At 32.0% G+C, this 72,089-nt stretch overlaps 3 protein-coding genes across 3 annotated transcripts; all 3 read left to right on the plus strand.

Annotated features, from left to right (window-relative positions):
* Nucleotides 1–2,742: 2,742 nt before the first annotated feature.
* On the plus strand, nucleotides 2,743–3,834 carry LOC145002004 (aquaporin TIP4-1-like). The gene is made up of 3 exons (XM_078961323.1): nucleotides 2,743–2,950; nucleotides 3,057–3,298; nucleotides 3,394–3,834. The coding sequence occupies exons 1-3, from the start codon at nucleotides 2,824–2,826 to the stop codon at nucleotides 3,763–3,765; spliced, it is 741 nt and encodes a 246-aa protein (XP_078817449.1). The 5' UTR covers nucleotides 2,743–2,823; the 3' UTR covers nucleotides 3,766–3,834.
* A 14,871-nt stretch (nucleotides 3,835–18,705) lies between these two features.
* On the plus strand, nucleotides 18,706–19,909 carry LOC145001995 (aquaporin TIP4-1-like). The gene is made up of 3 exons (XM_078961313.1): nucleotides 18,706–18,934; nucleotides 19,042–19,283; nucleotides 19,379–19,909. Exons 1-3 carry the CDS (start codon nucleotides 18,808–18,810, stop codon nucleotides 19,748–19,750), a joined length of 741 nt encoding a protein of 246 aa, XP_078817439.1. The 5' UTR covers nucleotides 18,706–18,807; the 3' UTR covers nucleotides 19,751–19,909.
* A 3,685-nt stretch (nucleotides 19,910–23,594) lies between these two features.
* On the plus strand, nucleotides 23,595–26,546 carry TAF12 (TBP-associated factor 12). Its single transcript, XM_078960965.1, has 8 exons — nucleotides 23,595–24,194; nucleotides 24,274–24,435; nucleotides 24,564–25,085; nucleotides 25,193–25,267; nucleotides 25,426–25,504; nucleotides 25,597–25,661; nucleotides 26,088–26,123; nucleotides 26,213–26,546. Exons 1-8 carry the CDS (start codon nucleotides 23,658–23,660, stop codon nucleotides 26,369–26,371), a joined length of 1,635 nt encoding a protein of 544 aa, XP_078817091.1. The 5' UTR covers nucleotides 23,595–23,657; the 3' UTR covers nucleotides 26,372–26,546.
* Nucleotides 26,547–72,089: the final 45,543 nt, after the last annotated feature.

Genomic DNA, 72,089 nt, shown 5'->3' on the forward strand with positions numbered 1-72,089 from the left:
GAAGCGTATGGCTTCTCGCCACCTTTTTGTGGATATAAGGTTTGTTGGAAACGAACCAAAAACGAAGAAGTTAGAGCCAAATTAAGTTTAGGGCTTTAGGGGTTCCATGAGTACGCGGGGCATACTCGTTGTGGACGCGGGGCGTACTCATTTTGAACGCGGGGTGTATGAGGTTATTTGGTCGCGGGTGGTTTGTGAGTACGTTGGGCGTACTAAGGGGTACGCTGGGTGTACTCCTTTCAGAGCAAAACCCAAATTTCAGGGTTCCTACCACCTTTATGACATACATAAAACCCTAGAATTCCTTGGATGAAGCTTAGAGCTTGAAAGAAGTTTCTTGGTGGTTTGTGCAAGAGAAGAAGAAGGTGGAAAACTCAACCTCTGGAGAAGTGCCTAGAGATCCAATGTTAGCATCTCCATTTCGAGACTTTAGAGGTATAAAGTCTCTATCTTGGCTATTCATTGAATAGATCTACTTTTGGGTTGGGTTATGGCCATTTTAGTCCCTTTTGCTTGGTCTTTGTGGGATAGGGTTGTTTTAGGAGCTCAATCTAGTAGATCTAGACATTTTAAGGGTCTCTTACTCATAAAGGTGCAAGCTTTGTGGAGTTTTTGAGTTCATGCTTGTGTTAGGACCATCCATTAAACTCTTTTGATCTATAAAGCCCTATTAAGCCATGCATGCTAGTAAAGTTGCCAACTTTACTTGAAAAGTCACCCATAGGAATCAGACTGGAGATTTTGGAGCAAGGGCTAAGATGATTAAGTTCTTGATGGAAGAGATTAGGGTCCAGGGAGTACGATGGGTGTACCCATCTAGTACGCTATGCGTACTGGCCTCAAAGGGTGTACATTGTATGTACCAGCTGAGTACACAGGGCGTACTCGACCTAGTTGACCTTTCTTGTTTTGTTGACTTTTTAGGCTTTGGACCTTGGACTAGGAGTTGGCTAGGGTTGACCATTCAGTATTTCAGGCCTTTACGATATTGGGCCTTCTCGAGATAGGTCCATGATGGATTTGGGCCTAATTGGGCCTTATTGGGCCTTATGGTGTCATTTCAAGTTTGGACTATTGTTTGGGCTTGTATTGTTTAAGGTTTTGTTGGGCTAGCTTTGAATGTGTGTTTTGATTTAGGAAATGTTAATGGGCTTCAAGGAAAGGCCTATGTGAGGGTTCTGGTCCAATTTGGAAAATTGGGCTATTAATGGGCTTTATGGATCTTGTAGTTGGACCTTTTGGTTTTGGGCTTAGGCCTCAGTTTTGATTTATGTTGGGTCAGGGGTAAGATGGTCATTTTACCTCAGTTATAGATTATGGATCATAGTTTGGAACCCAATTGTTGATTGGGTGTTATTTTGGTATTGATAGCTTGGGAAGTCTTTAGGGCAGCAACAAGGGATTTCTATCAGTGAGCTTCTGTATTCGAGGTGAGTCTCCTCACTGTTCTATGGGTCGAATGCACCAATGCTAGCCCATTTCGTTTATGTATTGTAGGAAGACCCGGGGGTAACACTTGACAGTTTGTATGAAAGACCAAGAGGTGACTCCTGACAAACTGTATGCAAGACCTGAGTTTGAGCTCAGATAATTACTATTTAAGTAACTATAGATTTTATGTTAGTTGTCTTTGTGATGCTTGCATGGAAGACCAGGAGGTAGCTCGTAGCATAATGGTAAGACCATGGTTGGCACATAACACTTTTATTGATTGATTGGATATGTATGACATTTGTGATTCGTTGAATATGTTTGGTATGTGGTATTTGGGAAACTCACTAAGCTTCATACTTACAGTTTGTGATTTATGGTTTCATGTATTTCCGGTTCGAAAGGAAAGGCCCTGCTTGATCGCAGCGCATACACCCGTATTTTCAGTAATATGTGATCTTTGGGAATTAACTCTGATAATTGTTTTATTTTGAAATGCCTTTAGATGTTTGAGTAAAGTTACAATAGAGTTTGGTTAGTAAAAAAATAAAATTTTTATCCTTGGTTTTTGGAATGTTACATAAACAAAATTGTTCGGAAATACGATAATTCAAACCTTAATTTAAGTACCTTTTGTAACTTTTTAGCATTTATGAGTTTTTTTTTGGCTTTTAATTTTTCTGTAATTACTTTTTTTTAAACTTATCATCTATTTTTATCGAACATTTCTATACCAATAAAAGCCAAAATTTCCAATTTTCACCTGCTAGTTTTTTTTCCAAACATGTTCATAAACCCAAATTTAAACGATTGACTTTACTAACTTAACAAATAAATCATGTATTATTCGCCCGAGAGGTGTAGTATTGTAGTATTGTTGGTTCTTTTTAACTTTCATGAATGAAATAGATGAAATGAGAGAAAATGCTTAACCTTCTCATTGATTGATTGCATCATACAGAACTTATTACATTTATACACAACAAATATCTAACTAACCAGAAAATAGTTACAATCAGATCTCTAACTAGCGGATTCTTGTATATATTATTAACTTGTCACACAATACCAGTGTCGTTAAGAATTAAGATCACAGTGGACTCATTATAAACATATAAGTTATTTGACCCGAATTATCAATAGGATATTCAATCCCATAATGAGCTTGTTCAAAGGATATAAGAAATAATTTTTGAAGTCAATGGAGGAACAATCATCCATGTGGCCCACCATGTGGGGAAGGTGATGATAGAGTCACGATGTGCCAACTCCAAGTACTATCAATGCATTGCCAACGGAATATTTAGTTTATCCCAAATAAACCTCCCTATAAATCAGACGCTAGCCATTTCTGCTTGAATTCATCACTTAGAAGCTTTCCGATTTGCAACAATGGCGAAGATAGCGATCGGCTCAATCCACGAGGTGACCAAGCCTGATTGCATCCAAGCGCTAGTTGTCGAGTTCATCGCCACCTTTCTCTTCATCTTTGCTGGTGTCGGAGCTGCCATGACGACCGGTGAATAGCTCACTTTTTCTCCATATTCAACTTAATAACCTCATTTCTTTTACATTTTTTTGGAGAATTGTTGGATGTAACTTCGGTTATTTGTTGAATTTATCAGAGAAACTGGTGGGAAATGAGGTGGTGGGGCTATTTTTCGTGGCAATGGCTCATGCATTAGTTGTGGCGGTGATGATCTCCGCTGGTTTCAGAATCTCCGGTGGCCATCTGAATCCGGCAGTCACTCTTGGGCTGTGCGTTGGTGGTCATATCACCGTCGTTCGATCTGTTCTGTACTGGATTGATCAGTTGCTTGCTTCAGTGGCTGCTTGTGCTCTTCTGAGTTACCTCACCGGAGGACTGGTAAACTTTGACTTTGAAACAGTAATCTTTAGAAGCCTGTTGTTGTACATTATGCAGTAAAACTTATACATCACTTTCTTTCCGGCAACTTTCAGGCAACGCCGGTGCATACACTTGCAATTGGAATGGATTCTTTACAAGGTGTCATTATGGAGATTGTGTTGACTTTCTCTTTGCTGTTTACTGTTTATGCTACTCTAGTGGATCCAAAGAAGGGCTTTCTTGATGGGCTAGGCCCACTTTTAGTTGGGCTTGTGGTGGGTGCTAACATCATGGCTGCGGGTGCTTTCTCTGGTGCATCTATGAACCCGGCAAGATCTTTCGGTCCGGCTCTAGTGTCCAGTGATTGGACTGATCACTGGGTCTATTGGGTCGGTCCACTCATCGGTGGAGGACTTGCTGGATTCATGTATGAAAATTTTTTCATAGTTAGAACTCATGTTGCAATTGCAAATGATGAATTTTAGGTTAAGAAATATTTTATGGTTGTAAGTTGTGCTCTATTAATGAATAACAATTGTTTGTGTTGTACTCAACGTGTATGGAATAGGTTCGTGTTTTGGCAACAAGTTTTTGTTTTTTGTTACATCAACAAAAGTCTATATATTCACTTTTTAGCAACATTATAATGCAACGTTACTCATACACATAATTCCAATGTTGGATCTCCCCTTATATGTTAGACGGCTTAAGTCGTCATGGATAAAAATAATGTGTTTCAACTTCGTTACCTGTAAAGAAATGTTATTAATTGACTTTTGTTACAATAACTAGGTTACAACCCATGAAATCTACGGGAGATAAAATAAAAGAAAATTGGTAATTCAAAAGCATAGTCATCATGTTTTCTTGGTAGTTTTAATGATTAGTTCAAATTAATATGTAATGGTATGAATACAGGAGCAATGTTTTTTTATGTGTAGATTAAAAAAAAATTATAATTTTGTATAATGAATATAAAACTGAATAGATTGAAGAAAAATAAATAAAAAAGAAGCAAACACAACGAATCATGAAAATGACATTGTTATATGCAAATAAAAAATTAAGATAATATAAGAAACTTATATGAACACAATAAAATAATTTACAAATTCAAATGATGAATAAAATGTGTTTTACTAATAATAAAAACAATATTATATAAAAAATAAAATCTAAAAATTGTTTACAAAATTTTAAAAACTTCTTTATATATAAAAGTAATCATTAATCATAGATTTGCAAATATTAATAATTTTATAAAATTTGATATATTAACGGTAACAAATTAGAATAACTTACATAATCATAAAAAATGATAGATTTATATCTTTATCTACAATCTCTATATCAAATGGTTCAAAATGGTAATAAATGTTATTTGAATGATGATTAATAAGAAAATGATGATAGTGTACATAGAAAAATAAATTTTGAAAAAGTCAAAATAAGAATGACAATCATACATGGTAATAAAATGAAATTTTAAATCCGAAAAATGAGGTAACGTAACAAAACTACATGTATATAATGACATGTGTAAATGAACTTTGATCGTTTGATGTTGCAGGTATTTTATTGTTTTCAGCGCCACTGGTATAATAAATATTATTTGAATTGTAAAAAAAATAGCAATTTATGCAATAAATAATGCCGCTGAATGTTCTTAGAGTTTTTATAAGATTTATTATGATTATATGTTTAATTGTTAATAAATAATTGGTCAAAAAATAATAAGCATAAAATATCAAATTTGAAGTTGGAAACTCTATTTCGAAAAGTACCCAAAATTATTTATAATATTATTTTGTGGGTTTCTGTAATGAAAACTCTATTTCGAAAAGACAACAAATAAACAATTAGTTGGAAATTAGGAATCATAAGATAATAAGGTAATTGTTTTTTTGTGATGTATTCTGTGGTGGAGTAGTAACAAAAAACAATAGAAACAAACAACCAACTACCAATGACAAAAAAAAACACATACACAAACAAATAAAAAACACCAAAAGAAAAAAAAAATAATAATAAATAAATAAATAATAACGTGTACCGGAGAAGAATATTTTTGATACATACGAGACAGTTTATGTGATGATTAGTAGTAACAAAAAACAATAAAAACAAACAAACAATTACCACAATGACAAAGAAAAAAACAAAAAAAAACAAACAAACAAAATCAAAACAAAACGTGTACCGGAGAAGAATATTTTTGTTACACATGAGACGGTTTCTGTGATGATTAGTATATATTATTGAATTTCATTGAATTGAATATAATATATAGTGATTAAATAAAAGGGGTAAGTATATTATTGTTTTACATATTAAAGATAATTTCCGGAAATATTGATAAAAAATTTCAAATTTGAAATATGAATTTAAACCGGCAGCTGATGTTAAGGGATATCAATTTATATATGGCAAATATATTATTATTTATTCCTTTATTAGTTCCTAATTTAAACTGATTTTTATTTGTCAATGCAATTAGATATTATGGATCAATGATAAAAAAATATCATAATTTATGTTGCTCCAATGAAACAAAAAGTTGTATGATATAAGGATTGGGGGTAAGAAGGTAATTTAACTTTCATATGGAATGACAAAAAAGTAGTGACACGTGGCAGAAAAATGATTTATTTATTTGGTTTATGTGTATAAAAATACTATAATGTTGATTCTAATATTATTTATATTATTTCTTCTATCCGTTAAAATGTAGATTCTAACATTATTTATGTTATTTATTTTATCCCACATACATGATTTATTTGAGTATCACCTTTCTTGCTTTCTGGAAAATTTATTTAAATTTTTCGTAAGCCATTGAGCGTAAGAACAGTTGGTAAAGGATAATAGGTCATTTAACCCCTTTTCACCCATGAACTCATTATAGGAAAAATTTAGACCTTTCGATATGGTTGTAACGAACGAAGTCGTGGTCTATGTGGCCACGAACCACGACCATACACACCATCCCGATGGCTCGTTGTGGGTTGTGGTCGTGGCCCTTCGTGTTCCGGACAACGATTTCAAACGACTAATCACAATTCATCTCTTCCCTTAAATGTAGTTTGACCACCAAGCGGCTACTTTCACTTTTTTTTTCTTCAATACTTACCTATAAATATTACCACTAATCTTCTTAATTTTCACACATTTCTTCTCCCTTTATTCATCATACGTTTTTGTTGTTTGATCTTTTAAACACCATACCTCCCAAAAATAAGAAATGGTCAGAAGAGGAAAAAGAGAATTTAGCACAAGCATCGGTGACGGTTTCGGAAGAAGATGTTGGTCAAATGTCTGGCTGTTTTTGGAGAAATGTTGAAAGTGTTTTCCATGGTATAATGGGTTATGCAATTTGAAATGAAATATGCTCGAAGTGGTGCGATATGAGGGCCAAATATTATGAGTTCAATGGAATTTGCAACTTTATTATAAACAACGTACACAAAGCCGATGTCGATCCGATTAATGTGACAATGAAGCAATATGAAAACACAAATCATAAACGTTTTGGACGTGTCAAAGTTTGGCAAAAGTTGAAGAATTCCCCAAAATGGAATAACCTTGCTTAAAACACAAATCAGAAGTTTGGTATTTTTAGGTTTTTAATTTGTAATCTTATTTTTATTTTTTTATTTTAATTAATGTAATTTTTATTTTTAATGTTATTTTTATTTTTTATTTTAATTAATTTAGTTTTTATTTAATGTAATTTGGTTTTTGAAGTTAATGAAAAACTAGTAGTTAAAAAAATTACATGATTTTTACATATTATAAGTTTAAATTTAATTAAAAAAAAATGAGATGGGGTGATATATTTAGTGGGATGTTTACTGAAGGTTAGTGGTGATTATATGACACACCACTATAGTGGTTAGTGGTAGGTATAACGGATGTCCTTATGTTTTCCATGTGTTTTAGAATATGAGTTACGAGACTTGTAAAAAGATGAGGGCAATCTTTAGGTGACGATTGGGTAGCACATACAATATTGGTTAGCCACTAAATTAAGGTTAAATAATCGGCTTGTGTTTTCTCATTTGCATCAAACCAATATAAATTGAGGGAAATTTTTCTATAATTAACGGAAGGATATACACAAAGCAATTATATAATACATACATATATATATATATATATATATATATATATATATATATATATATATATATATATATATATATATATATATATATATATATATATATATATATATATATATATATATATATGTATTATATATATATATATATATATATATATATATATATATATATATCATACATACTTATAAAGCTAGCATTTTTTTTTGAATCTCATGCATTTGAAACCCCCATTTTTTTTCTCCTTTCACCACATTAATTTGAAACTCTCATAGCTTTTCAATTTCTTTATAATAATAATTATAATTTGGTAGTTAGGTTAAATAAATATCAAATCTAAAGTGTATTCATATATAAACTAAATTTCAATATTAAAATAATATCTTTAATTCTACTTATAAAATTATGTTTTTTTAACTTTTAACATATTATACTTAATTTATTAGTTTTAATATATTGTTGGATGTAAACCATTATCATTTTAAAGGTATAATTTTTGAACAATTTGTATAAAATACTTAAACTATTAATTAAAATATAACATTATAGGCTCAACTTAAATATAAATTTTATTTAACTTAAACAACCCAAAGATTATCTTATAAATAGTTAAAAGTGATAAATTGTAGTGTTTTTCTAATAATGATTTTAAGTTGGTTAATAAGGTTAAATAAATATCAAACCCAAAGTGTAATTATAAATAGATTAAATTTCAATTTTAAAATAATATCTTTACTTCTATTTATAAAGTTATGTCTTTAAATTTTAACATATTATACTTAATTTATAAGATTTAAAATGTTGTTGCATGTAAACCATTATCAGTTTAAAGCTATAATTTTTGAACAGTTTGGACAAAATAATTAAATTGTTAATTTAAATATAACATTACAGTGTCAACTTAAATATAAATTTCAGTTCCACTAAAAAAACCAAATAATATTTTGTAAATACTTAAAAGTGATAAATTATATTGATAAATGCAAAAACTAAATTGAAATATCAGTTTAACTAAAATATTTCCTAAATATATTCATATAAACATTGAAAATTTTCAAATAAGTAGCTTAAAATAACTTATAATAACAATAGTTAAAAATAACTGTATATAAATGATTATGTTGTTACCTTTAAAATCAAAAAATAATGTTTGATGTTTTAAATAATTATAACGATAGAAATTAAATCATTAAGAAAATATATTTTAAAAAATTAGTTAAAAATAACAACTATAAATAATATTAAACCATATATAATATTTAATTTTATTGATGTGTAACTCATGAGTAGAAGTCATTCAAACGATTGAGATTATGACGTTATAATAGATTTATATATTATCATATAATTCAAAATAGTCAATATATTATATCAAATTAATATATGAATTATTATATCAAATTTAAGAACAACGTTACTATTATATTTTAAAAAATATATATTTGTAAAGACTTCAACTATATAGGTGTTTCTGCGCATTACAATGTCAACTCAAATATAAATTTCAGTTCCATTTAAAAAAATAAATAATATTTTGTAAATAGTTAAAACTGATAAATTATAGTGATAAAAGCAAAAACTAAATTGTAATTTCAATTTAACTAAAATATTTCTTAAATATATTTTTATAACCGTTAAAAGTTTCCAAATAAGTAGCTTAAAATAACTTATAATAACAATAGTTAAAAACTATTCGATATAAATGATTATATTGTTAGCTTTAAAATATAAAAACAATGTTTGATGTGTTAAATAATTATAATGATAGAAATTAAAACATTAAGCAAATAAATTTTAAAAAATCAATTAACAATAAAAACAACTATAAATAACATCAAATCATATATTATATTTAATTTTATTCATGTCTAAAACGCGGGTAGAAGTCATTCAAACGATTGAGATTATGAAGTTATAATAAATGTATATATTATCATATAATTCAAAATAATCAATATATTATATCAATTTAGTATATACAAATTATTATATCAAATTTAACAACAACGTTATTGTTATATTCAAAAAATCATATATTTGTAAAGACTTCAACTATATAGGTGTTTCTACGCAACGCGTGGGCATTCGTCTAGTGTGTGTGTGTGTGTGTGTGTGTGTGTGTGTGTGTATATATATATATATATATATATATCGTCTAATAGGCCCCTAAAGTCCTTTTAGATATTGGTGTATTGGTAGGCTGACGGGATATGAAGGAAATGATCTTGATGACAACTTTTCCCAAAACAAAATGTATATCTATTTCAATGTGTTTCATACGCTGATGTTAATCAAGATCACCGGATGAGTAGAATGACGAGTCGTTGCCGCAGTAGACTGAAGTGGTACGACGTCATGGAGTGTGAAGTTCAAGTAATATATTTTAGAACTAGCAAGTTTTGGCTTCGACATTCGCCTCACCTCGATACTCGACTTCAACGCTAGATCGTGATAGTTTGGCTTGTCTCTTAGCTGACCACAAGATGAGGTTGTCACTTAACAACACATAATATATGCATGTAGTTGATGCGTACTGGGGCAGCGATCCAATCAACATTGGTGTACTAAACAAATTGATAGGAAGCAAAAGGATGGAGGGTCAAACCATGGTGTCATGTCCATTTTTAGTATCAAATTATTTGTTTCAATATATTAAAATGAGGGACACTATGGGAGTGCATGAAGAGGAAGATTTTTGGCACAACGCTATTAATGTCTGATTGGGTGAATGTGAGGTATTGAAGAGCGTTGGCTAGTGTAACTTCCCAAAAATTAAGACAAAAGATTTTCGTTTCTAAATTAATAAAACTATTATCCAAAACATCAACATATAAATCATGGTGAATCAAAGTATATCAATTACATCCCAATACAACAGGGTAATATAAAATGCAGAACGAGGTGGTGTAGGCACTGCAATCATCCCGGGTTCTTCCCCTTCGAAACAGAAGTACCTACAAACATAAACTGAAAACCGTAAGCACAAAGCTTAATGAGTTTCCCAAAATACCACATACCATACATAATAAACATACAATGGGCACCGCCCTTCATCGGGTCCCATCCAGTATACATATAAACATATAAACACATAAACACATAACATATGCAATAATCACAAAGATAAATAGCATACAAAATGATCATCGGTCCCCGCTTGATACACTTACAAACACATACATATGCAAGAGTCATGCATACATCTAGCATCCTAAACATAACTAACCATGAGCTGGCATTGGTGCCTTCGACCCACTTAACAGGGTGAGGAAACTCACCTCTAGCTGTTGAAACACTCAAATGAATCTCGGTCTGCTGGTCCGGAAAAATCCCCGCTCTATCATTATTAAAATAATATCCAATTAATAATTGGATCTCAACCCACAACTAAGACTCTAAGATACTTAGCCCACAACCAAGGTAAAAGACCATTTTAGCCTTTTTTTTTTAACTTAGCTCAAAACCAAGGCTCAATCCAACTACTCAAAAGGCCCAAATCCTAAATGGCAACCCAAATCCCAATATGGCCCAATCTTCTATATTGGGCCCAAAACACATCATGGGCCTAATTCCAGGAAGCCTAAAATGCTAGCAAAAGCCCAAAAATCATAAGTCTAATGGCTCAACAAGAACCAATCTTAAAAGTCCCAAGCATGGCCCAACATTGAGAATCGCCAAGCCCAAAGGTGTATCTGCTGAGTACGCGGGGAGTACTCAGCTCGTACGCTTAGCGTACTCTGTCTGGGGTCAGTATGTGCAACGTACGAGCTGTGTACGCCCAACGTACTCCCCAAACTACCAAATCACTTCATTAAGCACTTAAATAATTAAGAAATTTTGCCAAACTCTCAAATCTGTGGTCCCTAAGGGTGACTGAATACCTAAAGCTGTCACACCCCCAAACCAAGGATGGCGGAAACGTCTGGGGGTGGAGGACTTCATGTACAGTATCACAACAACGTGTATAATAGTGCTCAAAGTAAAAACAACCACCATATATATAATTGCAAAAGTTACACCAAAGTATATGTTTACATGTTTCAAAAGCAATTACATTATGATGACAAAATAATTTGTTGACGGTTTAGCGTCCCATCCTCAAAGCGATGAAGTTTTCCTGTTTCACTGATTTCCTGAGAATACAAGTAGTTTTAAAGAGTGTCAACACAAAGGTTGGTGAGTTCATAAGAGTTTTGTTTGAAGTAGAAACCGTTTTTCCTTGTAAAATCGATTTAGTTTGATTTCCAGAAAATTCAATATTTTCTTAGTTAAGTATGAATAGAAATAATCCTACATGATGCTGTAATGAACCCTAGAGTAATCCGTAGAGTTCCTCTATAATCGTCCAACATATAAAGTTATATAAGGCTTAGCTTAGATAAAACGTTGAATATAGTGGGTCTGCCCTAGGTCCACAACCCAACGAGGAACAGGAGATGAGGCGGGCACCACCAATTCTAGGCCAATCAAGACTAAATTCTTATATGACTCAACATATACGCTCAGCGACTATAGTTGAAGTCTAACAATTTTAGAGGAAGTGTAGTTTTAATATCATAATAGCTTTGTATAGAGACCCGGCACTTTGTATTTGTACCCCTTTTTGTATAGAGACCCGGTACTTTGTATTTGTACCCCTTTTTGTATAGAGACCCGGTACTTTGTATTTGTACCCATAGAGATAAAAGGTGATTTTAAATCGACATAAAACTCATTTAGGTTTTAAAAATAAAATCTCGTAAACTTATGGATTGTTCCCTATGTGAGCCGTTATAATCATACTATGACTATGTGAACCTGCCACGACGTTCTCAGTGTCGCGAGAAATGAAATGACATTTGTCACCCGTAGACCTGCAGGTCCAACTGTAGCTAGCAGCAAGGTGTGGGGTGTCAATCCCAATATAGATCTATATACAAGTATCACGTTCTCCCTCAAGGAGATTCTGATTATAACTACCAGGAATTATATTCCCGCACTCGGACGTACGGGGAGAGAGAGAGAGAGAGAGAGAGAGAGAGAAATAGAGAAACTCACAGTATAGGATAACAAGTTTACGTTAAATGTGTGTGAATATAAATATTTCTTGTATGAATGTACCCTTCTTGTACGAGTGCGCAGAGTGATGTATCATAAACTATACCTATTATAGTTTATCTAAAATGTATGTAATATGTATGAATCCTTTTATGGAAATGTATTAGTGTTGTGAATTTATCAACCATAGATTAACTTACGTGAAATGTGTGCGAATAGAAATCTTTCTTATATGAATGTACACTTCTGGTACGAGTGCGTAGAGTGATGTATCATAAACTATACCTATTATAGTTTATCTAAAATTTGTATAATATGTATGAACCCTTTTATGGAAATGTATTAGCGTTATAAATATATTCAAACTATACTTTTTATAGTTAAATAATACGTGTTCCAAAATGAATGGATAATATTTAATATGAATGTCTTAGTTTCAGTTCATAATGATAAACTAACTAGGAAACACATTCAAACATTAAAACTTATGATTATACACTTTGCTCAACATAATACAAAGTGTTATGATATTTACATGCTGTTGGTAAAATTTAGCAATTCTGCCCTGTTTTGGAAAAATCATAGAAAAATCATACGAAGTCGAAAACTAGATCCGTAAATTCTGAGAGTTCACAAAATGTGTCTAGTTTGCTCATAATTTTTATCACAATTTATAATGACCTCTAACTTGGGTGAAAAAGTCCATAATCACAGACTGGTCCGGATTGTTGTTTGAAGTGATAGGCAATTTTGTAAAAATCGCCATAAATTGTAGAAAAATCGTATGGAGATGTGCAAGTAGCCATTTTAAAGCTAAAAACTTGAACTATTTGCACCTTGTACAGTTTTGAAAACAAAAATATTTAAGATGCCCAAAACAGTCCGTGAATGGAGTTGAACTTTTCTGATGAAGGCTGTTAGAGAAATTTAGTTATGTTCTTAGTGTTTTAACTTGTATTCCCCCCCTGAAAACTTGAGAAAACATGAAAATGTAGGGGTATGAACTCACCTTAAGTGATTTCAGTAGATGATTGTTGAAGAATGGAAGTGTTTAATTCAAGAACACTTGGAGATGCCTTGAAGGTTTTCGAGAATCTAACATCATAGTTAGGGAGTTTGTGTAAGCAACCAAAGATTTGAGTAGAATGAAGTGAAATAGTAATAGGGAGGATGAATTTTTACTTACTAAGTGTGGAAGAACACTTGAAATCAGCCTTGGATCTCGAAAATTTGTGTAGAAGAGTTTGAGAGAAAAAGTGGTGTTTGTTACTTAGTGGAATGAGAGAAATGAGAGAAAATGAGGAGTGTAGTTGTTTGTTCCAGCTCAAAAACGTGGGAGTGGGTGAAATTTGAGTGTAAGGGAACATTGAAGTGACCTAGGTAAGGTGGAGAGGTGTGGTTAGTCAAAGAGTGAGTGTGGGGTGGTTGCTTGTGGCTTTGGATAAGGCAAAGTCAACACTCCACCTTTAATAATTCATCCATTTGATTTTTATTATTTAAATAATGATTTTCATCAAAATATGTTTAAATTATGAATATTTAGAGTTTATTATGTTAAAATATAATTTCTGGAGAGAATCCCGCTTTAAAATCATGAAAAACGGGCTTAAAATGTCAAAAATATCAAAAATGGGCTGAAAATGACAAAAATGCGAGACCTGGCCGAGGTTCGGCCCTCTTATGCTGAACCGAGAGAGAGAGGGAGGCGGAACCGAGAGGAGAGGAGAAGGAGGGAAGAACCGAGAGCACGAAGAGACAGAGAGGAGAGAAGGGAACCGAGAGTGCGCGAGAGACAGAGAGGCGGAGTCGGACCGAGAGTGCGCGAGAGGCAGAGAGGCGGAGTCGGACCGAGAGTGCGCGAGAGGCAGAGAGGCGGAGTCGGACCGAGAGTGCGCGAGAGGCAGAGAGGCGGAGTTGGACCGAGAGTGCGGCACGAACAGAGAGTGGGGGCGGACCGAGAGGCACCGAGCGCTCTGTCGTGAACAGTACTTTCGGTTCCGGTTCTTGCTTCTTGCTCTCGGTTTCGGTCTTCTTACTTTCGGTTCCTAAGAGGACCTCTCGGTCCTAAGGAACTTCGCCTCTTATAAGAGGGTTTCGGTTCCTAAGGTCCATTTTTCTCGTTTTCGCCCCGTTTTAAGCCGTTTTTGACCCGGTTAAGGGCCGGAATGACCCGAATGATTCCAAAAAGTCGCGGGAAGCTTTTGAGAGAGATTTGGGAGAGATTTCCCACACTTGGAGAGATTTGGGAGAGATTTGACATTCTTGGAGAGATCTCTCATACAAAGAGATATTTGAGAGAGGTTTCACATATTTGGAGAGATTTGGGAGAGATTTGACATTCTTGGAGAGATTTTTCATACGAAGGGATATTTGAGAGAGATTTCACATACTTGGAGAGATTTAGGAGAGATTTGACATTCTTGGAGAGATTCCTCATACAAAGAGATATTTGAGAGAGATTTCACATACTTGGAGAGATTTAGGAGAGATTTGACATTCTTGGAGAGATTCCTCATACAAAGAGATATTTGAGAGAGATTTCACATACTTAGAGGGATTTGGGAGAGATTTGACATTCTTGGAGAGATTTCTCATACAGAGAGATATTTGGGAGAGATTTCACATACGTGGAGAGATTTGGGAGAGATTTGACATAGTCAGAGATAGAGTGAAAACGATTGAGAGGGGATCCATGTGTGACAATTGTGAGTGTCCGGCATCGCAATGCATGGTTCGTAAACCCTGTTAAGCCTTGTTTAAGGATCTTACACACTCCCGATGAGTATGCATCATTGTTTTATCAGTTTGGCTCGCCACGTAGTACAGTTTTTAGGTTAAAGAGATCTAGTTGTACGTACTTTTCGATTCATGTTTTCTTATTAGAGTAGCGACTTGTTTAGTAAATACTGAGCGTAAGTCCAAGCACACACGGGTTAGTGGAGCTGACCGGTTTGACTTGTTGACTTTATTTGACTTTGAATTGACCAGAATATGACGGTTGTCACAAAAGCTGACAACTTTACACCCATGCATGGCTTAATGGGACCTAACACTCAAAAAGAAGCTTAATAAAGCACTTAACACTTGCATAGACCAATATCTTTCATAAAGTTTTCATTTTTATGAACAAGGGACCTCCATGGAGTTAAGATCTAACATCCATTGCTTGTGGAGTAGATAAAAAGATCAAATTTAACTCAAAAGACTCGAAAGTGCGTAAATAACACCATAAAATTGATCTAGCACAAATGACCATCAAGGTGAGAGTTTTTTACCTCAAAATGCTAGCAAATGTGAAGGTAACTCTGTATCTACAAGCTCAAGCTATTCCTCTATGTGTTACTCTTCTTTTTTGTCACCACAAAACACCAATAAACTCACTTTCAAGCGCAAATCTCACCAAATGCACTTAGGGTTTCGTTTTCAGGGTATAAGGAGATGGAGGTTGGTCAATAAATGTCCAAAGGGTTGTTTAAGTTGTTTAAATAGGGTCCAATCCCTAAAATTGGAGTTTGCCCATGCACCACGTACGCCATGCGTACTCCACTTACGCCCCGCATACGTGAGTCAAACCTGCGATCAACTAAGAGGTAGTATGCTAAGCGTACTCATAGAGTACACCCCACGTACTAGCCAAAGACCAAAACGTTAGAATTTTGCATAAAGGGCTAAAAGGAAACTTACCATATTCCAAGTGCTACAATTCTCCATCACTTGAATCAGACTTCATCGTGACATTCTTCCTGATACGCGTTCTCATATTGGCTCGTCACCTTCTGACCTCCCTATAGTCACGTTGTGCCACATGATTTTTCTTAAAAACCATGTCATTGACTTATTTAGTCCCTACACCGATACAATCTGAAAAACGAGTGTTACACTTACTGCTTTAATACATGGCTTTAAATGTAAATTATTTTAACTATGTTGTTCATAATATAACTTATAAATTGAAAAATATGTATAGTTGTTTACTTCATATTTTCAATGAACCAATTCAAAATATATATGGAATGTTCTGTAGTGAACTTAAAATAAATCATCCCTAATAAATAAAGATCTTTTTGTCAAATGTCACATTCTCATTTATTTTGCCACATGTAATTTTGTGGTTATTTTCAATTAATTTTTATTCCACATGTTATTTTATGGTTTTTTTCATTTTATTCATTTCCACATAATATTTAAATATAATAATTGCAATAAATGTAATAATAAATGCATATCAATTTCATTAGTTGACTTCCTTTTAATTTCAAATTTTCAAAATTAAAGTTTTATTAGTTTCCTTTGTTTATTTATATACATTATTTGTTTATTTAAAAAAACAAACAATTTAATTTTAACAATTCAATATTTTTCGATTTTTTCTTATAAATTCAAACTTCTTACATGTTTAGAATTTCATATTTCTTTTTTTCTTTAAAATGAACCCATGTAATATATGAATCTTACACCTAGTAAATAAATAAATCGTTTGGAAATACGTTTAAAGTTTTTATGTTAAGAAAAAAAGCATAATCTAAAAGTTATTTTAAATACCTTTTGTAATGATTAACATTTATGAACTTTTAAATTTTAGTTTTTATGTAATTTTTTTTTTCAAAACCTTTCATTTATTTTTATCAAATATTTTTATACAAATAAAAACTACAAATTCCAATTTAAAGTTACTTAATTTTTGCCCTAACACACTCATAAATGGATAAACCCAAATATTAACAATTGACTTTACTTACTTAACAAATAAAAATTATAATTTTCAGTTTCTAGCTATCACTTGTTCACCAAATAGGTGCAGTTTTATTGGTTCTTTTTAACTTTCATGAATGAAATAGATGAAATGAGATAAAAGACTTAGGGTCTTTTTTTTTTTTTTTTTTTTTTTTTTTTTTTTTTTTTTTGTAAAGATCTATGCAACCACTTTTGTCTGTGCCGCGCAAATATATGTCTCGCAGAGTGTTTGTTTTTTGGAAGTGTGCAGATCAAAAAACGTCTGCGCGGGGATTCCTGATGCAAACATAGGTCACGGTTTTCAAAGGACTCCGTGCGTCATTTTAACCTAAACAAAAAAAAATGGACCACCGTGCTTTTTTTTTTTTTTTGCTGAAAATACGTTTTTAATGTTTATGATATGAAATTAAGTTTATAAAATAATTTATTTCAGCAGCTACATTCGTTAAAAACAAACAATTTTTTTATTGCAGACTGCAGACATTTTGTCCACCTCTTCTGCCGCAGAAGTCTGCAAATGTGGTCCGCAGACTACAAACATTTTGATTTAAAAAAAAAAACAAACAACACATTAACCTTCTAATTGCATCATACAAAGCTTATCACATTTATACATAACAAAATATCTAACTAATCAGAACGTAGTTACAAATAGATCTCTAACTAACTGTAACATAATTTATAGTTTTACCATTTTTACTAACTTACAAAAGCAATGGCGTAACTAGGACAAAGTCCAAGGTGTAGCACACGGAAAATTAACATTAAATTTTACCTTATGCCTGAAAATTTAAGGGGTAACACATGCTACCCTTGGAACCCCCTAGTCCCGCCACTATACAAAAGCAACCTTCAATTCAATTGTTTAATGCCAACCGTTCTCGAATAGGTGTTTTGATGCTTACATACATAATAAAACATGGCTTCGAGTCCGGGCAGTTCATGGTTCTTCTGATTGTACTCTCAGTCTTTCAAGTTATATTTATGCTAACCAGAGAATTACCTGATCCTAGCAGATTGTTGGATATATGATTAACATGTCACAAAATACAAGTGTCGTTAAGATCACAGTGGACTCATTACTAAAATATCAGTTATCTGATTTTTTTTAAAAGCTTAGTGGTTCCAAGTTAGTTGAATTCGCTTATACCCATACCCGGATAACAACTGGAACCTCCAATTTAGTGGTTCCAAGTTAGTTGAATTCGCCTACACCCATACCCGGATAAGAACCGGAACCTCCAATTTAAAAGGTAAGCCTCTATCAAATAGATTAGTCCCATATTCGCCGGATATCCGATCTTAACATGCTTATTGGATACTGATTAATATACCAATAACCTTAGGTTCTGTTTGACCCGAATTATCAATAGGATATTCAATCCCATAATGACCTGGCTCAAAGGATATAAGAAATCATTTTTGAAGTCAATGGAGGAACAATCATCCATGTGGCCCACCATGGTGATGATAGTGTCACGATGTGCCAACTCCCAAGTACTATCAATGTTTGGACAATGGAATATTACTTTATCTCAAATAATTAATACTACCCTAGCTACAATTCTACCCTATACATTTGACGCTGGCCATTTCTGCTTGAATTCATCACTAGAAGCTTTCAGATTTGCAACAATGGCCAAGATAGCGATCGGCTCAATCCAGGAGGTGACCAAGCCTGACTGCATCCAAGCGCTCGTTGTCGAGTTCATCGCCACCTTTCTCTTCATCTTTGCTGGTGTCGGAGCTGCCATGACCACCGGTAAATAACTCAAAATTTGTCCCATATTCAACTTAATAACTTCATTTCTTTTACATTTTTTTGGAGAATTTTTGGATGTAACTTCGGTTATTTGTTGAATTTATCAGAGAAACTGGTGGGAAATGAGGTGGTGGGGCTATTTTTCGTGGCGATGGCTCATGCATTAGTTGTGGCGGTGATGATCTCCGCTGGTTTCAGAATCTCCGGTGGCCATCTGAATCCGGCAGTCACTCTTGGGCTGTGCGTCGGTGGTCATATCACCGTCGTTCGATCTGTTCTTTACTGGATTGATCAATTGCTTGCTTCAGTGGCTGCTTGTGCTCTTCTGAGTTACCTCACCGGAGGACTGGTAAAATTTGACTTTGAAGCCGTAATCTTTAGAAGTTTATTGTTGTACTTTATGCAGTAAAACTTATACATCACTTTCTTTCCGGCAACTTTCAGACAACGCCGGTGCATACACTTGCAGTTGGAATGGATTTTTTACAAGGTGTCATTATGGAGATTGTGTTGACTTTCTCTTTGCTCTTTACTGTTTATGCTACTCTAGTGGATCCAAAGAAGGGTTTTCTTGATGGGCTTGGCCCACTTTTAGTTGGGCTTGTGGTGGGTGCTAACATCATGGCTGCGGGTGCTTTCTCTGGTGCATCTATGAACCCGGCAAGATCTTTCGGTCCGGCTCTAGTGTCCGGTGACTGGACTGATCACTGGGTCTATTGGGTCGGTCCACTCATTGGTGGAGGACTCGCTGGATTCTTGTATGAAAACTTTTTCATTGTTAGGACTCATGTCCCAATTGCGACCGATGAATTTTAGATTAAGAAGTTTATTGTGATCGGTGTAACTTCTTTGCCATTGGTGAATAATAATTGTCTTGGGTGTTTTGTATTCGAATTTGAAATGTATGTTTTAATGGAATTATTGAATGAGATGAAAAATATTTAGTTTACATTAATGCATTAAACTCAATCAAAATCGAATGACAAGTTAACATTTAGTAGATTTGTAGTTCAATGGTCTTTTAGTGTTGATAGGAAAAAAGATTATTGTTCAATGCATTGTTGAAATAAATGGTAAAATTGTATGAAAAAAATAATATTATTTAACGATTCATTAGACGTTATAGAGCTCAAATATTATGGATACCCTTAAATTTTTTTGAAACAAACATTTAATTAAAGTCATAAAACTAATTTGGCATAAAACAAATCAATGATGGTAACGAGTTCTTATTTTCGGTTATGATAGACACCATTTAGAGAAGAGAGATAGCACATGAACATAAATTGAAACCAATTTCTAGGGCTGTAAACGAACCAAACGAACACGAACAAGGTCTTGTTCATGTTCGTTCGTTTAAATTTGCCGAACAACAAACGAACACGAACGGATAAACGAACGAGATTTTGTTGTTCATGTTCGTTCGTTTAACAAATTACTTTGTTCATGTTCGTTCATTTATGTTCGTGAACATACTAAACGAACATAAACGAACAAACATAAACGAACAAAGATAAAAAAAAAAAAAAACACACAATTGAACATATATGAAGATAAAAGAACATATAATATAGCAATATAATAAAAAATAATTGAATATAGATAAATATAAATAAACTTAAACGAACGAACATAAACAAACGTAAACGAACATCATAAACGAACGTTTACGAACATAAATGAACGAACGAGACCATTGTTCATGTTCGTTCATTTAACTAAACGAACGATAATTTTTGTTCATGTTTGTTCATTTATTAAATAAACGAACATAAATGAACTTCCCGCCGAACAGTTCACGAACGGTTTGCCCAACGTTCAGTTCGTTTACAGCCCTACCAATTTCTGCTTACCTTTAATGTGAGCTTACAATTTAAAGATGCAATCACCTAGTGCTAAGCTAGAATTAAGGAAACATACATGCATAATGAAAAGTGGGTTCCTAATAAAACACAAGAGAAGTTAAATATCCTTCTACTTTTTGTTCCTACATATATTTTTATCCAATAAAATGGTGACATGTGTAACATTGAATGTTCATTTAATGAAATTTAATGATATTTTAGGATACTAATATGACACATGTCATCATTTGAATGGATCGGACGATTGGTAGGAGCAAAATTCAGAAGGATATTTAATTTCTCAAAACGCAACTACTCTTTGACTAAATAAAAGAAACATGGCTATTAGTCAGGCTATGTCAGTGGTCTTGAGTATTATCTTAGAAACGTATCAGTTCCTTCCCCCTTAACATGGACCTTGTCCTCAAGGTCTTGGAAGTCGGTTCGAAGAGTAGCAAGAGGGGGAACATATTTGTCAAATGGCTGAAAAGTGAGCATGCTAGGTAGGACGAGCACGACGATATTTTTCGGGATTGGTGGTTCCGATGGTGGAAATGTTTGTTTTGTTGATCGGGGGGATGACGAATGTTTGCCAGAGGCGGTGGAGGTGTTGTTGGTGGTTTTGTTGGCGGACTCGGTTGGTGATTCAGCAGTGGAGGCAGTATGATTTGGGGTTCCTCGATGGTAACAAGAGACGAATCGATGAAAACAACATTGATAGACACCACTTAGAGATGACTATTCTCCATAAAAGTTATAGATAAGAGAGATAACACATAAACACAAATCGAAACCAATTTTCTGCTTACCTTTACTTCGAATGTGAACTTACAACTTAAAGATGCAATCACCTAGTGCTAAGCTAGAATTAAGGAAACATACATGCATAATGAAAAATAGGTTACTAATAAAATGCAACTACACATTAACTAATTAAAGGATACATGGTTATTGGTCAAGCCATGACTGTGGCCTTGAGTACCATCATAGACATGTATCACGCTACCTTAATGAAATTCCACATTTTCTCCTGTTAACAACATTTTAATGCAAATTATATATTCACATTCGTAATTATTACATGATATTGGTGAATTTCATTTCAATTCATATATATATATATATATATATATATATATATATATATATATATATATATATATATATATCTTCGTGTTGGTTAACTAGAGATTCTTAATTTTATTTAAATACTGTAAGTTATTATACAAAATTAACATTGCAATTTGTTAGATGGGTGAAATTGTATTTTGTATTTTCTTATATATATATATATATACATATATATATATATATATATATATATATATATATATATATATATATATATAAATTTTTTGACAGAAAGATGATGTTTCTTTTATATTTCCTTTTGACGTGCTTCTCTCTTATTGGTTTCATCGGTGTACACGTGCTTCCCTGGGCTCATCCTATGTGAACGTGGCATCGCCACTCATCCTCCGTCTCCCTCACCATCTCTCTCACTTTCCCCTTCGTCTCCCATCACATAAATGTAGGTTAGTTAAAATTGAGGTCGTCATGTAGAGTTTTATATATGAGGAAACTTAAGGGGGGATTTTATAGGGTAGCCGTTAGGTCTGCAATGATGTACGAATCTAAATGTTGGTCGGCTAAGAAGGAGCAAAAGAGAAAGATGGAAGTTGCAGAAATGAGGATGTTGCGGTGGACTTACGGTAGAACGTTATTGGATAGGATATTGAATGCGGCTATAAGAAACTTAGTGTAAATGGAACAAATCACCAAAAAATTAAGGGAAGCACAATTGTGGTGGTATGGACATGTCCATAAGAGACTTCCATTAGTAACGATGAAGATGAACTAAATGGTGATTGAGGGTAAGAGGAGGAGAAAAAGCCATAAAAGAAAATGGAAGGATAGTGTAAGGCTCGACATATAAGAGCTTGGTCTTTTCGAGGACATGACATAATATAAGAGAATACGGAGACTACACATTAAGGTTGATGGGTAGCATTGCCCCTTTAAATGTTTGGTTAATTGTTCAATTTTATTAAAATATACTTGTCGCACATATGTTTATTTTCTTGATTTAGCTATTCGTTAGTTTTATTGCTCACGATCATTTACCCCTTGTTTGCCTTATTTTGCAAGTTCTTAGATCCATATGCTCTAAATTTAATTTCCTTTACATTTATGTCTTGTTGCTAGTGTTGTTTTTTTTTCTTATTTGTCTTTTTAAAGGTACCAACTACACATGCCGAATGTCATCTAAGTGACACAATCATTTTTCTCCCTATAAATACACAATTGTTGACATCTACCTCCCCTACCACATCTTAATGAGATCCATTATTATTGTGATAGATTCTTCTAAAAAGAACCTAACAACTCATTTACACATTTTATTTACCAAAAATGTCTCGATTTTTTGTTATTTCCGGTAACCCAATTTTCAAATATTTTCGTTTCCAATTGATCATAGCTTTTTCAGTATTAACCCGTTCCAAGCCCGATATAATTGATCCCGTACCGTAAACCGAACCGATATTAGTTCACTTATATTGGTCCGATCTTTTGTTTCAATGCAAATCTTCATTTATGGTTTTTGGTTATTCGGTTCTTTCTGTTACAAAACCTGATCCTAAAACCAAACAAACATGCTACAACAAATGATAATGATGTTTTTTAAACACTTTAATACATTTAATAGTATAATATACAAAAAATATATAAATTTAATATTTTTACAAAATTAAAAGTTTGTTTGTTCTAAACATAAACAAATTTTTAATAAACCCGGTTAGTCGGTCACCCCTCTCCAATAAACCCAAATCCAAACATTTAAAAGTAGCACAGCGGAAATCATCGCACCCGTCAATCCGATGGAGCAAACACAGCCTCCGTCGTCGGAACCGCCACCAGCTTCCACTACACCACCTATCACTACCACTTCCTCCACCACGTCACCTGAACAACCACAACAATCTCAACCGCAACCGCTCTCGGCCACCTCATCTTCATCTTCATCTTCATTACAAGCACTTCCTCCTTACGTAAACCCAAACCCTAACCCTAAACACCCAAATCCACCGATATCACAGCCATTGCAACCCCAACCCCTAAACCCGATGTTACGAACCCCATTTAGCCGCCCTTGGCAACAAAATCCTCCTCCTTTCCCTCACTTTTCTTCCATAACCAATCATGCCACTGCCCCTTCCTCTTCATTAACTTCGATCCCACCACCACAGAGGGGTGGGATGGCCATAGGAGTTCCTGCACATGGTCCTTCTCCGCAGCCTCCCACTTCGTTTTCGTCATTGACTCCATCTTCATTTGGTTCGCAGTTTGGTGGAGGATTAGGTCGTCCTGGTACTGTTAGTATGCCCGAATCTGCAACCAGTACTAGCACTCCGCAGGTATGCCAATTTCCTTCTACCCTAATTTCACTATCACAATTTGTTGTCGTCAACATTAACATCTGTATATATATTCAAGGTGAGGCAATCGATATCTGGAATGCCGGGAGTAGGAATGATGGGATCTCTTGGTTCCAATTCTTCACTTCGCCCAAGTGGAGTTCCTGCGTCGCATCCACAGAGACCTCTGCAATCTTCTCTTAGACCACAGACAGGTGCTAATAATCAGACTGCATCACAAGTTAGTGCTTTTGTCTCTCCTGTTCTAATATCAAATTGTAATGCTACATGACATTCATGATACATACATATAAATGCACTAGATTGATCATTGATGATGATGTCAAGTTATGATCATCTTATCTGCAGAATTTTCAAGATCATGGTCTTCTAAGGCTTCCGTCAGTTGGATCACCAGGAACACCATCACCCACTACACCACAAACCTCACAACCTCATAATCAACCATGGCTATCTTCCACCTCACAAGGCAAGCCTCCTCTTGCACCACCATCATTCAGACCACAAATAAGTCCTCAATCATTACAAAACCGATCCCACTTACCATCACAACCACAAAACCCCATCTCAACATCCACAAATCAACCTCAAATCTCCTCATCTTTACAGTCACAACCATCTTCATTAACACAACAGCCACAAGAACATTACACATTACCACCATCAAGGGTCCCACAAACTTTGACACATCAGCAACAGCTGGCAAGAAACCGTGGGTTGGGGAACCAAAGACCGTTTGCTCCTGGTGGTGGGCCACCTAGCGGGGTGGCACCGCCACCTGTGTTTAACAGAGCGCCAGCTGGCATGGAAGCTAGTGAGCCCTGTAATAGGATTATAAGCAAAAGAAGCATCCATGAGATAGTTGCTCAAGTAAGCATCTTTCATCAATTTCTTTCATATGAAGTGCTACATATAGTATAAGTTATATAACAACTGAAACTTTTGAAAATTCTTTTTTGGGTATCTGTAATGGACAGATTGATCCAGGTGAAAGATTGGATCCTGAAGTGGATGACATTCTTGTTGATATTGCTGATGATTTTGTTGAATCTGTGAGTTCTCAATCTTCCCTAAATATTTTAGTAGTAAAATGTACTTGACAAAATGTTTTTTAAAGATTTTGCTTTGTGTTATTTAGTGAATTGGGATCTTTTTATACAAAAAAAAAATTATTTTTTTCTTATTAGTTTCGTTTGTATACTTGTTCCAGATTACAACCTACGCATGCTCTTTAGCCAAACATCGGAAATCAAATACTTTGGAGTCAAAGGACATTCTTCTACATCTGGGTTAGACCTAAAAATTTTAATCCAAAAATATATTTCTTTACTTTAAATTTAAAATTCTGAATTTAATCTAAAAATGGTTTGCTTTTTTTCAGAAAAAAACTGGAACATGAGTCTCCCTGGGTTTGGTGGAGATGAAATCAAGTGCTACAAGAAACCAGTAAAGACTCTTAAGCAATATGCAATCTTTTAACACATAGAAAGAGTAAATTACATTTTTGGTACCTGACTATAGCTGATTTTTGCAGTTTTGGTCCCAAAACGTTTTCCCTTGCAAAAATTTTGTCCTTCTTTGAGGTTTTCGTAACGTTTATGTTTCTTTCAAATTTGGTCCTTATTTAGTTATTTGAGGTTTTTTTAATTTTTTGGTCCTTGTTCCAAGGAACATGACTTTATATTTGGGGCGAAAATTGCAAAAAAAGCTATATGGACCAAAAGGGTTACAAAAACTTCAAATACGTACCAAAATTGTAAGAAAAAACTTGTTGGGACCAAAATTGCAAAAAATATAATACTCAGGGATCAAAAAGGTAATTTTCTTTACATGCTCATTTGAGTTTTTGATATTTTTGTGTGCTGGTTTCAGTTTGGTAATGATGTTCACCGAGAGCGACTAGCTGCGGTATATAAAATACTCTACTACACTTTGCTTGAATTTATTAAATTTTTAATAAAAAAAAGTTAAATAATAATTAATTTTTAATTTTTTAGATTAAGAAGTCGATTGCTGCTGCTGAGACGCCAAATTTGAAAAGCTCAGGTGGACAGGCTGGCGGCGGTGGCGGAGGTGGTGGTGCTAAAGGTCATCCGGCAAAGGCACCTGGTCTTGTTATCGGTTCTCCAAATCCAAAGGGTCGTGAAACCACGTAAATTATAACCAGTTTTTTACTGTCTAGGGTTATAGATTTAACTAGAATATTCTAGTATATATCAGTTAGTAATTTTTTTTTTTTTTTTTTACGTGACAAGATTTGATAATATAATTCTCTTGTTTTACCAAGTTTTTTACATGTCTAATAGCAAAGTTTTACCAAGTGTTTCCCAAGACGATGATTTGAGAAAACATACCGAACACAATCACTAAATTCACGAATATGCAACTTACAAATTTGATCTCTCAAATTGCTACAAGTGCTTCTCATGTCTACATATGATAAGGAACACCTATATGTATATGCAAAATACCAGCAATCCTAACAAAATACAATATAAAACTCTAGGGGGTAGGGTTTCGTTAATTATGGACAATTTCATATAAAAGTAGCTTCTTTTTAAAGGAAATTGAGTAATCTAATCATTATAAATCAGGTTTTCAAAAAAAAAAATCTCCAAATATTTTGAGGTAGTTTATGATTTAATCTAAACTTTTATATTCTGAACATAAAATTTTCTCCAGTATTTTATATTTTGTCTAAATTAACAAAACCGTCTTTATTTTTTACAACAAAAGGACATTATCATATAAAATTATGACTTTTCTTTTCAATTGTCACCTCAACTTAGATCTAACATATGAAAGCCTTGCAATTTAGACCGTAGACTCCATCACTAACTCCATTTTCCCTTGTAGTGCATTTCCTCTTTTTAGTAGTATATATGAGATACAACTATGTAATCATAGTTATAATATTAAGATGTAGTATATATGTAAGTTGTTATTTAAATATGGATATATTATTAAATATAAATGTAAATTAACTATTTATATAACTTTTTTTTATCAATTAATTAACAATTTAGTATGTTAATATGATGGTTAAATGAATACTTTAGAATTCTAAATGATTTAAAGTATTTATAAACGTAGTTATTAAGGTGGGGACCACTTTTGAAAGCATGTCGCACTGATATTAGATGGTTTAAAAGAAACACAAGATAAGAATTGAACCAAAGCTTCCAAACTTGAAATGACTTCCTTCAACAAATGAGTGATAGCATCTCAAAATCCCAACACGACTAAACACAAAAACCACTAAACGTTTTAGTATTTTCAAAACATCATGGATCATCTGAAGGTGGTCGAACGATGAGTCTATAATATACAACATAAACAACAATCGACATAAATGAGATCGATAATATATTCAACATAAACAACAATTGACAGAAAACCCGATGGATTATAGATGCTATAGATCTAAACTATATTCCAACCATTAGCATTTTGCAATTCATAATAGAATGTTGTATTTATTAATCGGTAGTTTGTTATTTGATCATGTATTTTCATTATAATACTTAACATCTTGTAAAAAAGTATTTTTTATTTTAATCTGCAATTTATTAGTTTTAAGTTAGTTTTGCTATGTCATGTACATTAAAATCAAAATATAGTCCACTATTGATGAATTTCTTAAAAATACATGCAACTTCTTCTCAAGATCCTAAGATCCACGAGGGATACGTTTGGATGAAAGTACCCATACTTCCAGTGTTCCTATTACTAAGAATCAGTCTGAGTAACCCCATCTTGAAATGAATGAAATTGATCTTAGGACATTAATTAGAAAGTAATCATGATTTGCGTGACTAGATTTAGGATTATGCAGCTAATCAACAAGATATCATTCAATGATCTTATATGAATATTGGCCCCATCCACCAAAACTTATGGTATATCCGAACTCTGACCATAAACTCATAAGCATAACTTTTAAGTTTCTTTTGGTGATCTTTTTAACAGTTTTAGTCATCAATCATCGTAATTCAGTCACCAAATATCATAAATTTGATTTATCGGTGACTTTTTTTTTGAAAATTTTGACTGTCTGACTTTTTTATCGATTTTGACTGTATAAACCGCCTAAGACCGCCTACAACTACTCAGGACCGATTCTACCTAGCATCAATCATAGACAACAAGAGACCACTTAAGTCGATTTTTACAACACTAACCACAACATGCTAAAATTACTATTGAAAAATTGGTGTTAACCATTTATAAAAATGGGGTTTCCCCATTGTTAACACGTCCGAAACGGATTTACGATAAATGAAAAATTAATCCATAAAAGAAGGATGTCAGAAAAAGTATATATATATATATATATATATATATATATATATATATATATATATATATATATATATATATATATATATATTTGTGGGAGAAGGAAAAGAAAATTTCAACATTGCAAATATTTCTTTCTTTCGTAACTGAAATTGTACTTCATATTTATGTTTAATTACATATTAAACCCACATTAATCTTGTGATTAATATAGATGTTTAAATGAGAGGTTATAGAATGTGTAGTATAAATACCACTACTCTACAACTATTTAAAGACCCCATAAAAAATTAATAATACAACTAACTCTCTTCTTCCCCACTTCATCTCCTTTTTTTTAGCTACATTGAAGATATAATCCAAATCTACTGAGAGTTCGGATGATCTAGAAGAACTACTTCAAATTGTTGTATCCTGAGAAACAAACATCCTGTAGCGGACAAATTTGTTTTAAAGACAATGTGTTAAACACATGTCTCAATTTTTTTGTTTTCTTGTTTGCTTTCGTACATATCCGTAATATTATTCCTACAATTACCATATAGACGTTGTCCCGCTTGTGAGGTTTTACTTAAACTTATCGAGGAAAACGCTAGTTTAACTAAAGGTGATGTAGATTCAACGTATGTGACTATTACTACTAGGGATGATTGGAAGTACCGAGATAATCAGAACCAGACTATAATTCACTTGTATGAAGTCAAAATCATTTGATTTTTTCCATCATGTAATTTTGTGTTTGTAGTTCAAATTAAACTATAAAAACATATTTTCGTTGCAAATCACGAAACCGGTTCCATTATGAAAGAAAGAACCGAAATACAAGCACCAGGGTCGGACCGCCGACACTGATGGTTTGATTTAGTAAAATGGCTTTGGTTCTTAAGGAGCATAACTAGCATACCACTTGAACATTATTATCGAGTGGATATTGTTAGAGAGTAATTAATTGTCAATTAATGGAATTAAGTCATTGGTTCAATGATAGCTTAATGGAATTGCTTCATCTTTCAACAACTTTAGATCCTAAAAATACCAATGAGTCTTTTTGAAGTGGTGATGCATATCAGTTAGTAGATTAAATTTATCCTAGAGATTTCAGTAAACATAAGAAAATACTTTGGACGATGCAACTTTAATACTAAAAGACTGATATTATTCAATATGAAAATTATAAACAGTTTGAAATCTATTTCACAGATGATGCCAATGTTTAATAAAAACTAAAAGAGCAGGTATTTTTTTTTTCTTATTTATTTTGTAACTTTTCTCATATTTTTTCTTTGGATTTCTACTGCTAATACTGAAAAATTATTTCATCAATGATTCTCTTTAAAACAAGGTTTCATAATAAAACGGAAGTCGGGTTTTGATTGACTTGTACTCCTAAGAGGAATTTGACAAAATACTAATTTAGAAACAATTTTGGAAGATTAAAAGAATGGCAAGTCCCATTTTGACAAACACTATAATAATATTTCATCTTAAATTTCTTGTTTACACTATTATATGTCATAACTTTGAGCCAAATTTTTCTAGCTTATACGATTTTGTTTCGAAGTTTCGGGTTCGCTCCTAAGTCTAGTGCTCGTGAATAGCTAATGAAATATTTATAAAACTTAGTTACTGGTTAGTGATCTTATCCTTTTTATGAATTAACGTTTCACGGCATTGATTGAAACTTGGTTATTATTGTAATAAAAATGTTTCAAAAGACCTGTTATACCATATGCTTAAATCATTGCTATGTCAACTAGAAAATACAAAATTTTCATAACAATACATGATTTCACAATGAGGAAATTGGAATGAAAGTTACACCTTTAAATCTTTTGAAAAAAAAAGTTCGAAATACCTAGATTATAAACCGGTGAAAACCCAAATTTATGCACCTTTAGTGTGTTTGTGTTAGAATTGTAGATAAGTAGATATGTCTTCTCAAATTCCAAATAAAATTGGTAAATTATACTTTTAAGGCCAAACATATGATAATTCCTATTACCAAGTTAACACACATTGCGACCTAACATTTTAATTATCGTTTGGTGTTTGATGTGATATAACGTCTTCCCAAACTTATAAAATATCGAAACAGTTACGAGTGATGTTATACATTTGACTTCAAAACCAAAATGTACTTTTAACTGATTTGCAAACAATCATTTAGTAATCAAAACTCATTTGTTTCAATCGTCAAAGATTTACTACTTTAACCTGAATTTGATTAAAATGATAGCTATTAATTTCGAGTGACTTAATTGATAAAAGAGTTACAAGGTTATTATTTTTTGTGTTAAAAACATTCTAGCTTCTAGCACTATTTGACACAATCAATGTTTTGACTTTTTATATTTTGTTTTGCAGTTGACCAACACCACCAAGAACTTAAAGAAGTCATTTAGACATTCGATTATAAAGCAGTTAAACCAACTTCTGGGCTTAATTAATATTGTCTCTTTTTATCTTCTTTTTTTCTTCTTAGAACTGACACTTAACTACCCCCTGAAAACAACCATTTCAACTTCCACACCTGTACTTTTCCATCACACCAACTCCAACAACCAAAACTCCTTCCTAATCAACCAAAACTCATCTTTAAAACCACCAAAAACCCTAAAACACATAATCATGATGGCTAGAGTTCATTTGTCTAGAGCAATGGCTGAAACCTTCTCATGGTATTGTTCGTTGTTCTTGGTGTCAATGTTGGTTTTGAGTTGCTGTGAGTCGTTTGCTAATGAGAATGAAAGAATGGTGAATCGAGTTCAAAGAAGTGACGTGGGTTATGGTCCTTGTGATGAGATATATGTGGTTCGTGAAGGAGAGACGTTGCATATGATTGGTGAAAAATGTGGGGATCCTTATATTGTTGAAGAAAACCCGCATATTCATGATCCAGATGACGTGTTTCCAGGACTTGTTATCAAGATTACGCCATTCAAAAATAGATAAAAATCGAGATGGGGGTTTTCTTGGTTTAATACATCTTTGGTTTATGTAAAGAAAAGAATGAAGTGTAATTTTCAATGAATGTAGTCGAAAATTTCTTGTTCAAGATTTCATGGCCATGATTTTTTTTTTTTTTTAATTTTTTTTTGTTTTTATTTTTTATTTTTTATGTCGAGTCTTAAAAGATCAATGGCCTAAATCCGGCCCAATGCCTTACAACCCAACTACCCAAGTAGTCAAGGATCCTACATAGAAATTCATTTTCTTTTGTCCCATATATAAATGTAGAGGTGCACAAATACCGGTTCTTAACCGGTTAGGTTTTAAGAATTCTCAAAAAATGAAATTTTGTTAAAAAAAATCAGTTTTGTTCGTTTTTTTAAAATTGAAGAAAACTGATTTTCGATTTAAAAGAAAATGATTCTAAACTGCCAGTTTGATTTTATTTGGTCCGGTTCTCAAAAAAATGATCGCTTTAGAAAAAAAACCGGTCCTGTTCTATTCCATTGGTTCTGAAAAACAGTTGCTGTAAAAAAACTGATCCGGTTCTATTCCAACCGTTCTCAAAAAACCAGTTCATTTTGTGCACCTCTATATAAATTTAGGATATAATATAATAAGTTTCACTATCATTGTTATCATAAAACTCGTGCATATCATTGCTCAAGAATCATAGAAAAATGGTTAAAAGGGAAGATTTTCTTAGAAGGGATAATGACTTAGAAGGGTAATATATTTTTCGATTTGTACATATTTGATCACTGAGTTTTTTTTCGTCCACATTTCTTCCTTCAACTTGTTTAACTATACACATTTAGTACTTATGAACGGCTACTCTAGATAAGCCCAAAAAAATGATTTAAAAGGGTAATATATTTCTCACTTTATACGTATTTAGTCCTTATTATTATTATTTTTTTGCACATTTAGTCTTTAATATTTTTTTTGTTGCAAAATAAAACCTTGTTGTTTTTGTACACTTTCAATACTTATGACCGGTTTTTTAGGATTTTCTCATGTCATCCTACACTACATAATCATTAATAAGGTGTTCGGACTATTCATAGTTATGGTCATCGTGGCCTTAGCTGTTTGGTTGCTTAGTTTTTGTGGTTTGGCTTAGGTTTGTGTTCTGAACGTCGTAACTTCTTCATACGATTACAAATTTTAATGATATTTATATCTACATGTTCGTATTTGAGTCTACTTCAATTTTATATTATGATTTTATAAAAAAACGTTTGTACATACATTCATTAATAAGGCATGAATATAAAGATCATAAGTAAAAATATATATTGCTTTTTAACGAGAGTAATCTAAACGAAAATTGTAGTAGACTCAAATACGAATGCATGGATATATAGATCAATAAAATATGTGATCGTATGAAGAAGTTACGCCGTTCAGAACACAATACCTAAGCCAAATTATAAGAACTAAACAACCAAGCAGTTGAGGCCGTGATAACCATAACCATGAATAGTCTTGATGTAACAGTCGGGATTTAGGTTCTTACATTTCTTACCCTTAGTATGAAAATTGTTGCAAATTGGTCCTTTCGTACGCTGGGTGTACTTGAGGAGTACGCTTAGCATACTAAGGATGGATGAATGCGGAGGGTTGTCACGTACGCTGGGCGTACCAAGGGGTACGCAGGGCGTACGTGACTGAAGATCAAAACCATAATATTCGGATTGGATACCTATTTATTCATCCTTAAGTCATTTTGACCAAACCCTAATCAACCTTCATAGCCTCATTTCATCCCTTAACCTCAAATTTCCTTGTGAGTGTGATTCTTGAGCTTAGAAAGTGTGTTGGTGGCCATTTTAGAGAGTATTTAAGAAGGAGAAGGTGGTGAACAAGCTTTGGATGCCATTAAGCTGCTAGATCTTGTATATATTTCATTTTGATGAGATTTTGGAGGTATAAAGTCATAACCTTGTCATCTATTTTATTAGTTTGAGCAAGGGTTTTGTTATGGAGTCCTTTTTTGGCTCTTGGACCTTCTCTTGTGAGTTGAGTAACTCCAGAGACTAGGGTAGCTAGATCTAAGCTCCTTGAGCATGTTGGATGCACAAAGGTGCCATCTTGAAGGTTTTTTGACTCTATGCATAAGTTTGAGGTCTTAAATGAGGTCTTACTGGGAAGAATGGAGTATTTGGGTCACTCATGAAATGCAAGGGCATAAAGTTTCCAACTTTATGCCCTAGGACATCTTAATGGACTCAAATCAGAAGTTTGAGGTTGAAATCCCAAGTATTAAGCACTTAATGGTCGAATGTGCATATCCTACTTGTACACCGTGCATAAATTCGTTTTGGACCATAGTTGTTTTGGTTTTGCATTATTGGGCCAAACGACCCATTAATGGTCTTTATCATGGGCCTTAGGCCCATTAGCAAAGGGGAGACTTTTGAGCTATTATTGAAGGAAATAGACTTAGTGTTTAGACTCTTTGCTCGAGTTGTGTATAATCCTAATTTAAGGTTAATTATATTATTGTTCAACGTGTGGTTTCAGACTGCTAGGCGAGCAACTTTTGTGTTCACCAGATTGAGGTGAGTCTTCTCACCACACTCATGGGTCGAAGGCACCAAGGTTGGCCCATTAATTAATATGTATGAGATGATTAGTAATGGAGTATGTGATTGTTGTTATTTGATCTATATATGGTTTTATGTGAAGATCATGGAAGGAGCCCATGGCACACGCTAAGACCATGGGAGGAGCCCATGGCTCGGGGATATAAGAACACAAGGGTAGCCTATGGCATTCTAAGGAAGACTATGGAGGGAGTCAATTGCAAACTTATATGTATATATGTGCACATGGTATTATGTGATTATATGATTGATGTGTTTGGGAAACTAGCTAAGCTTGTGCTTAAAGTTCTATTCAATGTTTCAGGTACATCTAGAGATAAGGGCAAGGGCCCGACTTGATGGCGCGGCATGCATTCTCCTGTGTTTTCACATTTAGTTTTCGATTATGAATTTTAAAACACTATGGCTATGTAATGAGATTTTTAGACACATTGTGGATGATATTTATGAAATTAAAAGTTAAAATTTTATGTAAAAATTTAGGCTGTTACACTCGAACACCTTATTAATGATTGTGCCGTGTAGGATGACATGAGAAAGCCCTAAAAAAACCGGTAATAAGTATTAAATGTGTACAAAAGCAATAATGACTTATTTTGCAATAAAAAATATTAAGGACTAAATGTGCAAAAATATTATTAAGGACTAAATGTGTACAAAGTGAGAAATATATTACGTTTTAAGTCATTTTTTCGGCTTACGTGAAGTAGCTGGTCTTAAGGACTAAATGTATACGGTTAAACAATTTGAAGGAGTAAACGTGAACGAAAAAAAAACTTAATGACCAAATGTGTAAAAATCAAAAAATATATTACCATTTTAAGTCATTATCCATTCTTAGAAATTTAAACCACATTAAACCAATGTTTTAAAAAACGGTTTGAACCGGCCGGTCGAACCGGTTAGGCCAGGAACTGGTGGAGGGAGCGGTTCAACTATCACCGTTTTTACATTGATTTCTGAACCGGATTGAACCAGTCGGTTTTTAGAAAAACCCGGTTGAACCGAATAAAAATACATGAAAAAGAACCATTTACATAATAAACTTTGATTATTTTTTTTTCAAATCTATTTAGTTTTCTCTAACTAACTACATATAGTAAATGTTATAAATTTTTTTGATGTGGTTGTATTCATTTAAAATTATATTTGGTTTCGATATTATATTTTATTTTCTTTTTGATATATATGGATTGATGTAAAACATTAAAAACTTATGCTTATGTGTTATTTTAATGTATTTTGAATTTATTTACAAGCTATTTTTATGTGTATTTTTAATGTTTGAACTTATAAACATCAAATTCATAATTTATATATGTATGTATGTGTAGGAAAAAATAGAAAAAAAACATGAAAAATATAGAAACCGTTTTTTTTTTTTTTTTTTTTTTTTTTTTTTGTTTTTCACTCGGCGGTTGAACCGGTCACCATACCGGTTCAACTAAAAAACCGGTTTTTAAAACATTGCATTAAACTTTCTTGAAAACAAAAAAATGTTAGAAATTAAAGCTTAGATTCAAAAAAACCACAAGAACCATTCAAAAAGTTTTGTCTACATTAATTGAAGTAAATTCATACTATTAATCTCACTTGTGTTTTATTAACTATTAAAATTATCTTTATATAATGTTTTTGGGGATGTTTTGAACCTAAAACACACAACCCATATTATATACTTTATAATCTAAGGGGCAAAATGACAAATGATGAAAAGCAGCCGAAATTTTTTCTCAAATGGTCCAAGCAAAACCGGATCCAGGCCCAAGTTAAATAGCCGGGCCGGGTGCCATCTTGACACCCTTACCTCCGGATGTATTGGTGACGGAAATGAGTTAACGGGTCGATCTAATCCTCTTTGATTTGTTATTTAGTTTGCCCCGATTAATTGTTGTTTGAGGATTTTTAATGATTTTCTGTTTGTTATTTGTAGAATTGGGCTGGGCTAACGGATCGATTATATTCGTTTTGATTTAGTCATGAGACCTTTAAGCTTAAGGGATAGAATCATGGAAGTATCATCTTGGACTTCTTATATCTGAACAAGCATTTTGATACCAATAAATTGGTTAAATTATCATTAGATCACTATTAAAATATTAAATTGAAAAGGATTTGCTTAATTCAAAGTTACCAGAATAATGCAATATGATGTTCCTATGAATTAGTAGAACACAGTCTTTTAAAATTATAAAACTACCATATTTGTACATTGTAGTTTTGTCTATGATAAGATTTCAATCTATAATTAATTAATTATTTTTAGTATTCTATTTGAAATGTATCATGGTTAGTATAAACAACGCATACTCATGGATTATTTGTATTTTCCTTTCTTTTCTATAAATTTTCAATTTTCAATTTATGATGTTTAACATTTCATACAAAATTAAAACCAATATGATATAGTAACTATTAATGTATATAAAATTTGTAACATATCCAAGTATATCCAAGTATAGTTTATACAAACAATTAGAAGAAATAGACCGGACCATTATTGAACATTCATGATGAACAAAGGAAAACCCATTATTGAACATTCATGCTATTTCTTTTTCCCTTCCAATAATGGTTTTATAACACGTAAAATGACAATTTATTCCTTTAAACTGCCAAAAAAATAACATAAATGACCATTTAAACCAAATGTGAAGACTTTGTAGGCTACAATGACATTTTCCTTTTATATAATTATATCGCAAAATATATGAAATGTTAGTGTATACATATTATGTATAGACTATAGTTAAGTCCATGTTAGGCCTATTTTGTATGGCTCATTACTTCTCGTATGCCCTCTAACAATTTTCCAAAGGTAAATCAGACTTATGTCGTAAGGAATCAAAGCACGTTGTATGTTGTGTTCTCATAATCATTTGGCATACTAACCTCGCGTTCCTTTGGTTTCCGTGTAATGTCTAATTCCATTACTTACGTATATTCCAATTTTTGGTATTTCATTTTATCCAACCAAATAGAATATTAGTTAGGAGTTAAGATATCATATGTGAAAAATGACGTAGCTTAGTTGGTTGTTTTTTGGATGAAATGTGTAAGACTTGGGATAAAACAAGAAGACGTCAACTCTACGTAATGATAGTGTCACGATTTTCCCATGCATGTACTTTAACTTTTAACTGATACGAGAGCGCCTTGTTATCATTCATAGGTCGGGGGAGTGGTAACACTCTTAGCATACTGTCACATCAGATTTTTTGATGTCGCATCAAATTTTTTGAAGCAACACAAGCTAGAAGGAGTGATAACACCCAAGTTGTATAATGTATGAAGTTGTGAAATATTATTTAAATAGGTTTTATTTAAATATGTTTTTGATGACGAGCCACCCTTGGCGAGGCTTGTATTGTGTTTAATGGGGGTGGTCTTAGGGAGCATGATGAGCTAAAGGTGAGTGCCACTCCCTCTAGCCTTAGCGGGTCAATGAGTACTATGTTACCTTCCACACTGTTGAATATGTTATAAAACCCTTTTATTAATTGTTTCATATTATATAGAGTTATTATTTGATTTAATAATGATTTATTTATGAATGTTTTCTATTTATAAGGGTTTTAGAGTTTGTTCACGACTCTTTGTAAGGTTATTATATAAAATCATATAGATGTGTTAGTTTATTCTTTCCAACAAGTTTTTCCTTGATCTCCTTTGAGATTTAGCAGCAATGTAATCTTTAATATTAGTGTCGTTTTACTTTTTTTTTTTCCTTTTTTGGGTTTTCCTCTTTACATCGTGATATTCGTATGGTTGTTTTATTAAATTTTTATGCATTAGTAGTTAATCTATTTTATAACACACAACCATTTGGGGAAGTTTGGGAAGGTGGGATGTGGATGTTGCAATTCACTCTTTTTGGGATTTATGATAAAATGCATTTTATTCATAATATTCACGTATAATTGTGCTAGCGTATGAATGTATGATCAATGAAGCCATGTGCCACAATATTATTCTTACGATGCATCATCATTTATTTCATAATCTTGTGCTCACATTAGTCACATAATAGTGAAATTCCCAAGCTACTATATATAAATGTATTTATACCCATAGAGCATCACAATGCATGGTTTAGTGGACTTTTTCACATTCAAATGATTAAACTAAATTATTAAACCATAATGAGATGTCAAGTTTTACGTCCAATTATTTGGAGTTCATGAACAATACACTTAAATAATAAAGTTATACAAAAAAATAACATACTAATGTAACAATCTTATTGAAACTCTTGGAGTTCAAGTGGATGTCCTTAAAATGTAAAGTTTCCAACTTAACGTTGTCAGCAGATTAGGTTGAGGGATATCCTCACACGTGAGAAGGGAGTGAAAAGAGGTCACGTCATTATTTAAGCATTCCACAACAACTCCACTAGCTTGTGGAAATGATGTTAACCGGTGAAGAGACAATGAAGAAGACAGAGGTTGTAAAGAGAGATAGAATCATAGAAACAAACAAATATTCCACCAAACACAACCCTCGTCTTCTTCCGTAGCCGATACCACGCCACAAGACATCCACCCATATTTGAGACGGTGTTCACACGTGGCTTTCTATGCCATATAGGACATCACGCATAGGGTGAGGCCCATACCGAAGGCCTTATGTGTGCTAATATCTTGTGAGAAATGAAATGAAGATGCAGAATGAGGGGTAGCCTCAATTTGGATGCTTTTTGTCTTATTTGAAACTGTCACCTAAATTTCTAATGTCGACTAATTAACACTTCTGCCTGCTCTTATGTTACGCAATGACAATATGACAAGTCAATGGTGTTGAAAATAAGAGACAAACACCATACATACCTTTTCTATATTAGAGCCTATTAGACCCTATGAAAAATGAATATAACGAAAATAATTATTAAATATCAAGCAATTTACACACGTTATTCAAGTATATCTTATAGGATTATAGCATCTTCTATGCTATCTATAGTCAATGTGAACAAGTCATAGAAACACAAGTTTGAAATCTAATTTTGGTAGTAAGAATGATGCGACTGCTATTTTAGTTTTTTGACTTTGGTTGATCATGCAAATTTGTGGTCCATTTGGTGTAACTTAGGTGTCATACGCGTGGGTCGTAATTCTTATCTTACATATTTTATGATATTTGATAAAAAAAAAAAAATTAAACAAAAGCTTATCAACAAACTATATGTTTACGATAAAAGATCAAATACACGACTTTCAATTTCAAAATATAAGATAACTATTTTAAATTTTATGGTTTGGCTCAGAAGTTTTTATGGACAATATGAGAAGCATGGTCGGTCTTTAGGATTCAAATGTCTATAACTAATCGGAAAAAAGACCTTAAAAATTAAATGGAGATCATTAGACGTTATATATATATATATATATATATATATATATATATATATATATATATATATATATATATATATATGGTGGGTCATTAGGATTCAAATGTCCATAACTAATCGGAAAAAAGACCTTAAAAATTAAATGGAGATCATTAGTAGTTATATATATATATATATATATATATATATATATATATATATATATATATATATATATATATATATATATATATATATATATATATATATTCAGGTTCATTTGATACCATGCTAATTTTGTAAGACCGTGAAACCAAATCTAAAAATAATTTTAAAATGCAAAATAAAATGATAAATCCAAAAATTCTTTTTTTAACTATTATTTTCGGAACTTTATTTACCTAAAAAAATATAAAAAAAAAATTATCATTTTTATTTAAATATACGTGAAATATTCTAATAAAATATTACATTGTACATATTCTAATATAAGTTTTAGAATGTTAGAATATTCTACTAGATTTGTCAGATATGTAGAATATTCTCGTTTTCAGTTCAATAGTTCGCCTCATGTATTTAATCACAAGTTATTATATGTATTTCATCACATATGATTTATATGGAAAATATTTGTTTTCGTGTTCTTAATTAATTTAATACTTGTTCTCGTGCGTATAATCGCATGTGATTATATGTATCTAATCACATATAATTTATATAGACACAATTTAATTTTTTCCATATAAATCATATGTGTTTAGATACATATAATCACATGTGATTAAATATATTTAATCACATATGATTTAAGTTGCTAAATAATAACTATTGAATCAATAACACGAAAATGAATCTTGTCACATAAATCATATGTGATTATATCAATATATATATATATATATATATATATATATATATATATATATATATATATAATCACATATGATTCAGTAGTAGGTCTTGTGTATTTCATCACATGTGATTATATGTAGTTAGTCTCATATGATTTGAGTGTAAAAGTTATTTTCACGTTTTTGATTTTATAGTTGTTTTCGTGTATATAATCACATGTGATTACATGTATCTAATCACATGTGATTATATGTATCTAATCACATATGATTTATATGGAGAAAATTAATTTTTGTCCATACAAATAATATGTGATTAAATACATGAAAATGCGAAAATGAATCGTATCCTTATAAATCATATGTGATTAGAAATATGTAGTCTCATGTGATTAAATGTATTTAATCATATATTATTTATGTAGAAAATATTTATTTTTGCCTTTTCGATTAAATAGTTGATCTCGTGTATTTATTCGCATGTGATTATATATAATAATTATTATGATTATATATATTTAATCACACATGGATAATATGGACTATGAACAACTATTGAATTGAAAACGCAAAAACGAATCTTGTTCACTTAAATCATATGTGATTTAAATACATATAATCACATGTGATTAAATACATGAGAATAATTATTGAAACGAATATTATCCATATAATGTGTGATTAGATATATAAATACACAAGAACAACTATTGAATAAAAAACACTAACAAGAAGCTTGTCCACATAAATCATATTGTATACATATAATCACATGTTGTTATATGTATTTAATCACATACGATTTTTGTGGACAATATTCATTTTCTCATTTTTTATCAATAATTATTCACGTATATTTAATCAAATGTAAATATATGTATTTAATCATATATGATTATATGTATCTAATCACATATGATTTTGTGCTGTTTATTAAATAGTTTTGCACATATATAAAATCTCATGTAATTATATGTAACTAATCATATATGATTCAATAGTTAGTCTCGTATATTTAATCACATTTGATTATATGTAGTTAGTCCCATATGATTTGTGTGGAAAAGTTTTTCTTTCACGTTTTTTATTCAATAGTTGTTTCTATGTATATAATAATATGTGATTATATGTATTTAATCATATATGATTTATATGGACACAATTCTTTTTTGTCCATACAAATCATATGTGGTTAAACACGCGAGAAAGCGAAAATGAATCGTGTTTTTATAAATCTTATGTGATTAGATACATATAATCACATGTAATTAGATATATTTAATCACATATTATTTATGTGAACAATATTTATTTTCATGTTTTCGATTAAATACTTGATCTCGTGTATTTAATTTTTTTTATTTATTTTCATGTTTTCTATTAAATAGTTGATCTCATAATTACAACAGCTCTTTATAAATAATATCCACCATAGAATAATTTATATTTCGTGATAACATTGCAAAATTGATTATATTGTGCAATAAACATGCATAATTGTTGATGAACTGTGAAATTATTTGTAAAAACTGAAGTTTTATGCAGCCTCTTCTATATAAAAAGTAATTACATAATTTTCGTAATTATATAATTGATCAATTTGTTAATCATTACATCATTCATGATTATATCTTTGTGATTATTCTTTTTTTCCTTCATAATATCATGTTAAATGCATTTCCCAAATGTGAAATGAAAAAAAAAAAAAAAAGACTCACCGTGTCAAGAGGAAAGGCTTGTTTAGATTACTGATGATATTGAGGATAATATTGTCATTTGTGACAACATCAAGCTTAGGGCCAGGAAATTGACCATTGATTAAGATAATCTGCAAAACAAACGTTAAACACTAATTAGCAAAACTAAGAGTAAATTTCACTTAATTAAAACTAAAAAAAAAAACAAAAGTGAGAAGCAATTAGAGACTTAAACAATCAAGAACCTATTAGGGATAGCAAGAGGAGAACATGTTGAAGTCGGTGTCATGTATTTATTTATATATGATTATGTGAATTTAATCATATATTATTAAACCATATTATCACATTATACTATATTATAAGCTTATTACTGGTAAAGAATTTTTTATATATAAAAAAATTGTGTTAGATAACTAGGTCTTGTATTTGATAACACAATTTATTATTTGCTAACTAATTAATAAGATAAATAACTTTTTTTTGGAACCGGCAAATAGATTATATATAAAAGAAAAACATAGATAAATAACTAAATGTTGATTTTAAAAATACGCTATAGCAATTAATGCATATTATAACCTTAAATACTAATAGACTAAACCACATCTCATAATAAATGAATATGTCAACCATTCATTTGTTTTATGTCATATGCTTAAATATGAATTTCTCGTAAATAACTTTCATAGAACAAAAATAACTCTCATAATTAAACATATCTTTATTAATTTATAAAGATTGAATAGAAATTTATTTTTTATCACAACAATCATTTACATCATATCTTGATCTTAGTAACATTGGTTCCTATGTACAAAAATTTTCAACTTATTGTCATTAAGAAATTATATATGTATTAGATTAATAACTAAATAATTTAACAAAATACAAATGACATATCACACAACTTTCATTAAATTCAAATTTCATATTCAAACAAAAGTAGTTATCGATCATATCCTTTGAAAAAATTTCAATTAAGAGATGAGGGAAGGAAGAAATGACCTTAATGGAACAAGTAGATTAGGAATGTGCTTTTCTGAGATGGAAAAGAAGTGTAACCATATAAAACATATCACCCAAATCAAGCTTTTGTACATCTGAAACAACATATCTTTGTCTAAATCATTTAAGGTCTCTACTCTTTTGCCAATACTTCTTTTTCTCATCCAATGGCAACTCTGAAGAATTCTTGTGTTTTTCGTTATTTCTCTATATATAACAACTCACATTATGATTTATCAACTGGAAAAAACAATTGGTAAATAAATTAGTTCATCTAAGAGCAGTTTATTATCTAATAAATGGGTTCTTATGTTGATTTGGTTTTTCGATTTTGTCCAAAATTCATCATCCATCAATCATACGGTTCCTAATGTACTCCTGATATAACTAAAGGAATGATTGATGGATGAATGATTATGTGTCTCTCCATCATTCTTTAGTGATTTGATCTAGACCATCCATATGCCCTTAAAGTTGTAAATGTCATTCTCAAAGTTACAAAAGGGTTAACACATGCACCAATGCAGTAGAACAACTTCTATGACCTGATTTGGATAACACCAAACCAAAATCAATGTACTTTGAGGGAACTCCAACCATGGGCAATGTAATTTTACCAACACCATGACAACATCAATGAACAATATCATCAAATCATTTTTGTATGTGTTCATTCCCCCCTCCCTTATTCTCAGGCATTACAACAAACACTTGGAATGCATCCTCAAATGACCCATAAACCTTACCAATTTCCAGCAGTAAGGCCGACTACCAAAATGAATTACATTTTATTAAGAAAAGAAGATGAGATCGATTATGAGATAATGGACAACAAACTATTCCAAATTAAAAACTACTAAAGGAAAATCTGAGTGTTGAGGAAAAAGTGTGTTGAGAATACATACCTGTGACATCCCCAATTTCACGGTCAGAAAAGACCGATTTGTTTATGCTTTGTTTTTAAAATTAGAGTAATCTTTTAAAGAAAACAGTTGTGGAATTTGTTCCCAAAACAAAATATGATAAAAATTATCAAAGCATTTTTTTTAAAGAAATGTATTTTCATTATATAACAAAATCTCAGGATGTCATGTTCAATACAGACCAAAAGCATAAACAGAACAAAATAAACCTTACAACAATTATTCATAAATACTGGCCTATAATCCAAATTCTCTCGTCAAGTCCACCAACTTATACTCTTGTGTCATTACCTGTAATGCAAAGAAAACTGAGTGGGTCAGACTTGGGAGTCTGGTGAGCATATAGGGTTTTCAACCCACAATAATATAATTATTATATTTAATTATCAAACAATCAATTCAAATACCCACCCCCGTTATCTCCATTTATTTCTTAAATATTTATCCTAAGAACCAATTACCCTTCTCCCATTCATTCCTAAGGATTTTCCTAAAGAACTGGCACAATGTCTAGTGCTGCCAAGGTTCTTAGATTACCTCTGGTGAACATGCAATTCACAATAATTGATGAACATCTAGTTCAAGAACACCTAATGAACACTTAGTTCCAATATTACCCAATGAACACCTAGTTCACAAACACTTAATGAACATTTAGTTCAATTATCCCTGATGAACACTAAGTTCAAATATCTAATGAACACTTAGTTCGAATATCCCTGGTGAACCCAATCACCTAAGGAACACAGAGAATGAAAGCTCTTAGTTTAAACAACATGATAATAAAGTATATCTCGATCCTACGAAACCACTAATGTTATAAACACGTATAAATTATATTTCTAAAACAATATATCCCATCCCGTCGATCCCCACATACTGACCCTATACAATGATCTTATGAGATCTAGCCTAAGGAATCGATATGAACCACAAACTGATGAAGTTGCTTTGGAAATTCCCTGGCAGCAAACGAGGATCAATAAAGAAATCAAATGAGGGGATTGGAATAAGTTTCACCACGAACCTTCATTCGTAAAAGAAAGAACCACAAGACAATTAAGTCAGGGGTAGTTATCTAGATAACAATGCCTAGGTGTTGTCCGACTATCATGAGGTATTATACCCCCAAACTCTACCTATCCCAGCATCGAACTTTGCCTAGCAGTGGCCTGAATACATGAGGTATTTCACCCCCAGACACACCCTATCCAACAATATAACACCAGACACACCTATCAGTGGTCTATTACCGACACACTTTATTAGGCAGTCTACGAAGTTCCCTTAATTACTTTGTGAAAGAAAATGCTGACATATGAAGCTCGGTCGATTACTTCATAAAAGAAACGCTGACTCCAAAGCTCTCTCAAAATAAAAGTATGGGGAAATACTACTAGAGTACCCCCGTACGCTCCCGTAGCTGATACACAAAATTGTCAAAAAGACTTTGTTCATGATAGTACTTCTGGCACATTATAGTACTCTGGTATGCGAAAGAATCGTACCCGAAAACATAATAGTACCCTGGCACAAGCAGCACCCAAGACACAGAGCTTTGAAAAATTCTTCGTACATAAAATGTACTTCTGTACGTAGGACGTACTCCACCGATCATCAATCTCACTCCACACATACTCTTAATAAGAGACTACCCAAATTCCAATCTTAATTGAACTAAACATCCCGTTTAAGTCTTAACCCATCACTAGGCAAACCTACAATGTTTATAATCAATTTTTGATACTATCTCTGTTTAGGAAACGCTAACTACTAAATACTTAACACAAGGTTTTAAGTAATAGTATCATATATACACATCTTAACACATATTGAACCATATATGATTCGCCCGTTGTATACTATCAAATATATCTACCCCGTATTTCCGACAATAACAAATACTTTACATACCTATGTACATTTCATACTTTAATCAATACACGTATAAAAATCACGTTCCTAAAAGGGACTATACGCATGATACCTTATCGTATGAACACGTAATTCAAAAATACATAATCCGTACTCCCAGATCTAAAATTTACCTCCTTACCTAATCCATATTCCCGGATCTAAAACTAACCTCTTGATTTGATCCATACTTTCGGATCTAAAACTAACCTCCTAACCCGATCCATACATCCAGATCTAAAACAAGTTTATCTCTTTATCCTTTCATCTCATGGTCCAACCCACCTTTTATCACCTACCAACAAGCTAATATACTCATGTTCTACCCAACATATTTTTAGATACAAATACGTATATAGTTTAACTTATTAAAACTTATATAATTCATCCATTACACAATCGTCTCAAATAAACAACAAAATATTATACACGTAGCATGTATTTCATAGAAAATAATTAATATTTTTGTATTAGAAAAAGTGACCACACACTCACTTGATTAGAAGATGATCGGACAGCACTACGGCGTGTAGAAGTAGTATTCTTCGGTAGATCTGGAAGATCTTCACAAAAAATTGGCTTCTCGCGGGCAGAGCTTCGGCACGGGAATCGCACTTCTCGGGATCTTCGAGGCTTCAGGACTTGCTTCGGGTCTCGGGAATAATACCGGGGCTTCGGGATATTTTTTGCATGAAAAACGATGCAAAAACGCAAGAGAAAGGGAAGAAATGAGCAAAGAACTCGGCTGCACTTGACTTCCTTTTATAGGGGCTGGAAACCCAAATTACACTAGGCGTAAATTACATTACGCTGGGCGTAATGAGGATAGGCCGGATCTACGGGCATTACAATACCGATTATCAACATTACATGAGGATGTGAGGAAATAAAAGCTAATTAATACTATATTGAAATGGTTCGTAACTTAATTGGCATGAGATCAGAGTACAAAGAAGATGTACAGCACCGATTTTTTCTCAAAGGCTCGTCGATATTGGTGGTGCATCAAGAGCATTCTCCTCCTGATTTCCTAAATTATTTCAGATAATGGTGATGTGTCGACCTCAACGATAATTAGTCATCGACTAGATGTCTCTCAATAGCATTGTTATGTCTTTTCATCATTCAACAATCTCTTAAGTGAATAATCCAATTCTAGTCTTCTTTTAGGGTTTCAGAAGACATACCAAGCCTCACAACGAGGTTGAAAGCTTTATTGGCGAAGGGGAACTTATTATGGCTACGATCTAAAAGCCCGTACATGCGATTGAATCTTCGTCGTCTGATGATATCCATAACTAGAGAGTCGTACGTAGGGATAACAGCAAGAGGTGGTTCCGAAGGTACAAGGAGTAGACACAGAGGAAAAAGGTGGTGAATCTGGAGACAGTGGTATGGTGGTTCCGGTGGCGGCAGTGCGATGGTCCGGTGGTCTTAGTGGTGGTCCGATGATCTTGATGGTGGTGTTCAAACAAATAATTGTGAAAGTGATGTAGCTTTTGTCTAATAATAAATAGCAAATATATTAAAAAAACAAATAAATAATAATAATAAATGTTTACATTTCTAACATTTTAATATTAATGGTTCACAATTGTTCTCAAATGTTCTCAAAATAAAAAAACATATATATATATATATATATATATATATATATATATATATATATATATATATATATATATATATATACTAATAAAAGAGTAGTTCTTTTGCCATGTATCACCATATTAGACATATTAATTAATGTGTTGCCACTTATCAATCTATTAGTTTTCCATTTTAAATTTATTAGGCCTCCTCATTAATGTGATTATATTTTAAAATTTAAATATTAAATTATTGTTTTCATTAATTCACAAATAAAAAATATCTAATATATATTAAAAATTAATTTTCTATATTTATTTGAATCAATGATTTTAATTTCACATAACTAATAAAAATATCTCTTAAATTAATAATTTATTTAAAATAACTTATTAATAATTTTGAGTTTATACTATAAAAGTTTGATTAATTTTATAACCGTGGTTCCCACGGGTTATAAACTAATATATATATATATATATATATATATATATATATATATATATATATATATATATATATATATATATATATATATATATATGGGCTTCAAGGTAGTAGTAACTATTTAAGGTATGATTACTTTTGTATTAATTATATTAACCTATTTTGTTATCATATTAGTGGTATTTACGAATTTTGATATGATATTAGTCATATTTAACTTTTTTTATATTAAAAAGTTAACAATTGATGATCCCCGATTAAATTCCGTCTAGCCGATTAATCTCTTAACCCCAGTCCACCGACTAGCTAACGTTGAACGATTTTTACAACCTTGATATATATATATATATATATATATATATATATATATATATATATATATATATATATATATATATATATATATAGAGAGAGAGAGAGAGAGAGAGAGAGAGAGCTAGGTTCAAAATTGAATTGACATCAATTGTGCGGACGTGTAGACAATGTTATTCTGTGAGAATGACAAAGAAAATATGTTGTTTGATAATATTAATACGTTTAATCTTATATAACTGTTGTCATTATCATATATTCTTACTAATTAAATCATTTATAAGGATATTATAAACTTTTTTTTTATTATTTTCATTCTGTTATAATGTTGTCAGAATGTTTATTGAGTCGTATTCTGTCAAAATTAAAATAAGTAAAAATCGATGTGTGTAAACAAAAATTAATAGGAATGCATGAAAATGACGATATTTTTGTAAGGTTGAACGTATTCGCATTATTAAACAGCTTATTCTCTTAGTAATTCTCATAGAATAGTACTGTCCATACGTCCGCACAATAATTGTCCATCCAAATTTAACCTAGACCTATATATATATATATATATAGAAAGAGATAGTTTAATTGAGAAAATAAAAAAGGTTGTATATAAGGTAATCATTCTCAGCCTATCATTTTTTTTTTCCGTAAACACTCTGATGTATCAGGCCGACTGATGATGAATAGTATTCATATATGAATATAAATATAAGTGCATTCATATATGAATTCATCAACCCCTCCCGCCACATTTGCCATCAGCAACCACCCCCACATCCTCCACAACCAACCGCCGATATATTCATATATGAATAACCAGTTCCTCTATATTTATTATTCATATATGAATATAGATACCCATATATTGTTTCAAGTTTTAGAGTTTATTTTTTATCGAAAAAAAAACTAAAAATATATAAATTTATAACTTACATTGTGAATGTTAAATATATTTTTCAGATTCACCGTCATAATTAATATTCACATTGTTAATCTGCATATATTCACACAATGAATTTGACAAAGAAAATGTAATTTTTTTTTGAATTTGATATCAATGGAAAAAGAATCAAAAGCTATGAATTTTTATATTTTGAGTTTATTTTTTTAATAAAAAATAAGCTCTAATAATTAAAAAAAAATTGTTCATTGGTTAATAATTGTTTCTCATGAATTTTACCCATTAATACAATGTGTATAAATGGACTATTTTAATATTTCTTATATTTAGCGTATTTTCTAATGGATAAATAATTTTAAAAAGTCAATGAAGAATGAAGATATATACCATAGTTGGTATTCGAAAGAAGAATGTGGTCAACGAGATCTCATCCTCTGACCTCTACTATGGCAATGGGAAAGGGACTCAATCACATCCAACTCCTTCCGCGTACTTCGCTTCAAGTGTGGAGCCATTGAACTATATTACGGTTTTTCACACAAAAATCCTTAAGTTTTTGATATTTTATGGTTATATTAAGGGGACCCTTATATTAAGTTATGTTTTTGACTAAATTATATAAATGATCCTTCTCATTTACAAAAACTCATACATTTATTCCTTAATATTTTTTATAACGTGAATAGTCCTTATGTTTCACAAACTTACATCATTGAGAAAATGATTTTTTAAAATACTTTTTAACATCTATTATCTTTTCTTGTAGTTACTTACAATATATATATATATATATATATATATATATATATATATATATAGAGAGAGAGAGAGAGAGAGAGAGAAAAAGAGATATTCAAATGAGAACTCAAAAAAGTTAAGAACCATAGGAACCATATATTTAAATGTTTTTATTAAGAGCATTTGGACAAATCCAATATTATATTGTATTAAACAAACTTTTTCATTTCCAAGTTTACAAACTACTTGTCACTTGTTATTGGACCACCATCAGACTGTTGTCGGACCGCTATTGGACTAACATTAAATTCAGTGATACTTTTCTGGTAGTATTCACAGTTTAATAGATTAAACAAATCTAGCCCTTATTTCTTTGGTAATATTTTTTTCTTGCCAAAATATACAAATTTTTAGTTAAAAATATAATTATGTCCTCAAAAAAATCATGTTTCTTTTTTCTAAATTGTATATTTCTTCAAAAAAATATTTCGTGTATAAAAAATATATTATGTATAAGAAACATATTGTATATCAGAGTCTATGATGTTTTTCAATTAAATTGGTGCAATAGTGAACTGTCCAAAGAACAAGAAATCGAATTTTTTGGCTGTCTGACACATGAACTCGACAAGTCCATGATGAACTCGACGACTTGGGTGAACTCGACGAGTTCAGAGCCCAACTCGATGAGTTGACTCATTAGTTACCTAAAACTTCGATTTTTAGATTTGAAATTACAAGTTTTAATTTTGGAAATTTAAATAAAAAAAACCTAGAAGATATCATTATGGTTTTATTAATAATTTAATTAAAAGATTAATTAAAAGACAATTAATAATTCCATGTTATAGTTTAAATTTAATTAAATTAAAAGCTTAATTTATTAAAAGATTAAACCTTAGTATTTTAAAAGTTTAAAATACACCCGCATACTATATAAAATTAAAAGTATAATATATTATATATGTATAAGAAAAGGCAGTGTTACCGTTAGTAAGTCTCATTCATGAAGCTGATCTATAAGACATGTTTAAGGAAGCGACCTTTAACATGACCCCCATTGGGTATCCACACTTACCCACCGCACACTTGATTAGTGGAGGGTCGTTGGCCGAACGAGTTTGATACTTTGATACGACATTAAATCTCATTAAAAGGATAATGCATATACAAAGTAACTAAACCTTTTATAAATTTTCAATCTTAGTTACTTTAGGAAAATGGGAATTTGATGCTAACCCATGAAATTGCACATTGCACCTTATTGGTCGTTAGTGGAGTGTGTGTGATTAACCGGCACACTAATTTATGACTAATGAAGGATGGTAATGAGTAGCTCGTAAATTATTGTTGATCAATGGAACGTGTGTGGTTAACCTGCACATTGATTAGATGATAAAGGACATCGAGAGTATCAAGCTACTTTGCATGGTTATTCACACATTGTTTGTGATCCTCGGTATCCTAGTCACAAACGTGAAGGGCATAATCGAGATTAAACATGCCATTGAAAAGTTTGATGAATCTCAAACAATCTAGGAATTTCATTTAAAACCAAATTCGTTAAAATTTTGTTTTCGTTGTGGAATTGGTAAATCGTCATTTACCTACCTTCAAATAATTTACAATTGGATTACGACATCCCTCTTCCGAATTGTGAATTATTGTGTTGATTCCTAGCCTTAATATTTCATTTGGGTGTTATATTAAGGATTGTATCAACAGACTTGGATTTCTCCCTTTTGTAGATGTCTAGTTTTGACAACTATGGTCTTCCACAATCCTTTGGAAAAGGTTTTCCTCTTGAAGGTGATCTTCCACATGTCGATCAAGGTGAAAGATCAATCACTTCTCCGTGCATTAGTGGAACTAGATATAATTCTTCTCTTCCTCCACCTCCTCTCATGATTCTCCTCGACTCACATTTTCGTCAACTTAAAAGTTCAAGGTCACTCAAGCCCTATTGGCATGCAAGCATCGAGATGGAAGTCCTGTGTGTGCACACGTTCTGAAGATGAAGCTGCACATTGATAAACTGGGAATGTTGGGTGTCGTTTTCCCGAGGAAGCTGGCTATTAACTTGGTTCTTCAATCACTTCCTGAGTCGTATAGTCAGTTTATTAAGGACTACTATATGACAGACCACAACCTGACTCTTATCGATCTGACATATTTGCTAATTGCTACTGAATCAGCAATGATTTGGCGCACTAGTAAAGCAAAATTGATTGGAAGATCTACTTCCCAAATTTCCATCAACATAGGTAATAACAACGTTGATAGTCCAGAAATTAGCCAAGGTTGAAAATTTTGACCGTAAGATAAAGGCTGACTCTAAGATAGTTCTGAGGGGTTTTAGTATACTACAACATCCTATGGTGCACATACAACCCTAAATGCTTTGGATCTACGTTTTCTCTAATTATACATGCAATATTGTTTCCAAAGCATTAAGCCAACAACTAGCATGCAAATGACATAATCAACATAAAATTGAGTTATAGAATTACCTCTTTGTTGTAGCTTGTAGAACTTTTTAAGTTTAGCCTTTAAGAATTTAGTGCCCTAAGTCTTGCACCTCAAATGGAAACACAAAATCCTAGTACAAAGGATAACTTTTAAGAGAATATCCTAACACCAAAATCGACTCAATGATCACCAAGAACACTAGTGTGTCTAGTAGCCAATTTTGGATGCTATGGGACTTCTTATATAGTGTGGCAAGATTAGGGTCACACCATGTAAACCTAATGTGCATGACCTTCCATATTCCTTAGGCTCCATGGGTTTAAACCCCCATGGATCATCCATGGGTTGTAACTTTGGTTTAGCTCAACCTACAAAATCATGGATCATTGGCCCACAACATAAGAATGAATGATTTACTAAATCAACCCCTTATATTTAATTAGTCTCTTTTGATCACAAAATTAATTCCAAATTAATTTTTTTTATCAATACTAATTAAACAATAATATGATTTCATGTTAATATATTAGAACTTATAATATATTAACAAATCATAAATAACCTCTTCTCAAAAGTCCATCCTATCAAATTGTCCTGGTGATATGCAACCTAAATGGATCATGTTACTCTCGAGTCAAGTACATACCAATTATAGTTATGGGTCTAGACACCTAATCCAACAGTATGAAAGGGTTTTGAGCATTCTAACACTCCTATGGTGTACATGCAACCCTAAATACCTTGGATCTATGTTTTCTCTATTATACATGCAAACTTGAACTTTCCAAGGTATTACCCCAACTAGCATACAATCATAGCTACTTGGGTAATATAAACAAGTTAGAAGACATACCTTTTCGTGTAGCTTGATTCCATGGAGCTTAAGATCCTAGTGCCTCAAGTGTGACACCTCAAATGGTTCACACAACATCACTAACATCTTGGAATAACTTGAGAGAAAAGGTTCCCATGCTCAAATCGGCTAGCCCTCATGTGTACACACTAGTGCCATTTTCTTGAGCCATGGGGTCCTTATATATTGTGGCTATTAGGGTTACACCATGTAACCCATGTCTTTCCATATTCTTCATGCTCCAAGGGTTAAAACCTCCATGGAGTATCCATGGGTTACTCCATTGGTTTAGCCCAAGATGAAAAACTATGGATCATAAGCCTACATATATAAGAATGAATGATTTACACAATCAATCCCTGTATATTTAATTAGTCTCCTTTTGATCACAATATTAATTCCAAATTAATTCTTAATCAATAATAAGTAAATAATATGATTTCATATTAATATATTAGAACTTATAATATATTAACAAATCATAATTATCCTTTTCTCACAAAAGTCTATCCAAATTGTTCTGATGCCATGCAACCCAAATAGACCATGCCAATTGAGTTAAGTACATACCAATTATAGTTATGGACTTAGACACTAATCCAACAGTCTCCCATTTGGATAAGTCTAAAACGATTATTGCGTATGACTTCAAAACCCGACTAGCAATCATAGCTCTTAAAACCTGTTGTCGAACTCTGAACAAATCAATGACGCGTCCATTAGATAAGAGATCATATATTCCTCCATTCTAGATATCATATGGGCTGAGAAATGGATTATAATCATTCTCTCTATCCATCTGTTGTTTCCTGATTTTCGATTTATGACGACTGACTAATTGAACAAATCAAATAAGTCCAGGCTTGGCCAAGCACTTAGGGGTGTAATCACTAAATCATCGAGGGGCCCACAAATATCGCTTTTACCTACATGGGGTAAAAGGAATGGATAAACTTCGACCCAAATTCTTTCTTTCACTTACTCATCAAATTACAAACAACGATATGTTTTATAACACCTAGTTACCGGTGCGTTTACATATGTCAATGTTGTAACATCCCAAGTTCAGGTATATCTTGTGACCCTTGATATTTTGAGTGCTTGTCCATTTTAGTCCTTTATTGAGAAAATGTGGTGAATGAGTACGCGAGGTGTATGCGAGTGTACGCTCAACGTACTCATATGCATGCTTTTGACACGGAAGCTACCTAGTACGCTGGGCGTACTAGGCCTAGAGTGAAAACCCTAATTCAAGGTGAGGCCCTTATTTAAAGGATATGACGGCCTCATTCCTGGCCACCATTCTCAGACAAAAACCCTCCTAAACCCTATTTTTCGTTCTTAAAGCTTGTGAGTGCATTTAAGAGCCTTGAGAGTATTCTTGTGTTTCTTTGGAGTGAAGAAGGAGCCTTGAAGAAGAAGGAGTGGGATTCCAGGCTTTGGATATGAGCTTATCTGAGTGTGCAGCTTCATTTTGAGGTATAAAGCTTAAAGCTTTCTCACTCTTTTGATTTATGCATCATAGTAGAGTATTTTAGGTTTTTGTCCCAAAAGTTGGAGACTTTATGAGATATTAAGCTCCAGACACTGAAGGTTCATGACAGTCTTGCCTCAATACCTACTTCCAAAGTATGATCGATTGTGGATCGTTTGAATAACCTAGTTATTCGGGAAGTCAAAACATACAAAGTGAAACAAAAGAATAATACTAATCCTATATGGCCCTAAAACTTTTGAGTCTCATATTGATTACTCATTATTCATTGTATAATGTTTCGAATAATCAACTTAATACTTGAATTAAAACAATAGTTGTCCCTGCTCGAAGCATGCTATGTTTTCTATGGTCCTTACTTTGTGAAATAGATCAATTGATAGCATTTCAACGATGCTCATTTCACAATTCCAAATTCTTTTCACTGCTAGAAAGTGTTAAATTCTAAACTATCATGTAATGATTCTTTTGTAATGTCTAGGTACCAAAAGTCATAGAGACTTGACCAACGATATTACAAAATATTCCTTTGGAGATTGTTACAAGACAATTCCATGGAAATGAAGTCTCAAATTCAAAGTATATTCATTTGAACATCCTTCTTGCATAAAAGTTTCTAACTATCTCATCTATTCTTCAACCCCTAATATGGAAACATTTCATATTTTCCATATGACAACTCATTATTAATAGAATCATGTCTATTCATAATAGTGTCAATATGTTCCATTCATTATTATACTTCCAACTGTCCTTAAGCGACCAATCATTGGTAAACCTTAGATTGTCCTTAATAGTTGTTTAACCACTTTAGGCATATCTGGTTCTAGTCTTTTTCCTCTTAATGCCCTAGGCATTTGGAAAATTAAAACACGAGAAATATTATAGCATATGCAATCGATCCTATACTCGAAGCATATGGGACACGATTCATAATGTCTAACATAAAGACATGATACTTGATCAGTATTTTGCTATAATATTTTTATTTGTCATGTTCTCATCAGTTGAATTATGAAGAGGAATGTCGTAATCATAATCAAATTTTGAGAACGCAATTAACATTTTCATATATAGAATTTCCTTATGTTAAACCATTCCAACATAACATTCATATATATATTTGGCTAAATTTGATTCAAAAACTCAATCTAAGCTTTTAGATTTTGAAATGAAGTATAATTTCCTCTCCCTTAATTATAGCAAAACAACTTTTCAAACCCTGCAACTTTACAATTTGAACCCTTTTGTTTTCTATAATTAATATTGCTAACTTGCAATACTTTCCATCATAATTATGCTCCCACTAGCATCATAATTATCATATTATTTGCATAACACTTATGCTCTCACTAGCTTTGACATGTATTCATAAATCAACTGGACTTCTAGAAATCAGTACTTATTGACTTCCTTTCCAAAGTTCAAATTTCTGATACGAGATGCTTCAATAATACTTTATCTAGGCTTCTCAAAATCATACACCTTTCCTTAGATAGCTCACATGTGTGTCTTAACAATTTTAGAACTTACAGCAATAAGTCTAAAATGTTTAGACCCTTTTCCATTTCTCACAATTCGAACTATGAAGAGGGATGTCGTAATCATAATCGAATTTGAGAATGCAAATAACACAATTGCTATCTTCTTAAAATCTACTAAGTGAAAGCGTTTTCTCACAATCATTTTCATGAATTGGAGAGAAACCTTATGACACTTAGATTTTTATGGTGTATGTGTTTCTATCCATGTGGATTTGTCAACACCATAATCACAAGACATGGTTAGTGATAAATCCAAACTCATATGGACTGAACTTGTTCAATCTTAATTTCTTTCCACCTGGCAGCACAAAGGCATGCCATTGCTTCCAGGTTGTTATGCAAACAACTGAGAGCTCATAGAACTCACATGCATAGTCAACTTAATTGGAATGGGCACAGAAACAAGAATATATCAACACGATAGGTTGCAAACCTGAAGTCGTGTACTAGTGATTAACAATAGGTTTATTCTTGATTAGTTCTTGAAACTAGTCAAGATCTTTAAGACTCCCACTGACATCTTGACATATAAGATTCTCTTGTCATTAACCATTCCTTGACAAACAAATATTCGTGTAATTTACTCTATCTATATATCTATATATATTTTTTCTTACAATATATACATTTGAAACTTTCAAAACTTTTTCATTTTCCACTTATTTAATGATAGCCATTCAATAGTTTTGTAATTTATGTACTTAATGATATTTTATGAAACAAATTGATTAAATCATGTTCATTTTTTAACTTATATATTTAATGGTATTTCATGACCATTGCACTCAAAAGGTTTCCTAATAATATCTTAACATATGTGTATGCATAATTTTATTTTTCTTGTAAAGAATACCAATAGATATATTGTCGCTAAATTTTTTGGATTCTTTAGTTACAAAGTGCGTTACTGATTTAATACATGTGGTCTTATTATTATTATTATTATTATTATTATTATTATTTTCTCATTTTTAATGAATTTTTTGTATTCTATTTGTGTATTTTCATGGGTTGTTTTTGACATCTCCAGTGAAACCAAAATCTAGAGTGATAATACATCTTAACCATATATTCATGTGCCTACAAGATTTTTTTTTTTTTAATTTCAAATAATAATTAAGATTCTAATTGTTAATTCTGCCAATTGAGTAGAATGACAAGATTGCTCGTTCTTACAACATTTTTTATTAAGCATGTATATTTTTTCTTTTACCTGAATAAATACGTTACAAGTTTAAAATATGATGATTATGTATATAATTACTTTTAATTAGACAGAGTTATAGTATTATTTTTAATTAATTCATTAAAACACATGACTTGGATGGTTTAATAATTTTACTCAAATAAGTATTTACATATGTTTCACTCTATATAGTATATATCTTTATATTAATATATGATATATGATATATTTTCATGACTCGATGTATGTGAGTGCAAGACTTGACCAAGTTAATGATTGCCAAAATATAATAACCAAGATGATATTAAACAAGTTGGTGAAATTACGTAAGTAAGAGAAGACGAATGCAACAGTTTGTATTTAGTGTGTTATTTGAGTAACGACACTAAATTTGTTGAAATTGGACCCAAATAACAAAAAAAAATGGATTAATAAAAGTAATACAGTTCAGTTAAGTGACAAACATCAAACGGATAACCCAAAATCTGGCTTACCCGCATGAGGATCATGCCAACATAAGTATATTTGGTGGTGTGATATTCTATTGGTAAAATAACTTCATTACTTACAGTTGTTTCTATGTAAATGTGTAATTAAATATTTTTTCCAAAGTTAACTGATTTTTTATATACATTGTAAATTTTTATTTGTATAGGTTAATGGAAGAAAGTATTTATTGATGTAGTTTATGAGGAAAAAAATAATAGATCAAACTACTATTGTTAGAGAACAAAAGCATGTTTGGATGCTTTGTGGCATTTTTATTTGTATAGGTGAATGGAAGAAAGTATATATATATATATATATATATATATATATATATATATATATATATATATATATATATATATATATATATAGAGAGAGAGAGAGAGAGAGAGAGAGCAAGGATCATTCAAGAACTCAAAGTTTCCCGAGAACCCGAGAAATAAACAATGACCGTTAGATTAAAATAATAAAGGGTTAGGATGCTTTGTGGCATTTTTGTAAATACCTGAAAATAAAAAGGGGTGGGGGCATCTTTTTAAAATAAATCAAGGGCAATTAGGGAAACTTTAATTGATATCCCATTATCAGATTAATCACATCGACTCTCTCCCTACATCTCTCTCTCTCTCTCTCTCTCTCTCTCTCTCTCTCTCTTTCTCTTCATCCCCTCCCTCTCCCTACACCTTCATCACGTCAACTTCATCGGTGTTCGTTTGATGAAATCCAATGCCACCATCTAAAAGCCATGGTGGCCTCCGGTAATCGTCACCATATCGATTAATTGCCTTCTTCATCGTCTTTCCCCCCACTTCTCTTTCTCTCTCACACACACATACACACGTCTTTACGCCTTTGCAACGATGATTCCTTCGAATAGGATAACATCGATAAGAGATTGAAAGAGAACACCACGATGGGAAATCTCTCTCCTCATATCGTCGCCTCACCTCTTCTTGTTTCAGTTAATTGCAAAAATTAGGGTTTGCAATTGTTTTTTGATCCACAATTTCAATTTCGTGTTAAGATTCGAAATCAATAGACGAGACTAGCAACACGACCATCACGAGTTAGAAATCGACACACGAGTTGGCGATGGAAGGGAAAAAACATTTGGAAGATACAATAGAATCGAGATTTCAGATAGTATCTTCGATAAAATCAATGGAGCTCTTAATGAAGCTCGACTTCGATACAAAGCATCTGTTGCAACTCTTTGTTCTGTTCTCAGTGCTATTCTAAATTCTAAGGTAATGTTTCCAACTTTTCAATAAGATCGTAATTTTCTATTCATTTTCAAGTATCTGATCCATTAATAATCTGATTATCAAACTGTTTACAAACCTTGTAAAAACTATAAATCAAGGATCCTTATGTGTTTGCTTTTGCTATGTTTAAGGGTTGCAAAACATGATATGAATAATGATTTGATAATATTTCATTTTGAAATTTTCATCTGCAAATGAAGGTTAATGATTAGTTGGAAGAGAGTATCTCAGGAGAACTTATACAACTCTATTATTTTCTACAATTTTGCTAGATATTTTATGCTTCATCTTTGCCAGTCAAGAAATTTGGTTAGCATTGTCTCTTATAATCCTTTATTTGTATTTTTTCATGTTTAACATATTTTTTAGACTTTTATCTTCATCAGAGTTTGTTACCAATCTGCTAAAAATACTTTCTATGCAGGATCTTGATGAAGGCTACAATGGCATTGATGGCAAAAAGGCTTCCTTACTAATGATGAACTTCACTATTGAGGAAGTCGAGTTTGCAATAAACAAACTTGGTATTGTAATTTGTAATCTGGATAACTATGGTTGCTTCTTTTTTACTTAGCTAAAGTTATAAAAAGTTTAACGTTGTAATTACATGTGATTCACATGTAAATTACATATGAATTACATGTAATTCACATGTAAATCACATATGAATTACATGTGATTCACATATAAATCACATGTAATTCATATATGAATCACATTTGATTCACATGTAAATCACATGTAATAATTATTTGAATTACATGTGATTCACGTGTTAATCATATATGAATTAGATATGATTCACACGTAAATCACATGTAATTCACATATGAATTACATATGATTCACATGTAAATCACATGTAATTCACATATAAATTATATGTGATTCACATGTAAATCACATATGAATTACACGTGATTCACATGTAATTTACATATGAATTACATGTGATTCTCATGTGATTCATATGTAAATCACATATGAATTATATGTGATTCACATGTAATTCACATATGAATTACATTTGATACACATGTAAATCAGATATGAATTACATATGATTCATATGTAAATCACATATGTACTTTTGTGAATGTTTTTGCATCATTCAATTTCTTTTTAATTTTCTTATAGATTTGGAAGAAATTGTGATGAATATGGAAGAGGTGGAAAATGATAAATTGAAGAAAATATGGAAATATTAACACCAACACATGAAAACGCTTTGAAATTTGTAACATTTTTTTATTTTTTATATTTTATTTTGTATCGAATAAAACACTTGTACTATTATGTTTATAGATTAATTAATAAATATGAGATTTGTTGTGATTTACTTACTAATATTATAGTATAAGAAATGTAAATATGTGCATTCGAAAAAAATAAGCACATATGCACCTAAAATTTTTTTTTTTTTTTTTAAAAAATGCAGTTTTTTTTAAAAAAAAATGCAGTGTTTTTGTTAAATATAGTTTTTTCTGAAAAAAAAATTTAACTTTCTTTAAAAAAACTTACAGTTTTTTTGAAAAAATTGCACTTTTTTATATTTAAAAATGCAGTTTTTTTTTTTTTTTTTTTTAATTTTTTAAATGCAGTTATTTTTTAAAAACAATGTAGTTTTCTTTAAAAAAAAATTACAGTTTTTTTTTTTTTTTAAATTGTAGTTATTTTAGAAAAAAAATTCAATTTTTTTATTTATTTTAAATTTCATGTTTGCTATAAAAAATTAAAAAATCTGCATTTTTTTAAACGAAAAATATTATTTTTTAAAAAAATATGAAAATTTGATTTATGATGTAAATTTTAGACATTTATATTAATATGTTAAATAGCACAAAAAAATTAAACATTAAATGAGATTGGTAAGATGACGATCATGTCCTTGATGAATTGCTTTTGATCCAACGCTCCACCTTTAGTTCTCAGGTTCTCGGGAAACTATGAGTTCTCAACCGATCTCAACCCTATATATATATATATATATATATATATATATATATATATATATATATATATATATATATATATATATATATATATATATATATTATATTTATATATATATATATAGTCAAGATCAAATAAGAAGGAAATTTTTGGTAGGAAGGTAAAAAGTTTTTTTTCTACATATTTTTTTCACGAACAAACAAAATGAATCATTAGATGATTCATTTGTAAGATTATTCACAAGAAAAAATTCTCAAAAAAACATCTCGATGATTCATTTATACAATGATTTTGTTGTTATTCACTAAAATTATCATAAAATAATTTTTTTTTAATTTAGTTAAAAATGAATCATAAAGATATTTTTTTTGGGAATTTTTTCTTGTGAATAATCTTACAAATGAATCATCTAGTGATTCATTTATTTAGTTCGTCAAAAAAATATGTAGAAAAAAATTTTCTTACCTTCCTACCAAAAAAAAATTCTTACCGTATCTATATATATATATATATATATATATATATATATATATATATATATATATATATATATATATATATTACTAAGATAATACATTTTTAAAAGATAGCTATACAAATTGATTAATTATCATAATAGTAAATAATACAAAATATCAAAAGTTAATGAAATTTTATACTATCCAAGAATAAATACTCTTGAGATTAATTAGTTTAAATATGTATATATCTTATTCTATATTTAAAGTAATTACAATGTAAATAAATATTATTTCAAAATCAATAATACGGATACAACTATTTTTAATAACATATATTAATTATATTATAATATTTTCAACAATACATATATATTTGTCGATATATATATATATATATATATATATATATATATATATATATATATATATATATATATATATATATATATATATATATATTAGTAAGATAATACACTTTTAAAAGATAGCTATACAAATTGATTAATTATCATAATAGTAAATAATACAAAATATCAAAAGTTAATAAAATTTTATATTATCCAAGAATAAATACTCTTGAGATTAATTAGTTTAAATATGTATATATCTTATTCTATATTTAAAGTAATTACAATGTAAATAAATATTATTTCAAAGTCAATAATACTGATACAACTATTTTTAATAACATATATTAATTATATTATAATATTCTCAACAATACATAGATATTTGTCGATATAAATTGTAGAAAATAAGACTAAAAAACGCTAAAAAAGGGCCTTCTCGGCGCCCTCCTGTGTAGCCTCATCCTTTCACCAAGTATCCACCTTTATATCAATTTCATTTTTTCAACCAAAAATTTATTTTTATTTTTTAAAAATCTGAAAAAATTAAAGTTAATAAAATTTATTTTTCTAAAAGATAGAACAAAATAATTAAAAATTAATATATATATATATATATATATATATATATATATATATATATATATATATATATATATATATTCGAATTCTTGTTTATATGAAAAGCAAAAAAAAATCTTCAAATTTAATAAAAATTTAAGGAATTTTCATATTCACTAAATTAATGACTTTATTAATAAAATTGAAATTGAGAGATTGAATAAAATATCATTATAAATGAGTAATTGAACAAAAATAACCAATTTATTTTTTCAAATTTGAAAATATGGTCATCTTCTCCGGAATAAGTTCATTACGGGGTGTTAATATTCATCCCATAGTAGGTAGAGTTTCGAGTCCGTAGTGTGTGGTTGTACATTCGGAACTGACGTATTCAAATTCGGACAACGGTCGTTAAAACCGTACATACTAGAATGACAATCTAAACTGTGTATCTATATTACGGAATGCTATTGTAGATTTTGGCCACAAAAAATAGATTTCTCACCTACATAACATTTGTATTCCATCTCTTTTTCTTTCACTTACAACCAAATATCCATAATTGTGTTTTATATTTGTTTCAAAATGAGCTTTTCGGATAGCTATCAAGAAAGAAACTTCTTCAAATTGTCTGCTTATTTGCATAACTTTAGGACAATGAACTCTCGTAGTTACACCAACATCAAAACAAATATTATGAATTGTTTTCAACTATATTTCAAAACTCTTGGATGTGTGGTAAAATAATTTTGTTTCAAAATTTAATTGTTTATTAAAAGTTCTAATGTTATTACAATTAATTGTTTTATTTTGCAAAAAACAAAATGTAGCTTCATATTCATAGCACGCATAATATTTGTCATCTTTATAGGTAGTATTCTATAAAGAGGACACTACCTATATACAATATACATAACGATGTTATGGATGGAAACAACCATGACCATAACATTTTATCTTAGTGTGAAATTACCAAAATCATAATTTTTTTAGGGAGGTTCACTAGTGGGTACATCCCGTATGTTGAGAGATTCTTCAGAGGATGAAAAGTTATCTTCAGTGATATACAAGAAAGATATCGTTCGGAAATTTTCAAGTAACAAATTTTAGGAAAGCTCGTATCATAGATTTGCAACTTCAGAAATATAGGCGTGGAAAATGGCGCAATAGTAGTATAGGTAGTATAGCCTCATACTCTTCGGCAGCTACAAAGACTTTTCCCATATGGTAAGTGGCGTATTAAGCGTAAAACTTACATATTCCATGTGGGTATTCAAGAAAGGAACATGAAGGACCACGTTTGAGTAGTTATTGTTCCAATCAATACACAATGGCAGATTTTGTTATAGTATAAGTTGTTGAAATATCATATTTTTGTATTTCTATTTATGTATCAAGCTTTGATGTATTAAAACTTATTGTAAGTTATGCAAATTTCTAGTTTATATACTACTTGTAAGGTTCATAAGATATATAGTGCCATCTCATCCGCATATACTAGGCGTCGTATATAAAGAGTTTTGCTCAGAAAATAACTTGGGAGTAATTTTATATTATAAAATGAAGACCCATATTCACATTATTCGTTGTTAGTGTCTCTTATATTATTTAATTATGGATATGGATATGAAAAATATAAATTAAGATTATTCAAACTGGAACTTTTTGACAAGACGCAAATTATATTCTACTCTTGTCTCTTGACGATATTAATACAATGACCGGTATCAGATAATTGTATTTTATTGTATGGAGATTGATGTAATAGGTTAATGTTAAAAAAAGTATAGTAGTAAATTTTAGAAAACTTCGCCTGTCTCAATAAAATAACTATGACCCATATAACTATTGTATTTCTTTTTTATACGAAGCATATTTACACGTTTTCTTAACAAAAGGATCACCTCCGTTCCCTTTTACATAATATACGCATTCAAAAGTTCTCTATTTCAAGAATGAGCTTCAGACCTTTCCGAGTAGATGTAGGGAATTCGGACCCATAGTAATAAATATCTCTTTATTCTCTTAGTTAGTTAGTAATAAGAGAATAGTATTATTCTACTTTTGATATTGTCATCTTATTAGCTTTTTTATTTAATACATATTTTATTTATTTATTTTTTTTTTGTCATGTATCACTTATTATGCATTCTAATTAATGAATATCACTTGTAAACTTATTGATTATTCTTTTCATGTTTTAAATTTCCTATTTTAATTACATTAAATTAATAACATTAGAATAAAAATTAAAATAAAATTAATAAAAACTATAAAGTGATATAATTTTACATATTTATTTAAATTAATGATTATAATTTTATATAACTAAGAATATCTTTTAATTAATAATTTATTTAAAATAATTGATTAATAATTTTGAATTTTTAGTTTAGTGTAAAAGTTTAATTAATTTTGTAACCTTGGTTCCCACAGATTGTAAACTAGTTTAAATTGATAAAACACTCCAATCTTTTTCGCCTAGATATAGAGAATTCGGATCCATAGTAATAAATATTTAAATTGATAAATACTCCAAACTAAAAGAAGTTGATATTAGGGATGTCAAAATTCTGTGGGACCTCGATTATGCGGGATTTTGTTTCTGTGTGAGAATATTTTTTATAATGTTTCTGGGTTTTGGGGTGGGTTTTACCCCCATTTAGTTTTCGGGGTTGGGGGCGAGGGCGGGACACTCCGTCCCGAATCCTGAGTACCCCGTTGGGCTCCAAAAAATATTTTACTAAATTAAACTATTTTATTTATAAAAATAATAATTAACCTTAGAGTAACCATTATATATAGGTTTTGTATTTAAAGAATTAGTGTCATTTTTAAGGTTAAATGAAATAAATGAGTAAAAAATATGGTAAATAAGGTTAAACGGAGGATTTCATGCCAAACATTTCTAATAGCGAGGGTGATGTTGAAATTTGGGGTGGAGAAGCGGGGGAATTCGGGGTTGGGTTGGAGGAGGCTATTTTTACCCCCCGTTTGGCCATGTTTATATCCCTAGGTAATACACAAGTCCAAAGGTGGTTATGTACAATCTAGGAGTAAGTGTTTAACCGTAACTAGTTTGGCAGAAATGGGTGGACTGTGGACCCGACCTATGGAGGCTTACTGGGTCCAGGGGCTGATGCTAGTTTTTTCGATTCTAGTACCCACTGGACCAGTACAAATTTAGGTGTATATGATACATGCTATTGAATGTTCCTATAGTCATCTGATGACTTAACTATGTTTTCAGAATTAGAATCTTATGTAGCTCTTTACATGAAGATTTATTCTAAACTATATGTCTCTTATACATTCTCTTAGTTCTTCTAAAGTACTCATAGAATGTTCCTGTAGCCATCCGGTGACTTAACCATGTATTCAGTTGGTATATTATGATATGCTCATAGCATGATCATATATCAATTCTTATGCATAATATGACATAAATGATGGATTCATTTGTCAAGCAAATCGAATATAAATCATTTCAACTAGACTTTGTATCCTTAAGGGGAGGCTTGGAAGTTGATGGAGAATGTGGAACCTTTGAGACACTAACAAGTTACTAACTTGATTTAAGACACTAGTCTTGTAAAACTCATATAAATCTTAAGCTTGAAGTTCATCCAAATATGAACTTCAAGAAAACAAAAAATGCAAGTATTCTTCAAGTAAATGAACCAAAAACTAAAGAGAATGAGCAAGGGAGAGAGAGAGCTATGTTTTTGGCTCTAAAGAACGACCAAAATGAAAGCCTCATATGTGGTCTTTAAATTTGAATCCATATCCAAGAGTCCTTATCCCATTAAGCAATTTATGACATTAGACAATCTTGTTCCCCATGCTTGCAAGCCATGCTTTGCTTTCCTCTAAAATAATCAAAAGACCATGACTAGTCTAACTAGTTAGAGGATTTATAAAAGAAAGTCAAGGTTTTATAATTTTATAAACTCTTATAAAATCTAAAACATAACTTTTGGGATAAAGACAAAAAGTCTTTCTAGTGCAAAAAGATTTATATGACTTAATAAATCATACCATATGATATATATTATGTTACTTACTAATGAAATTTGATATTTCTATGAAATAAATAATTTCCAATTAATTATAAGAGTTTGTTGAATATTTATTAAAATCAATTTCTAATAAATAATCAATTATATCAAGTTGTTGTTAGTGTGACCCTTAGGATCATATGTTAATTAGCAATATCACTTTAATATGACTCTTGAGCACACTAGATCTTTCATTTTTAACTATCCAAGTAGTTATGATTTGATCCACAACATCATTGGTCTTGAAAGTCTCCAACATTGTTGAAATCAACCATGATGCAGAATGTATGGAACAAAAATAGCCATGAATAAAATTTCACCATTCAAGAAACTCCTAAGAAAAATCGTCATTCGTTTGGTAGACAATGGTCATTACATCTTATAAACATGTTTAACATAAAACTCAAGATAAACTCGTTAATTCAATAGATGTCTAATATATTAATAAGAACCAACACCTAGTAGGGATCCTAAACACATAAGTAAACCTTTTAGATAATTAAAAAGAAACTAAAATTGTAATAAAGAAAGGAAATAAAATCCCAAAAGAACTTTAAATTTTTTAAACTAATTGTAACACTTGAATACAGATAAGTTTCCATTTTTCCCTTTTATTAGTCCTTGAGTTGTATGTGGGGTGTACCACAAGTACGCTTAGCGTACAAGCTGTAAAGCAAGTACGCGGGGCATACCAAATGGTACACTTAGCATAGTCATGTGAAGGCTTGGTCAGGGTTCAAGAGGCGTACATGGGGCATACAGAAGCGTACGTTGTGTGTACGTAATGATTATTGAAACCCTAATTTTTGGGGTTAGCCATTATATAAGCATCATTATGGACCATGAAACCTTCATTTGTCAGTCTTCTCTATCTACCTAACCCTATACTCGAAACTTTAAGCCTCTCTCTTGCATTTTGATCTTATAATGTCCATTTTGGTTTATTTTGATCAATTTTCAAGAAATAGAAGATTGGTGCAAGGTGGTGGATTAAGGAAGAGCTTATGTATCTGGGTTATATGCTTCGTTTCTTGCTTGTTTAAGGTATAAAGCTTTGATCTTGTAATTTAGAAGCTTATATATTCCCCTGTTTGAGTTTTGGATCCTTTTTTGGTCCCATTGATGAGATATAGTGGTTTGATACCACTCCAGGAGCTTAGAGTTGCCACTCTTGGTGTTTTTATGGTTCTAGATTCATAAAGTTATCATCTTTAGGGCTTAGATTCCCCCATGCATGAGTTTGAGTTCATTTAATGGAAGTATAATTCTGAATTTTGAAGTTGGGATATTTTAGGGCATGCAAAGTCACTAAGTCAATGACCTTATGGTTCTACATAGTTTTGGGACTCATATATGTGGTTTGGACCTTTAGAATTAAACATTAAGACCTTAATGGAAAAGTTGGCTTAATGGATGAGTACGTTGGGTGTACAAGTTTGTACGCGCAACATACAAGCCAAACAGTGAGTACGCTTATCATACAAATAAGTACGCCCCACATACTCAGTCTGTTGGGCTTCGCATCTTTTGGGCCTCATATGGGCCACTTCTTTGGACCTTGTTGCTTTAGTCCTTAATGGGCCATCTGAAATCAACCTTTTGTACTAAGGAAAATTACTGGGCTTTAGGGTAAGGCCCATATAGGGGGTTTGGGCCTAATTTGGAAAATTGGGCAATAAGTGGCCCTTGGAAGATTATTTGGTATTGGGCCTTTTAGATTGTGGATTTGGGCCATAGTCTTGGATCAAAGTAGGCCAGGGGTAAAATGGTCATTTTACCCCAAGTATGGATTATTGGATATAGATTAGAACCTAGGTGTTTATTGTGTGTTATTTTATACTGATAGCTTGGGGAGTCGTCAAGACATAAGCACGTATATTGGGTTTACTCTATGATCAAAAAATGAGTGGGATTTCAAGGTCTGATTTTGGGGATTTCAATGTCCGATTTTTGGGTTTCAAGGCCCGATTTCACTGAAAATTGTAAACCCAAATCATGAATATATAGAATCCGGAGATGAAAGGACTTTGAGAAATCAGTTGATAGTGAAAAATTTGAAGGAAATCGTAGAAGGGTTATAGGAGATGGATCTGAAAGCATGTCTGACGAAGTGACAATGTCGAAGGTGCATCTGATGACGAACAAGGTCTCCCACTTGGCCCTTCTTCCAGTTCTCGTCGGAGACAAAAATATCATCGTTGGTTTCTACTTCATCTTATTATCAGTTTCTGATTTTTTTCTGCTTTTTATGTAATGTATTATCACCTGAAATTCAAGAAAAGAGATAGATAATCCACTGTTTAACGACTTATACCCAGAATCCATTTTTATTCACAATTTTGTTGCATCCAGCAACACAGGTGATCGATTAAGAGTGAGAAAACGAGAAATTAACCTAATTATTTAAGCATAAAGATCTTCAGACAAACACACACAAACACACCTAGAGGATAAATTGGGTGAGTAATAGTTTTATTGAAGTGTAACTGGGTATTGTTATCCTATCAAAACAAGGAAGAAGACTGAAATCACAATCAAAGAAGATGGATGGGGATTTTAATCAGAGAATGGTGTTTTTTCTTTTTTTGTCTTTTGGGAATTAGCAAGGGGTTTAAGAACCCTAATTCCTTTTTCTTCATCATCTATATGTTATATCAAAGATAATGGAATTTTAGATGGTTCAACCATAAGAGAGTGTGTATGTGGGTATGTTTGCTTCTCTACAGGGAGATGGAAGAAGACGATAAAATAAGAGAGAGAGAGAGAGAGAGAGAGAGAGAGAGTAATTTGTTTGGTGAGGGTGGCGGTGTTTTTTTTTTTTTTTTTTTTTTTTGCAAAAGTTGTTTTATAAGTGTAAAAGCATAAAATATATATAAATAAATTAAAAGAACAAATTACAAGGGTAAAAGGTTATTTTAAGTTTTTTTGTGACCAAAAACATGAGAATTTTCTGATTTTGGACCTTCCATGCAAGTCGAAATCTTTTTGGATCCTATCCATAGTTTCTTACAAACCACACAGACCAATTTTGCAGTTTACTCTTTAGAAATACTCATTTTAAGTCCAGACACATCCGAGAGTACATCCGAATCCCTCAAACCATGGCTATGATACCAACTTGTAATGTCCCAAAAATACCGAGTAAAAATTTCATTTTTAGTAAGTCAAAACCATTCATTCATTGTTACAAAAGACGATAAGAGTAAAAATATTCTAAAAACATCAGAATAAAATCATAAACTGTTAATTCATAATAAATCTCCAGGGGATGAAGTGCGATCAAGCCAGGTGCTTCCTTATGAAACCAGAAGAACCTGTAAACATTTTAAACATAAATCACAAGCACAAAATTAGTGAGTTCCCCCTAAATACCACATACCAAATAAATGCGACCAACCAAACATATAACAAATGGGCCTCGCCCGATGCCTCCTGGCAGCCCTGTCCAACTCCGTGCTAGCTGGGCCCAAAATTGGGCTGGCCTAAGGCCTGACCTAATTGTCCACTATAAAATAGAATAATGCCTCCTCCATGGAAGGCGGACTCTTCCCTAAGTGGTTGAGCCACCATTAGACTTCAGCCAATGGCTCAACCGCCACCCATATCTCTCCCACAGGCTCAGCATACTGGGTAAGATTGGGGGCGCGCACCGGGCGCGCACCAGGGGAGGTTGGCGAGGGAGCGCCAGGTAAGGCTGGCAAGGGAGTCCCCAACAAGGCTTGTAGGAGAGCATCAAGCAAGGCTGGCAAGGGAACGCCAAGCAGGGCTCGCAGGAGTGTGCCACATCGCGCTGGCACACTAGAGCAATCTAGGCCATGCTAATGGACCATATATCATCAAGTCCCCCCCCCCCCCCCCCAATTCTATGTGATTGGTATGTGGCCAATGACATTGGACTGGACTCAGTCATACAAAATGTGCGTCATCAAGTCCCCCTAGTCCGATCAGAACAGACTAGACAAACCACCAATGAATTAAATAATAAAGAGAGCGACCGAACCTTACCTACGAGAGTCATGGTGTTGTGCGATGGGCCAAGCATTGCTTATGCAGCCTGAGCTAACTTGATATTTCTTCACTGATAGGAGTGTGATCTGGTCAGTGTGATGTAGCGTAACTATTGTTGGTAATGTTATGCAGAGCAAGGCTGCTAATAATGTTATTGCAGAGCGGGTCTGCTGTACGACATCTCTTCCGTGGCATTTCTATCGTCTTAGGGTAATGTCATCGATAATGATCTTCATATTTTGTTTTGCATGAGCATTGATAACCATTATGAAGGTGTTTCTTTCTCGAGCTATACCTAGCTAGATCCCCCCTCAATTTGATGTATGTAGTGTAAGTAGCCGTATCAGACTACAGTGCACATGGCAAGGATGCTATATGAATATGCAACGAGGTTGTTTCCATGATGATAGACAACCAGATTATTGCTAAGGGCCAACCAACGTAGATGTTGATGGATTATAGGTCATAGTGTTACTGTCGATAACATTCTTCTTGGAGAGTAACCTTGCTAGATTAAGATGTAATGTAGGAAACGCCTTATTGATCGTCCGAGCATAGGAAAACCATGAAATTATGATGCACGACAATACACTACTTATGTTGCGTGACTTAGAATAATAGTTCAGGCTTAGCAGCCAACGATTGTGGAGATGTCACGTGAGAGAGCATCGCGTGGGACATATTAGGCTTAGCTTCCAACGATCGTAAATACATCACACGGGAGATCATCGCATGAAATGGATCGGGCTCGGCTGTCAGCGATTGTAGATACATCACACGAGAAAGCATCATGTGGAATGGATCAGGCTTGGTTGTTAGCGATCATAGATGCATCATGTGGGAAAGCATTGCATGGAATGGATCAGGCTTGGTTGCCAGCGATCGCAAATACATCACGCGATAGAGCATTGCGTGGAATGGATTGGTCTTGGCTGCCAGCAATCGCAGTTACATCACGTGGGAGAGCATCGCCTGGAATGGATTGGGCTCGGCTGCCAGCGATTGTAGATACATCACGCTGGAGAGCATCGTGTGGAATGGATTGACCTTGGCTACCAGCGATCGTAGATACATCACGCGGGAGAGCATCGCATTGAATCATATAAGAAAAGGTTGCAAGTAGGGGTGCAAACGAGCCGAGCCGATCCCGAGCCTGGTCAGGCTCGGCTCGGGCTCGTTTAAGTTATATAAGGCTCGAGCTCGAGCTCGGCTCGATTCGAGCTTCCTTGTACTGAGCTCGGCTCGAGCTCGTAAAGAATAATACAAGCTCGGCTCGGGCTCGGGCTCAACTCGTTTTTTATTTGACGTGTCTAAATAAGCTTAAGCTTGGCTCGAGCTCGTTAAGAAGCTCGTTTACTAATACCCTAAATCCATAATTCCCCTAATATATTTTTATTTTAATATATATAAATAATATTAAATTATATTATATAAAGGCTCGTTTAGGCTCGCAAGCCTAATCAAGCTTAATGACATAGGCTTGAGCTCGAGCTCGTTTAATAAACGAGCTTAATATTAAGCTCGAGCTCGGCTCGGGCTCGTTTAGAATCGATTTCGAGTCGAGCTTTTAACGATCCGATCTCGAGTAGCTCGCGAGTAGCTTGGCTCGTTTGCACCC

Source organism: Lactuca saligna, chromosome 6, assembly GCF_052625555.1.
Source record: "Lactuca saligna cultivar CGN05327 chromosome 6, ASM5262555v1, whole genome shotgun sequence".
NCBI classification, from domain to species: Eukaryota; Viridiplantae; Streptophyta; class Magnoliopsida; order Asterales; family Asteraceae; genus Lactuca; species Lactuca saligna.

Coding starts and splice junctions, on each gene's coding strand:
- LOC145001995 (XM_078961313.1), top strand. CDS start 18,808: ATGGCCAAGATAGCGATCGGCTCAATCCAGGAGGTGACCAAGCCTGAC. Junction 18,935..19,041: donor CGGAGCTGCCATGACCACCG/GTAAATAACTCA, acceptor TGAATTTATCAG/AGAAACTGGTGGGAAATGAG. Junction 19,284..19,378: donor GTTACCTCACCGGAGGACTG/GTAAAATTTGAC, acceptor GGCAACTTTCAG/ACAACGCCGGTGCATACACT.
- LOC145002004 (XM_078961323.1), top strand. CDS start 2,824: ATGGCGAAGATAGCGATCGGCTCAATCCACGAGGTGACCAAGCCTGAT. Junction 2,951..3,056: donor CGGAGCTGCCATGACGACCG/GTGAATAGCTCA, acceptor TGAATTTATCAG/AGAAACTGGTGGGAAATGAG. Junction 3,299..3,393: donor GTTACCTCACCGGAGGACTG/GTAAACTTTGAC, acceptor GGCAACTTTCAG/GCAACGCCGGTGCATACACT.
- TAF12 (XM_078960965.1), top strand. CDS start 23,658: ATGGAGCAAACACAGCCTCCGTCGTCGGAACCGCCACCAGCTTCCACT. Junction 24,436..24,563: donor ATAATCAGACTGCATCACAA/GTTAGTGCTTTT, acceptor TCTTATCTGCAG/AATTTTCAAGATCATGGTCT. Junction 25,662..26,087: donor TCAAGTGCTACAAGAAACCA/GTAAAGACTCTT, acceptor TGCTGGTTTCAG/TTTGGTAATGATGTTCACCG.